The following is a 59,417-nucleotide window of genomic DNA, read 5'->3' as shown; positions in this document are numbered from 1 at the left end:
TTTTGAGTGCCTTCCAATCAGGTGCTGGGGGGGAGGGGTTATCTTCCAGCACTATTTTGGACAATATTCCATTTTGATCCATAGAATTTTCATTGGCTGATTTGTGGAAGTGGATTACCAGGCCTTTCTTCCTGGTCTGCCTTAGTCTGGAAGCTCCATTGAAACCTGTCCACCATGGGTGACCCTGCTGATACTATATTTAAATACCTGTGGTATTTAAGCAATACAGCCTCACAGCAATACGCAAGCCACCACAACACGACAAACTGACAGGTGGTAGAACTATAATATAAAGGAGAAATAAAGAGACGGTAATTTATAATAAAATCACATGTTTTAGTATGTAAATGTTTAGGTATGGCCACTATGAAAAACATTTAATCAGGCATATAACTAGGTTTGCTGTCAGCTCCTAACCTAAAGGTTGGTGGTTCAAACCCACCCAGCAGGCCACGAAGGAAAGGCCTGGTGATCTCCTTCCATAAAGATTATAGCCAAGAAAACCCTATGGCCATAAGTCAGCATTGACTTGACCACAACCAGGAACAGGTCGGCAGATACCATCATCTGCCCCTAGACTCACCATGACTGAGGTAGGAACAAATAGTGTGTTGTTTGGGGACAGATACCATCACCCTGGGTGATGTGGCTTCTAGAAATGGTGAACGACTCTGGATAAAGTCTGAATAAAATCGAACAAACCCAAGAGCAGGCAGGCCACAATGTACACAGTGGTTTCCTTCCAAGGAACATCCATGGATATTAAAACATTGCAAAAAGCACTTTTGTAAAATGTCACTAAGTACTGGGCTCAGGTAATAATCATAACCGGGGTTGATTTTCCACCTACATGGGTGTCCATCGGGACACTGAAAAGTTAATCCGGGTACGGACCCAATCCCCCGCAGATACCGAGCCACGACGACTATACTGGGGTCTTTGTGAGCTTTGGTTTTGTCGTTGCTGCTTCCCCACTGGGCTGGTTGCTTATGAAGCCGCATCCTGTTGCCTTGGTCACTCCTGCGGCATTCCCAGCGCTCAATAGCTACCTGTTGAATGTTCAAGGAGACCAAGGGAGACCATCAGTGGAAGAAGAGTCCCTGGAGGTGGGGTGGGCAAGAGGCAAAGCTTTTGCTTGGTCCTGAAGATGGGGAAGGATTTGGGACGGTGGAGGTCATTCTAAGTGAGACTGTGTCATGCCAACATCCTCCGCTGCATTTAAGATCAAGTCCCAGGATTGCTGGAGTCAGACCTGGGTACCAACCCCAGCTCTGCCATTTCCCTCCTGTGTGACCTTGAGTACATTCCTTAACCTTTCTGAGCTCCGTGAAATATCCTCCTCTGTAAAATGGAAATGAAAGTGCTCACCTTCTTGAGTGGTTATGAGGTTTGTGAGCACTGTGTTGTTGTTAGACGCCATAGAATGGATTTAGACCCATTGTGACCCCATGTGACAAAGTAGAACTGCCCCGTAGGGTTTTCTAGATTGTAATCTTTATTTTATTGTCCTTTAGGTGAAAGTTTACAGAGTAAACTAGTTTCTCATTAAATAATTAATACACATATTGTTTTGTGACGTTGGTTGCCAAACCCAAGATGTGTCAACACTCTCCCCTTCTTGGCCTCAGGTTCCTCATTTCCATTCGTCCAGGTTTTCTGTCCCTTCCTGCCTTCTTGTCTTTGCTTTCGGGCTGATGTGCCCATTTAGTCTCATATACATGTTTGAGCTATGTATGTTATTGTTTATTTTGTAGGCCTGTCTATTCTTTGGCCAAAGGGTGAACTTCAGGAGTGCCTTCAGTACTGAGTGAAAAGGGTGTCCGGGAGCCATACTCTCTGGGTTTCTCCAGTAGGCTGTAATCTTTACAGGAGCAGATTGCCAGGTCTTTCTTCTGAGGAGCTGCTAAGTGAGTTCAAACTGCCAACCTTTCAGTTAGAATCCGAGTGCTTAACTGCTGTGCCACCAGGGTTCCTTACTGAGCACACATTTAATAAACATTTGTTGAATAAGTGCCTCCTAGTTCAGGATGTGGAGTCCTGGTGGTACAGTGGTTAAGAGCTCAGCTGCTAAACACAGAAGGAATCCATCAGCCATTCTTTGGAAACCCTATGGGGCAGTTCTACTCTGTCCTATAGGGTCACTATGAGTCAGAACCAATTCAAGGGCAAGAGGTTTTTTTTTTGTTTGTTTCTGTTTTTTATGTATATATATAATTTTTATTGTGCTTTAAGTGAAAGTTTACAAATCAAGCCAGCATCTCACACAAAAACCCATGTATACCTTGCTACACACTCCCAATTACTCTCCCCCTAATGAGACGGCCCACTCCCTCCCTCCACTCTCTCTTTTTGTGTCCATTTCGCCAGCTTCTAACCCCCTCCACCCTCTCATCTCCCCTCCAGGCAGGAGATACCAACATAGTCTCAAGTGCCCACCTGATCCAAGAGGCTCACTCCTCACCACCATCCCTCTCCAACCCATTGTCCAGTCCAATCTATGTCTGAAGAGTTGGCTTCAGGAATGGTTCCTGTCCTGGGCCAACAGAAGGTCTGGGGGCCATGACCACCGGGGTCCTTCTAGTCGCAGTCAGACTATTAAGTCTGGTCTTATGAGAATTTGGGGTCTGCATCCCACTGCTATCCTGCTCCCTCAGGGGTTCTCTGTTGTGTTTTGTCTCAGGGCAGCCATCGGTTGTAGCCGGGCACCATCTAGTTCTTCCGGTGCAAGAGGTGTTTTTTTGGAGTTCAGGATGTAAGGACCCTAGGTGACACAAGTGGTTTGTAATCAGACGCTAATCCAAAGGATTGAGGTTCGACCCTACCCAGTGGCTCTGTGAAAGGCCCGGCGATCTGCTTCCATAAAGATTACAGCCAAGAAAACTCTATGGGGCATCTCTACTCTGTAACAGATGAGGTCACCATGAGTGAGGGGCCAACTCGATGGCAGCTAATAGCAACAACCACAACATTGTAAGACATGATGAAAGAAAAGGTTTTAATCCAAAAGAAGTAAGAGGGCCCTTCCCGGAGACCACCTTCCAACCATACAATAGACAAGCCCATAAGATAGACTGTAACACCCGAGAGAGGAACGTGCACCTTAGAACAATCAATTATACAGAGCAAAAGGGCAACATCTGCCCCAAGGCAAAAATGAGACGATAGGAAGGGGTAGAAAGTAGGAGGAAAGGAAATTGGGAACCCAGGGCAGAAATGGGGAGAGTGCTGACACATTGTAGGGAATGAAGCCAAGTTCATGAAACACTTTATGTACAAACTATCGAATGAGAATCTGATTTGCTCTGTAAATGTTCACCTAATGCGCAATAAAAACAAACAAACCAACAAAAGTGGTAGGAAGAAGGTTTGCTTTGGAGTCCCACAGACCTGGGTTGGAATCCCAGCTCTGCCATTTGCATGCTGTGTGACCTTGGCTCAATTAGTTTCCATCTCTGATCCTCAGCTCTCATCTATAAAATTGGATCTTAAAGGTGTTGATCTCATGGAGTTGTTGCAGGGATTAAATCAGATCATGCAGGTAACAGTGTAGCACAGTGCCTGACCCTGGTGGTGCAACAGTTAAGTGCTGGGGTGCTAACCAAACAGTTGGTGCTTTGAACCCACCCAACAGCTCCGTGGGAGAAAGACCTGGCGATCTGCTCCCATAAAGATTGCAACCTGAAAAAAACCTATGGGAGCAGTTCTACTCTGTCACATGGAATTGTTATGAGTTGGAATCAGTTTGATGGCACTCAACTTTGCTACTAGAAATGGCTCTGGGGTATATGGAGGGGGCAGCTGGCCCTCTAGTCCGGGAGAAGGGGAGGGTAGGGGGCGGGAGGCATTAGCAAACGTGGAACATCATTGAATGCATAGGGAAACTGAGGACTAAGGATGGGTAGGTTCTTCCTGGAGGTTACAGACCACCTTGGAGGTAGAGCAGAAACCCGAGACCAGGGTACTGTCCTCCTGCAGGGTCTCCTTGAGTGACTAGAGTCAGATGGGGGTCACACGTAGGGAGTGGGCCCTTTAAATTCTAAGCTCCACCTTTGCTTAGAAGGGGCTCTAGGGAGTATAAAGGGGGGTGCAGCTCCTCTCTGCTCTGCACAGCTTCTGCTACTCCTCCCCAGCCCCAGCCCCCCTCCATCTACCCACCAACCCCGCCCCGGCGCCATGCAGCTGCCCCCCTTTGACATGTGGAAGGACTACTTCAACCTGAGCCAGGTGGTATTGGAGCTGATCCAGAGTCAGGGGCAAAGGCCAGAGGCCCAAAGCGTTGAAGAGGCAAGACCCGGGCCACCGCTGGGGCGGAATGAGGGGCCGGGAGTGCTGAGAGGGCCAGGGGCCAGCGGGGGCCTGTCCAACCTGTGCAATTTCTGCAAGCACAACGGTGAGTCCCGCCACGTCTACTCTTCACACCAGCTGAAGACACCAGAGGGCGTGGTGATGTGTCCCATCCTGAGGCACTACGTGTGTCCCCTGTGTGGTGCCACTGGGGGGCAGGCCCACACGCTCAAGTATTGCCCACTCAACGGCGGCCAACAGTCCCTCTACCGCCGCAGTGGGCGCAACTCGGCTGGCCGCAAGGTCAAGCGCTGAGGACCATGAGCTACTACGATCTGCACCCCTTAAACCCTCCCTGGATCCCCTGCCCTTTGGAGTCTTTGGCCCTCAGAACTCATCCCTGCTGGATCCCGAATCATAGGGGCCTGTGGGAAAGCCAGGCCAGCCCTGCCCCCTTTGACCTCACAGCCTTGCAGCTCCTTCTGGCCTGAAGTTCATGATCTTCCAAGTTCACGGACATTCTCCCCTTCGACATCTCAGTCCCAGGGCTCCATTCCTTGTGAAATTCTTGGATCCTTGGACCTAGAGGACCCCACTGCGCTTACCCTGGCAGCCCTCAGAATTTGGAGACAGTGACCGAGGCTGGCTTGGACCCTCCACCTCAAGGCCTTCAAGTTGGGGGCCCCACTTGAGAACTGCCTTCTCCACCTTCTTCACTCACCTGAAGACCCACCGCTTCCTCGGGGACCACGCTGGATCGTTCCTTCCCCGCCTTCAGCAGCTCATGCGCCAGGAGCTGGGAGAGGGAAAGGGGAGATGCTGGAGGGACATCATGTCATTGGGGCACCATGTCATGTCAGGCTTATCCTGGAATGGTGAGCCAACATCTTTCTCCTCCCTCTGGTTGTTCTTCCCCTTGTTGGGCCTACTTCTTTCCTGACCCTGACTCCAAATCACCGATGCGTCATTTCTCCCAGAGAGAGACAACCACCCCCCCACCCCAAATCATGATAGTTGGTTAAAGATCATTTTTTTCTTGATTTTTCAACCTTCAATAGTTATGCCAAAGAAGCTCCAGCAGCAAAGAGGTTCTAATGCCCGGATGGGAATGGCAACTGCCTTGGTTTTTGTTTTAGGGGCAAAGTAGAGCCCTGTTGGCATTTTAAGTTGTTGGGTTTCAGTTCAGGCCCAGGGGCTTCAGCTTGGGCTCTGGTCATTAAAGAGCGTTTCTTTGTTGTTTTTGCAATCACTTAGTCTGGTGTGTCTCTCTTCTCACCAGACAGACAAACTGGGGGAGTGGTGGGGGCACTGCATTTTTCCCACAAGCAGGAGGCGGGGTGGGGCAGGGGGGGTCCTGAGTTCCTCTCACCACCTGCCCCCATAATCCTCTAACACGGGTCACCTGTGGATGGGTCCCCGAGTTTCTCCTACCCTCTGCCTGGACCCCAGATTCTCCCTTCACTCCTTCCTCAGGCTCTGTCCTGGGTCCCCCACCCGCCCTGCATGACCATGCATCTTCCAGAACCGAACTTAGAATACTTTTAAAACTTTGGGATATCCCAGGGCCCATTGGAGAGGTGATGAAAATTATGATCCTCACCCCAGGGAAATGGTCATATGTACACAAATATTTATTGAGCACCTATTATGTGCCAGACACCGTTCTAGGGGAGGGAGTGGAGAGACAATAAAATGAATGAATGAATGATAACCAGTTGCCCTTGAGTCAGACTCATGGTGACTCCATGAGTGTGTCAGAGTAGAACTCTGCTCCACAGAGTTTTCAGTGGCTGTGATCCTTTGGAAGTAGATGGCCAGGCCTTTCTTCCCAGGCGCAGCTGAGTGGACTCAAATCTCCAAACTTTGGGTTAGCAGCTGAGCATGTTAACTGTTTGTGTCACCCAGGGGCTACAAATAAATAAATAATATAATGTCAAGTAGGTGGTAAACGCCATGGAGGAAAATAAGGCAGGTTAAGGGGATGGAGAAGGTCCCTGAGTGGTACAAATAGATTGTGCTCGGCTACTAAGCAAAAGCTTGGTGGTTTGAATCCACTCAGCAGTGCTGCAGAAGAAAGGCCTGGCGATGTGATTCTATACGATTACAGCTAAGAAAACCCTGTGGGAGGGAAGCTCTGCTTTGAAGCACATGAGGCTGCCATGAATCAGAACCAACTCCCCAGCAATTTGTTTGAGTTTTGTTTTTGTAAAGGGAATGGAGAGTGAAAGAGGAAGCCAGGGATATCCTTTCTGAGGAGGTGATATTTAAACAGAGTCCAAATCAAACGAGGAAGCTGTGAGAATATCTGGGAGAAGGGTACTCTGGACAGAGGGGACAGAGCATTCAAAGGCCCTGAGATGGGGATGGAGGTGGTGTGTTTGCAGAACAAGCAGGAGGCTAGCCGAAGGAGAGAGCAGATCAGAGAGGTAAGTAGGGTGAGGGCAGTGTTTAGGGCCTGCAGGCGCTGGTGAGAACTTGAACTTTATCGTGCATTCTCAGATTCGGAAATCTACCCTCAGGCTCCCCTCACACAGAACCAAAAACCCCAGTTAAAGATCTCTGCTTGCAAGTCCCCCAAAAGTAGCTAAGTTAAACTAAACAATAGGCAAAAAGGAAGTCCCAAACTTCGCAGTCCAGAACTTATACAGTGGAGCAGGTTGGATGTTGGACATCCCGTGCTTCCCCCATCTGTGTGTGGCCATAGGCGCCTACCATTTTGTTGGGCTCCGTGATTGAATGGAGCCCAACCTGTTCCATTGTATACCGCAAATGTGCACACATGGGCAAATCGGCTGGAGGAAAGGGTGCCTCCTTTTATTTATTTGTTTAAATAATATTTATTGTGTTTTTGGTGAAAGTTTACAGAGCAAATTACGTTCCCACTAAACAATTTCTACACAATTTGCTCAGTGAAATTGGCGACATTTAACACAGTGTGTCAGCTTTCTCATTATTTCCATTGTGGTTGTTCTGTTTCCAGTAATCTAGTTTCCCTGCTCCCTTGCCTTCTCATCTCTGCTTTAGAGCAAGTGTTGACGGTTTGATCCCCTGTAGATTTTTTTTTTAAAGAGAGCAGTACTCGTGGGTGACGTTATTTATTCTAGAGCCAGTCTGTTGTTTTGCTAAAAGATGATCCCATGAAATAATTTTGATTCAAGGTTTAAGGAGGATCTCAGGGCGATAGTCTCGGGGAAGTCCTCCTGTCTCAATTCGTCCAGTAAGTCTGGACTTTTTAAGAATTGGAGTTCTGTTTTGCATTTTGCTCAGGGTGCCCCCTTTTACTTCCCTCTGAGGGGCTGCATCGGGCAGGTAACAGATGATCCTTCAATCTGGGTGATGAAAGCGTTTCACGAAGGGACCACCGGTCAAGTGTGGGCAGCCACTACGGCAAACACAAGGAGGTGGTACCGTACTGGGGGATAGCAGTGGGGCCCCTTAGACCTGGAAAACTGAGGGGAGATAATCTGGGGTCATTATGGCATGACGGGAACATGAAGGGTCTGGAGACGTCATCCAAGGCGAGGTGTCCAGGAGACTGCTGGGCAAATTTCAGAGCCTCCAAAAATGGTAGGTTCCCATTCCCATGGTGGGGATGGTAGTTCCGGGGACTCAGCGTAAAGCTCCCACGCTTCAGGATTCAACGGGAACTCTGTGGGGTTCTAGGTCTATCCTTAGTGAATCCAGTTTTCCTTCTGCGATTCTAAGTGGGTGAAGAACTGGTCCCACTCTCCTTCCTAAGCCCAAATCAGTTGCCATCAAGTTGATTCTGACTCATGGTGACCCCATATGTGTCAGAGTAGAACTGTGCTCCACAGGGTTTTCAGTGGGTCTGGGGCTCAGATGAAAGGGCTCGAGAAAGACACAGTGGTTGTCAGGTTTTTGCTGTTTTTGAATGAATGAAGTCATTCATTCACCAGACACATGAAGTGGCAGGGTAGTGACAGGAGCTGAGGACAGTAAGGAAACCCAGTGAATCATACCCTGATCTCTCTCTCTTTTAGAAGGGGCAGAGTGGGTCTGGAGGGGCCACCGGAGACTTCTGCACAGGGGCTTATGTGCTGGCTGTCGTCCTGCTCGACCTGTGCCCTCTAGAACAGAACAGGACAGGACAGAACAGAACAGAAAAGGATGGGAGACAAAGCAGAAAAGCAAACACAGAGGAATATTTCCTTCTTTCCTCCCTTCCTTCTTCCCTTTCATTCTTCCTTACTAATGCAAGGACTCCCTGGCTGGTGCAAATGGTTAACATGCTTGGCTGCTAACTGAAAAGTTGGAGGTTCAAGTTCACCCAGAGGCACCCTGGAAGAAAGCCCTGGCTATCTGCTCCTGAAAAATCAGCCATTGAAAATCTTTTTCAGCTCCTGCAGCAATTTTCCAAAAAAAGAGAAAAGACCAACACACACTTAAGGTATTCCTTGATAACAGATTGTTAAATAAAAAAAAAAAATCATATCTTCCTAGGGTTAAACACACCACACACACACACACAAAACCCCCAAAACTTGCCCACCACTATTTGTGTTTCTGCAGCCCTCTCCTCTGGGCCCCAGACTCACACGTGTCCAGTAGTCCCTAGAACCTTCTCCCTAAGATGTCCCCAGGTACCCGCCACATCCCTAACTGCCCTTAGTACTGATCCCCAAGATTACTAGCCTCTGGACCCCCATCTCAGGCCCAGCTCCACTATATACCCTGTTATAGGGCTGGAGTCGTGGGCCTTGTCCTTCTCACCACCCCCATTGCCCACCGGTCTCCGAGGCCTGTCTAGTCTGTCACCAAAATTTCTCCATCCTTCTCCTCCTCTCCTTCTTCAAGGTCTTGCCCCAGCTTGCCCCTGACTTCCTGGCCCCAGCCTCACTGTCTCCAACCTCCAAAGGGAACTTTCTAAAGTATAATCCTGACCTTGACCATCCTTGCTGTGGCTCCTACTATGGATTGAATTGTGTCCCCCAAAACCCAAACCAAACCCAGTGATGTCGAGTCGATTCTGACTCATACCGACCCTATAGGACAGAGAAGAACTGCCTCATAGAGACCGCAAAACATGTGTTGTAAATCCTAACCGCTACGTTGTTGTTGATTCCGACTCATAGAGACCTCGTGGGACAGAATAGTACTGCCCTATAGGGTTTCCTAGGTTATAAATCTTTACAGCAGCAGATCACCAGGTCTTTTCTCTTGCAGAGCAGCCGGTGGGTTCAAACTGCCAACTTTTCGGTTAGCAGCTGAGTGCTTTAACCATTGCACCACCAGGGCTCCTCCTAATCCCTATACCTATGGGTGTAATCCCATTTGGGAATGGATTTTCTTTGTTATGTTAAGAGGCCACATCAGCGTATGGTGTGTTTTAAGCCAATCGCCTTTGAGACACAAAAAGAATAGATTAGGACAGAAGAGCAAGCAGAGATGGGGAAGATAGATGCCAAGCCACATGAAGATGACTGAGGAAGAAGCTGAAAAGAGACAAGGACCTTCCTCCAGAGCTGACAGAGAAAAAGCCTTCCACTAGAGCTGGTGCCCTGAATTCAGACTTCTAGCTTCCTAAACCGTGAGAAAATACATTTCTGTTTGTTAAAGCTACCCACTTGCAGTATTTTTGTTATAGCAGCACTAGATGACTAGACATACCAGTGCAGGATGGGTCCTAAACCTAATCACTTCTGAGCTACAAAAAGACCAGTGTAGACACAGAGGCATACACACATGGAGAAAGATAGATGCCATGTGAGGATCCAAGGAGCCACGGAATGCCCAGGACTACTGACAAGGGAGGAATCTATACGACCAAGACACTAATTTGAGAGAAAATAAATTTCTGTTCTTTAAAGCCATCCACTTGTGGTATTTGTCACAGCACCATTTAGGTAAATAAGATACTTCTCTAGTGGCCTTGAGAGAAAGCCCAAATCCTTACCAGGACCTTGTAGATCCTGTGTCGCCTGGCTCCAACGTTTTCCTCCATCCCATCTCCTGTTCCCTCTACCAACTTCCCTTCCCTCCTTCCCTCTCTCTTCCCTTCTCCCCCTCCACCCTTCCCACTTGCCCTGTTTTTGTCCCAAATCTGTGCCTGCAATTTCCTCTCCTGGATCTAATTCCTTTCAGTTTTTTTTTTTTTTTAACTGCAACCCACAGTGAGAAATTCATTTTACATCATGATTCAATACACACATGTATCTGTATCTTTGGCCACTAGCCAAAATGTTGGCAAATCAAACCCACCCAGAGGTACCTGGGAAGACAGCCCTGGCAATCGGCTTCTGAAAGGTCACAGCCCTGAAAACCCTACCTAGGAGTTCTACTCTGTACATATGGGCCATGAGTTGGACCACTCTGAGCTACAACAACTGAAACAAAAGTTTCACAAAATAATAATCATAGTAAAAATGTTGTTGTTGTCAGGTGCCACTGAGTCAGCTGCGACTCATAGCTACCTTATGTATAACAGAACTAAATGTTGCCTGGTGCTGCGCCATCCTCACAGTCATTGCTATGTTTGAACCTGTTGTTGCAATCACTGTGTCAATCCGTTTCATTGAGGGTCTGTTTCTTTTTGCTGACCCTCTGCTTGACCAAGCATGGTGTCCTCCATCGATCAGTCCCTCCTGATGACACATGCAAAGTAAGTGAGTCTCACTGGTCTCACCCCATTTGGAGCAAGGGAGAATGAAGAAAACCAAAGACGCAAAGGAAAGATTAGTTCAAAGGACTAGTGGACCATAACTACCACAGCCTCCACCAGACTGAGGCCAGTATAACTAGATGGTGCCCAGCTACTACCATTGACTGCTGTGACAGGGATCACAATAGAGGGTTCCAGACAGAGCTGGAGAAAAATGTAGAATGAAATCTAACTCACACCCACACAAAAAAAGACCAGACTTACTGGTCTGTCAGAGACTGGAGAAACCCTGAGAGTCTGGCCTCCAGATACCCTTTTAACTCAGTACTGAAGTCACTCCTGAGGTTCACCCTTCAGCCAAAGATTAGACAGGCCCGTAAAACAAAATGAGACTAAATATGGGCACACCAGCCCAGGGACAAGGACAAGAAGGCAGGAGGGGACCAGAAAGCTGGTAATAGGGAACCCAAGGTCAAGAAGGGGAGAGTGTTGACTTGCCATAGGATTGGCAACCAATGTCACAAAACAGTATGTGTATTAATTATTTAATGAGAAACTAATTTGCTCTGGAAACCTTCATCTAAAACACAATTAAAAAAAAAGAATGTAAGTTCCATGACAACAACAACCACAAAGTAAGCAAATCAAAGTCTTGGACAATATTCCATGATCCACAGGGTTTTTATTGGCTGATTTTCAGAAGTAGAATGCCAGGCCTTTCTCCCTAGCATGTCCTAGTCTGAAAGCTCAGCTGAAACCTGTCTACCACGGGTCACCCTGCTGGTATCTGAAATACAGGTGGCATAGCTTCCAGCATCATAGCAGCATGCAAGCCACCACAGCACGACAAATTCACAGAAGGGTCTTTTTAATTACGGAGCAATGAATATGGAAGATAAGGAGTCCTGGTGACACAACAGTTAAGCACTCTGCTGCTAACCAAAGGGTTGGCTGTTTGAACCCACCCAGCAGCTCCTTGGGAGAAAGGCCTGGCAATCTCCTCCCATAAAGATTACAGCCTAGAAAACCCTATGGGGAAGTTCTACTCTGTCACATGAGGTTGCTAGGAGTCAGAACCAACTCTACGGCACCTAACAACAACAACAGCAAATAGGGAAGAGGACAGTGGTTGGTCAGTTGCAGAATTCTAGCCCTCCAGGCAGGAGACCTGGGTTTGGTTCCCAGCCCATGGAACTCATGCACACCCACCACCTATCAATGGAGGTTTGTGTTACTAGGATGCTGAACAGGCTTCCGAGGAGCTTTCAGATTAAAAGGCCAGGGAGTCTACTTCTGAAAATCTGTCAGTGAAAACCCTATGGATTACAGTGTTCTGGTCTGGGGGAAGCCCAGGATCAGGCCGCATTTCCTTTCGTTGTGCACAGGGTCCTCATCAGTCGGTGCCGACTCGGCAGATAACGACCGATTAATCTGTGGAATAACATTTTGCGACTATGTGAAGGTCCTGTTCACGATACATTTTAACGTTTTTAGAAGTGCCTAATCATTACACACAAATGCTTCTTGCTCTGAGGGAGTAAACATTTTAGCTGGGGGTGCAGCCCGGGAGGAAGACAACAGATTAGCAAATACATGAAAAGTTAAGAGGCTCAGAGTATAAACGCCCTAAAGGCAAGAACTTTTGTCCTGTTTACTGCTGCTGTGTCTGTGTTTAGAACAGTATCTGGCCCATATGTTCAATAAATATCTGTTGAAATGAATGAATGGTGTTAAGTGTTACGAAGACTCTAAAACAGGGTCTAAACCCTGGGGTGGGATGGGAAGGCATGGGGTAGAGTTTGTGGCTATTTTTGGTAGGATATTCAGGGAAGACCCCTGTCCATTAGGGGTGTCTTGAGTTCGAAGGAGGAGTGCCTGGGTAGTGCAAATGGCTGACAGGCTCGACTATTAACCTAGAGGTTGGAGGTTTGAGTTCTCCCAGAGGTGCCTAGGAAGAAAGGCCTGGCGATCTATTTCTGAAAAGCCAGCCATTGAAAATCCTATGGAGCACAGCTCTGCCCTGACCCACACGGGGTGGCCAGGAATCGGAGTTGACTTGACACAACTGGCTAGGAGTTTTTGGTTTTGAATTGGAAAGAAAAGGAAAAGCAAATGCAAAACGGCTCAGAGGCAGCAGAAAACTTGGTGTGTTTGATGAGGCGAGAGAGGAAGAGAGGGCTGGGGGGGTGTGGGGTGGAAGAGAACAAGCCAGGCTGAGCCTGGGTCTCCAGGAAGTCGGCTTGAGTATCGTTCCTCAGGTGGAGTGGGACCTTGCAGACCAAGGTGGGGAGTATGGATTTTACATGGAAGCCACTGGGGGGCAGAGTTTGTAAGCAGGGAGTGATATAATTTGAGGTCTCTTTTTACCTCTATCTCTGTGCACCTCTGTCTCTCTTACCTTTTTGGGGACACATTGAGGAATCTGATAAAAGCTATATGTAAACACACACAATTTTGTGTGCAGTTCCAGGGTGTTCACTGGACATGGGCTCAGACTGTCTGTTCCGACAGGTAAACTGAGACTCAAGCCTAGTATTAAGGACCAGAACCTACAGGGCACTTAGGGGAGCAGCGGTGGTTCAGCGGTAGAATTCTCTCCTTCCATGCAGGAGACCTAGGTTCGATTCCTGGCCAATGCACCACATAGACAGCTACCACTTTTCTGTCAGTGGAGGCTTTTATGTTGTTATGGTGCCGAACAGTTTTCAGTGGAGCTTCCAGACCAAGACAGACTAGGAAGAAAGGCCTGGCGACCTGCGTCCAAAAATCAGCCAATGAAAACCAGTCACAGGGATCCCAGGACTGGGTAGTGTTTTGAAGCGTTTCTCTCTTTTGTGCATGGGTCGCCAAGAGTAGGGGGCTCCTAACAGCAACCTTAAGGGTGTTGTGAGGATTCGAGGACATGGTGCATGCCAGGTGCCAGGCATAGAGCCCAGCTCACAGTCAGGAAAAAAAAAATCCATTGCTGTAGGGTTGATTCCGACTCAGCAACCCCATAGGACTGAGTAGAACTGCCCCATAGAGTTTCCAAGGCTGTAATCTTTACGGAAGCAGACTACCACATCTTTCTCCCACTTATGGGCTGGTGGGTTCGAACCGCTGATCTTCTGGTTAGCAGCTGAGCTCTTAACCGCTGCGCCACCAGAGCTCCCTAGCTCGTGGTGGGGGGCTTATTAAGGGTGGGCTATTCTATATATATATTTTTTATATGGTAAGGAGCCCTGGTGGCACAGTGGTTAAATACTCGGCTGCTAATGGAAAGGTCGGCGGTTCAAGTGCACCAGCCATGCCATGGGAGAAAGATGTGGTGGTCTGCTTCCTTAAGGATTATAGCTTTGGAAACCCTAAGGGGCAGTTCTACTTTGTCCTGTAGGGTCACTATGAGTCAGACTTGATGGCCACGGGTTTTCCTTGGTTTATTCCATTTGGTGTGTCATTCTGCAATAGGAGTTTAATTGTGTGTCCATCAGGTGTTGTTATGTTTGCCATCCTGTGCACCCCTGAGCGCTTGGAGGAGCCACCTCCATACTTTCCGGACCTCCCGCTTGCTCCCGGGATTAGTTACAAGATTACTCGTCTGCATCCTCTTTCCGACCCCTGCGTGAACCCTGGCCCCAGTCCCTCAATCCCTGGACTCCTTAGCCACACCTCACACTCCCATCTGGTGACGCCCCTCCTCAGCCCCCAGTCGCAGGCCGAAGGCTCAAGACTGACCACAGAACTCCACACCCTCTCCTCGCCTGGATCTGGCCGTGCCCTGAAGGCCCGCCAAGGTCCGGCCTTGCCACTCGCCCACCAAGTCTAGTCACCCCTTCTTCTGCCCAGTCCTGGGCCATCCCCATGGTGAGCTGGGGATTGAACTGTTGTGATCTATAGGGATTTCAGTGGCTGATTTTCAGAAGTAGATAGCCAGACTTTTCTTCCTAGTCTGTCTTAGTCTGGAAGCTCCCCTGAAACCTGTTCAGCCTCGTATCGACAAGAAAGCCTTCAGTGACAGATGGGTGGTGGCTGCATATGAGGTGTATTGGCTGGGAATTGAACCCTGGCTTCCCTCATGAAAGGGGAGAATTCTACCACTGAACCACCTCTGTCCCGCCTGATGTTTTGTTGTGCGCCATCCAACAGATTCGCATTCATAGTGACCCTATAGGATAGGGTAGAACTGCCCCATAGGGTTTCCAAGCCTGGAATATTTACAGAAGCAGACTGCCACATCTTTCTCCTGAGGAGCGGCTGGTGGGTTCGAACTGCACCATTTGGTTAGCAGCTGAGTGCTTAACCATACAGCCACCAGGGCTGCTGCCTGATGTGTACCCAAACCTGTTGCTGTCTAGTCAATTCCGACTCATATTGACCCTACAGAACAAAGTAGAACTGCCTCGTAGGGTTTCCAAGGAGCAGCTGGTGGATTTGAACTGCCAACCTTTTGGTTAGTGGGTGAGCTCTTAACCACTGCACCACCAGGGTTCCTTGCCTGATGTATAAACCCAACCAAACCCATTGCTGGCAAGTTGATTCCAACTCAGAGCAACCCCATAGGGTTTCCAAGGCTGTATATCCCTACACAAGTGGACTGCTGTATCTTTCTCCTATGCCTGATGTATAACCCGTTGCCGTTGAGTTAATTCTGACTCATAGCGACCTTATAGGGTTGCCACGAGCCTGATGTACAGCAGGTGCTTAGTAGATATTTGTGGAATGAATATGCAGCCTGCTGATTACTCCTTCCTGAGAAGGACACAGCTCCATTTCCCTGCAGTTCTAAGGTCACTAGATGAGGGGGAGAACACTGAAGAGGGGCTGAAGTGGCCATAGCTTCCAGTAAAGCCATGCAGGTTGGGTAATCAATTACATTAGGCAGATGGCTCCATCCCCGAACCCAAATGATAAAACCCATCCCTGCAGACACTCCAGCTCCCGCCAGGGATCACTAGTCTCTGGGGGTTCACATTCTACCTGCAAGGGCTGTATCTTCCCTATATGCAGGGCAGGCCGCTAAGAAACACCCATGTATAGGTCTTCTCCCTGGCTTGTCTCTGGAACCAGGGGGGCCCCACACCTTCCCCCTCCCCCGTCCCCTCCCTTATGGTTCTGAGCCTCTGGTTCAGCTAGAATAGGGAGGAAGGAGTCAATAGGGAGACTCCCCTCAATGCTGGAGCTGGATGTGGGGGGGAGGCTGGGATTCGGGGTGAGAGTGAGGTGAGTAGACTGTAGGGATCAGCACTGATCAGGTAGTAGTAACGAAGAAAGAGGACAGAGAAGCCCACAGAAATGGAAAGGTTGAAATAAAACCATGGAGTCAAAAAGGGCACTAAACAAATAGAAAAACCAAACCCATACCAGTTGCCGTGGGGTCGATTGCTGAACTCATGGCAATCTGGTGTGTTACAGAGTAGAAGTGAGCTCCCTACAGTTTTCTTGGGTGTAATCTTTATGGAAACAGATCGCCAGGCCTTTTTTCCGCAGTGCCGCTGAGTGGCTTCTAATCACCAACCTTTTGGTTAGTAGTTGAGCACAAACTGCACCACCCAGGGACTCACTACAGAGACACACAGAGAGAAAGACTGAAAGTGAGAAACAAATGCACATAGAAACACAGACTGGCAGACAGAACACGCGTGAGAGAGAGCGCGCACAATAATAGAGAAGAATGGGCCCCATGAACACCTATTCTACTCAGCGTCTATTCTACTCTCTTATCCCTTCCTGTGATTCTAGAGGCTAGAAAGGAAAAAAACTACATTTCCCAGAATACATTTCTCAGGAGCTAGGGCTCTGGGCGACTTTTAGGGTCCACCAATCAGATGCCTCCGCGGGAAACTTGAATTCTTAACTAAAGTTAGCGGAGGAGAGAGGCTTCCGCGTAGCATCTGCTCTGCAGGTGTCTGTCCCTGAGAGGCAGTGTGTTTGTGTGGACAGCTTCCTGACCGCGTAAGGGGAGACCTGTTCTTGGGCAGGCTTTTCGTGACAGTATCCCTGGAGGCTCAACCTAGAGTTTCTTTGGAGAGGCCTCTGTGTCCCTTAATAAATCCGTCTCTGCTCACACTGCCCCGGGTGGATTCCATTCTGCAACTGACCAGTGGGGAAGACACAGACAGGGAGAAAGAGATGCGGAGACAGGGAAGGTGATTCAGAGATGCCCAGAGAGACCCCACCCCCTAGCAGAGACGAGGAGAGAGACTGAACCCTGCAGAGACACGAGGCGATGGAGATGCAAAAAAAAAAAAAAAAAAGGAGGGTGGAGGATAGAAGATCGAGCGAGACGGGCACCCAGAGAGAGAAATACAGAAGGTAAACTGAGGTAGATAGGAGAAAAAGGCAGAGGCAAAGGACAGAAGGGCAGAAACAGTGACACAGAGACCTGCCCAGGTGCTGGAGGGGGCATGCCAGAAGGACCAAAACCAAATCCATTGCCAACGAGTCAATTCCTACTCATAGCGACCCTATAGAACAGGGTAGAATTGTCCCCACAGGTTTCCAAGGCTGTAATCTTTATGAAAGCAGACTGCCACATCTTTCTCCCATGGAGCAGCTGGTGGGTTTTAAACGCCGACATTTCGGTTAGCATCCAAGCATACTGACCACCGCACCACCAGGCAGCCCTTTAGAGACTAAGCTGTGGAAGGCATAGCAGGTGGAGGCAGGAGAATGGAGAGCTCTAGAGAGCCTTCCGGAACCTCCAAGTCTTGCTGGTGGAGCTTTCACTTGACACAATGTCTCCTTTTCCCGATGCTTGTTCCCAGTTCCAAGCTTCATCAGTCCCGACTGAGGAAGGAGTAGTGTCCCTGGGTGCACTCCCCAACTCCCCTTCATCAGCCTCTTAGGCCTTGCCCCCACAGATCAGTTACCCCTGGATGACTTAGGAGGGGTTGAGAACAGAAGTGACTCAACCACTTTTGATGTCAGGCAGAATCCTGGGTGTAGAGAAAGACTGAAGAACTAAGAGGGGTGAGGAGATTAAGGGGCTGCATGAACGGGAGACTGAGGAAAACAGGGAATCCTAGGACAGAAGGGGGAGACTGAAGGACAGGAAGAGGGGAGACCAAGGGGCAGAAGAAGGGGGGAACAGAAGGGGAGAGGAAGGGGAAGCAAGGGGCAGAGGGAGGAGGGACCAAAGGGCAGAGAGAGGGATAGCAGGCTAGACATGCCCACACTAGGATTCCAGATGGTGGACCCAGAAGTCCTGGCACCTCTGGCCAGTCCTCCTGGGTTTTTTCCTGCCCCTCAGGTCTCTCTCTCTCTGTTCCCCTCCATCTAGGATTGCCAGATGAAATACAGGGCTCCTAGTTACATGTTAATTTCGGATAAACAACGAATAATTTTCTAATATAAGCATAGCCCCAATACTGCATGGGACATACATATACTAAAAATAGTTTTTTGGTTTTTTATCTGAGATTCAAATTTCAGATGGCGGACTGTATTTTTATTTGCTACATCTGGCAAGTCTACCTCCATCTCTTTCCTGTTTCTGCCTCATTTCCATTTTCCGTTTGTGCTCATCTCTCCTTCTCTTCCGGTCTATTTCCACCTTCTGTATTTTCCCATCTCTCTTACTGACTTGACCCTGATGTGTGTTGGCCTCTCAGAGCCACCCCTGAGAATCTCAGGGCTTAGGGACCCACCTAAGCCTCCTTCCCCTTCTCACCCTTCCCGTCCCAGCCTTTTTTCTAAGGCTTTCTGTCTCCTCCAGGCAGTTCCTCCGTCTTCTTTCTTCATCTCTTTTCTCATCGAGACAACCCTACCCCTGGAATTCTCTCCTTCCCCCGACTAGCGGAGAAGGTTTAGAGGCTTTGAGAGAATTGGGACTCCCCGATTACTTGCCTTCATCCTGACCTCATTTCCTCTCCCTTCCATCTCCTGGGCCAGAGAGGTCAAGAGAGTTTCCCAAAGTCACACAGCAAATCAGAGACAAAATCCCACCTTCTCCTCCAATCCTTTCCTAGTTCCCAACTTCCTGGCGGAAAATTCTTTTCCTTCTTTTGCAAATGACCTGGTTTGGCAATATATGGGGCATACCAGGCAATATTTGAGGGTCTCAGACCAGGATCACAGGTGTCTGTGGCTCAAGGAATGGTAGAGTTTTGAGCACCTACTGTGTGTTGAGTTGGAGATATGGCTTGTGGGCTGTACACCTGAGAAGAGTGACTCATCACTGAGTCCCTAGGTCCTAGAACATAATAAACCAAAATCAAACCCGTTGCCTTTGGGTCAATTCCAACTCATGGCGACCCCATGTGACAGAGTAGAACTGCCCTGTAGGGTTTTCTTGGCTGTAATATCGACTCGACGGCACTGAGTTTTGGGTTAATATTTACGGAAAAAAGATCGCCAGGCCTGTCTTCCATGGCACTACTGGGTGTGTTCGAACTGCCAACCTTTAGGTTAGTAGCCGAGTAAACTCTTTGTGCTGCCGAGAGACCTTCTGGAACATAATAGATGCTCAATAAATGTCTGTTCAATGAATGAATGGATGAGTGAATGAATGAACATATCCCACACAGTTTGGGACCCATCTCCTTGTCCGCCCTTTGTCTCTTCATCCCCATCGCTGTCTTTCTTACTTTGTCCTAGTCTCAGTCTCCTTTTTCCTCCCGTCTCCCTCTCTCGGTGACTGTTCTTCTCTAGGATCATGTTATTGTTATTTTCCAGCTGGAGGGGTCTCTCCAATGACCACCATAGGCTGAGCACTTCCTTTGTGTCAGGCGCTGATGGAGTGATCTGCTTGTGGAATGCTTCCAGAAGGTGGGTATAGCTTGAATGGATGTTTTCCAGATGTGGAGGCTGAGGCAAGATGCGGAGAGAGGAGGCGAGGTGTCCTGGGCCACATCAGAACCAGAGTGCCTTCCCCCTCTCCCCCACCCCTCCGCGCGCACACACACACAACCCTCCGCTCACCTCTTTTGTGTCTCCATCTCAAAGTTCATCTTTCCTCCTGTTTGGCACATCATCACCTGCCCAGATGCACCTGTGACACCTCCTACATGTAAGGATATTAGTAGTAAACGTTTCCTGCAGGGATTGCAAACTCAAATGCAGCCAGGGGCCAGGTATATGTCACAAATGAGCTGTGCAGGTCAGGGAGGGGCTGAGGCTGCCTACCCTGTGTGATGGTCAATTATGGCTAGGTGGCAACTGCCACCCAGAGATGTCACATCTGATTTTTCAAAAGGGGCTTAGAAACCCACATTTTCAGAAGTCTCCGAATGTTTAAAACAAAAACATCAGTTGCCATGGAGTCAACCCCGTGTGGGGCAGAGTAGAGCTGCGTTCCATGTGGTTTTCAAGGCTGTGACCTCTCAGAAGCAGATCGCCAGGCCTTCCTTCTGAGGCACTTCTGGGTGGATTTAAACCACCGACCTGTTGGTTAGTATTGGAGTGCTTAACCGTTTGTAGCACCCAAGGACTCCAAATGGTTGTTGCGGAGTCAATTCCAACTCGTGGTGACCCTATGTGTGCCAGAGTAGAACTGCACTCCGTAAGGTTTTCAAGGCTGTGACCTTTTGGAAACAGATCATCAGGCCTTCCTTCCCAGGTGCCTCAGGGTGGGTTCGAGCCACCAACCTTTCATTTAGCAGTGGAGCACTTAACCATTTGCGCCACCAAGGAACTCCCAATGTTTAAGCGCTGGCCCCAAAATCACAGAAAACACTGTGTAGGCTAAACAAGATCCTGTTTGCATCAGACCTGCCCACTGGCTGATGGTTTGCAACCTCTGAGTCGTTCTGAGCCCCATGTGCCAGGTTCTGCACTAAGTAAGAACTTCTAGTTCCCAATAGAATATATGCTGCATGAAGACAGAGATAGGTGGGTCTGTTTTGTTAATTGCTGTATCTCCAGCACTTCAAATAGTGCTTAACACATAGTAGGTGCTCAATAAAAATCGTAAAATGTGAATGATGCTGTTGAATCCTTGTATAAGAGTAACATCCCCCCCCCCCATTTTACAGGTGAGGAGATGGAGGCTCAGACAGACAAAGTCTTAGGGTGACACAGCAGGTCAGTGGCAGTGCTGGGACCTGAACCTGGATCTCACCCGACTCCCAAGCCTTAACCTGTTGCCGTGGAGTCGATTCCAACTCATGGTGACCCCATGTGTGTCAAGAGTAGAACTGTGCTCTATAGGGTTTTCAGTGGCTGATTTTTCTGAACATTGCCAGGCCTGTCTTCTGAGGCACCTCTGGGTAGACTTGAATCTCTAACCTTTCAGTTAACAGCTTAACCATCTGTACCACCCAGGGACCCCCTCCAAAAGTGTAACCCTGGGCTATACTGGCTCTGTTGAGGGTTGTGTATTTGCAATGCTGTGTGTGGGGATGTGTAGTCCAGGACTGTGTTTGTGGAATGTGTGTGGTGGTGGGGAGGGGGTCATTCGCCTGGATTATTGGGCCCTGGAAGGTAGACTGTGAACTCTTGCTCCCCTCAGACACACTTCTTGCTCTGAGTGCTCACCCAGTCCACAGAGATCCATCCCTCCCTCCTCCCCTTCTTGGCCCCTCCTGGGGGTCCCCCACCCACCTCCCCTAAATGCCCAGAGCCCTGGGGTAAAAAGGGGGAAAGAATTCAGGGTGAGGGTGGAGGTGCGGGGAGGAGGGAGAGGGAAGGGGATGGGTTAAGAAGGAGTGTGTGATGTCAAGCAAAAAAGACAACATTAGACACAGATGCTGAGATGGCGTTTATCGTGGCAAAAAAAGGTGAAGTCGCCGAGGGGGAAAGGGTGGGGGAGGGGGTGTGGTGGGGGCTGGGGTGGGGGCCATGGAAGCTAATACATGGTGCACTAGGTCACAGACGGACACTGGGGGTGGGTGGGTGGGTGGGGTGGGCGTGGCCCAGGCATGGCAATGGGGGGAGGGAGGGAGGAGAGGGCAGTGGGCCCCAGCCAGGAGCTTCTGGAGGTGGTGGGGAGGAGGTGGACAGTGTCCCTGGTCGCAGAGGATGGAAGGAATCAGTCAGAGGAGGTTGAATGGAGAGGCACTGGAGGCATGGCCATATGGCGGGTAGTCAGCCCAGGAAATGGAATGTGGGGCTGGGGCAGCAGGCGGTGGTGGGGGACAGGCTGGGGCTTGGGCCTTCTTAACCTAAGGATTGAGGAGACCCAAGGGACTTCTGAGGTCCTCTAACCAAGAACAAAAAACAAAAACAAAAAAACAAACCCACTGCCACAGAGTTGATCCTGACTTATAATGAATGACCCCATAGGACAGAGTAGTACTGCCCCCTAGGATTTCCAAGGCTGTAATCTTTATGGAAGCAGAATGCCACATCTTTCTCCTATGGGTTGGCTGGTGGGGTTGAACCACCGACCTTCTGGTTCGCAGTTGAGCACTTTAACCACTGCACCTTCAAGGAAGGTCCTCTAGTCCATTCCATTTTTACCAGGAGAGAAAACAGGACTGGGAGGAGGCTAAACTTAAGGTCCTAACAATTGGTTATCTAAATGCCCTCCCTGCCTCCCCTCATTCTTCCTCTAACCTGTCTTGTCTGGAACAGAGAAAAGGAGAAGAGAGACGCTACCTCCTCTGACTCCACCATTGTCTACCTAGGGCTCCTCAGCGAAACTGGAGAAAGAATCCCTTTCATAGATGGGAAACTGAGTCATCCCGCAAGACTAAACTTTTCCATGCCTCCCCACCAGGGGATGTATGCTAATACTGATACCTTGAAATCCCTAGCTTTGGAGGCAGGTGAGGGGACTCACCTTGGGATTCTCCCAAATCAAACCAGGATGTGGGCCATGCCTCCAGTGGCAGGAATGCCAACACAAAGAAAAAAAAAAATGACTCCCCATGTCCCCTGGCTCAAACCCAGTATAAAAGTGACTATTTACAATGAAGGGATGGGGAGTGGGGGGGCCCCTCCCCCGCAGGGAAAAGTGGGGCCTGGAGTGACGTCACCACTTGGGGAGGCCACGCCCCTGGCCCCGCCTTTTAAAGGGATAAAGCCAAACAGCATAGATACTTATATAGGATCCTGATTCCCCAGATGAGGGAGGGCTGACCCTAGGGGTGAGGGGTGGGGCATGGGATGGGGTGCGGGTGGGGAGGCATGGGCGGCGGGAGGAAATGGAGGAAAGATAGCTACTGCCCCTCACCTCACCCTTTCCCTCCCCACCGCCGGACACACAGTTTTCCGTGGGATGAACACAGAAAGGGTTAATCAAAAAGAGTTCGATGAGCGAGTCTGACGGTCGAGTGGGGCGGGCTGGAGCAATGAGGCCGAAGGTCCCGGTGGCCAGTGGTGATGGAGTCACTTAGAAGATGAGAGGTTGGTGGTTTTGGGGGGTGGGGATGGGTGAGGAAGAAGGAGGTGGGGGAGGGGGTTAGGTGGTACCCCCCCAATTATCTCTGGGAGACAAGAGTGTCCTGGACTGGCTGAGAAGGGGTTAAAAACCAGCAGCCTACATCACCCTCCCCCCCCAGACTTTCCCATCTTCTTCCCAGCCACCAGCACTCTATCACGACTGGGAACAACACCCAACAGCAGCGGCGCCAATTGACAGAAGCCCCCTCCACACAGGCGTCGAGACAGCTGACTGCAGGGGACAGGGATCGCGATGGCAGGCCTAGGTGTCGTAAAATCAATGTCCCCGGCCCGCTGGGCCCGAACCACCAAGTGGGCATCGCGATCCCGTTCTCCCTATCGCGACATCCAGTTCAGGCTTTCGCGACAGCCGGCGCCGGGTTCAGGACTGACACGCAGAAGGTGCGGGGCCTGCCTGGAGATAGCACATGCGCCCAATCAGCGGCCTGGACAACCAAATGACCACTCAGTCTACCACAATTGCTAATCCTGGTCCTTGAAACAGCAATAATCAGTGCAGGGGGACTTGTCTCACTTTCCAAACAGTAGGCCACCATGCCGAAACAAAACAAGGGAAGGAACAGACAGGAGAAACAAAACAAGGGGATGTTGAGGGATTTGAGGGTCAAGAAGGGTGAAACACCATTCAGAGAAAAGTGATACCGTATTGTTCCAAGTATAAGTTCCCAACCGTCTATAAGTCGACTCTTACGAAGTTACGAAGCGCCGTTTGAGATACCCATGATTCCCACCTATAAGTCCAGGGCAGGCTTCAGGGCAGATAAAGATGGCACAAGCATCACCTTCTGATCCCCCGCCCTACTAATTATTGCAGTGAAGCCTCTTTGCCCCTGTAGAGATGGCTGGGACAGGGTAGAAGAAGGTAACTGGGACAGCTTGGCTCAGAGCCCCCTGAGACAGGGGATGAAGGAGGTGAATTTGGCACATTGAACCCCTTCTTCTCATAAGTGCTTTGAGATCCTTCTCTCGTGTCCAGCTGGCACCGCCCCTAGGGCCACCAGAGTAGGGGTTGAGCTGATCCCCCCCTCCCCAATTTCTATAGATTTGCCCAAAGGAGGCAAATGGGGTTCTCCCCGGCTGGTGGAATTTGGAGTATCCAAAAGGGTAGGGGAGTTAGCTGAACAGGAGAGTTTTTTTCTGTCATTTTTTTTTCTTACAAAGATTCTAAGAAAAACCTGGGGTGGGAGGAGTGAGAAAGGGGGATTCAGTTTAGCTAAGTGTTCACAGACTTTTTTAATGCCTCTTAGGAGCCTTCTCCAAGAGAGATGGTTCCGTTTCCTCCCCTCTATCCGAGGTCCTCTCCCCCCAGAGCGGCTCAGTTCCAAGGAAGTTTGGCACTTTTTTTTTTTTTTTAAATGAATGGGGAAATAGGGGAGAGAGAGTTGAGGAGAGGGGGAAGACAGACAGACAAAGATAGAGACAGGACAGACAACAATGGGAGACAACGGTAGGTAAAAACAGGAAGTCATAAGGGGCCAGAGAAAGAGAGAGAGGGAGATGCTGGGGGAAGATGTGGGGAGCTGGAGGGCAAATGAGAAGGAACAGAGAGACAAGTCAATGCAGCAAACACTTATTAAGCACCTACTGGGTGCTGAAGAGCAGGGTGCAGGGAAGCCATCAGAGTCTCTGAGATCTGATTGGCTAATGGGGAGGGGAGAAGAGGTGATGGGATTTTCAATAATCCCCATCCCTGAACCCACATCTGTGTCCCCTCTGGACAAACTGCAGCAAAAAGATTGAGGTCAGATTGCAGAAGGGACTTTCAAGGGATGGGGAAGACAGTGGAGTGAGTTCCCAGGGTAAAATGGGGAAAGGTGTGTGGCTCCCCAATCACAGACATGAATGGGGAGCCACACGCCATTTCCCATTTTGGTGGGTGAGCTAGCTCATTGAGCTAGCAAACTACCTTTCTGATACCCCTGGCTGGCGGGGTAGGGGGTCCCCGAGATGTGAATAAGGAGGAGGTTGTCACACAGACACCCCAAGGGAACACTTTTCAGGAGGCCCAGCCTCCAGAGATGTATCTGTGTGAGTGAGAGGAGTACTGGACCCGGCGCTGACTGGGACCCTGACTCCCTGAATGGGTCTACAGAAAGCATCTGCTAAGTCTAGGGCAGCTGAGGATGCAAATGAGATGCAAATGAGATGCAAAAGAGCTCTTTCAGATCCCACCTCCCCATGCCCAAACCTTACTTTACCTCTCCCTGGCTCCTTCCCCTCCTCATGGGGGCCTGGGGATTGTAGGGGGATATACTAGCTAGAATATGCAATACCTGTGGGTGGAGATACTGTGAAATACTGTAAGGTCTTTTGAGAGGCAGAGGGGAGCCATGGTCCGTGGAGCCACCCCACCTCCAACCCCAAGAGCCCCCAACTGCAGAAGATATGTACAAAATTACATCAAGAATTGTTTTGGCACTCAAATCTCCATCTGGGTTTAGTTTGGAGATTAAGGGTGGGAGGTGATGGGACGTGGGTGATAGGAGAGGAGGAAATGGGGCCTGGCCCCCCACCCTGGAGATGGAAAGAGCACAGAAAAAGTCACCTTAGTGCCCAAGCTATAGCTTCCCATCGGGTGGAAAGGCTTGGCTGGGGAATTCAGTGCAAGGTACCTCGAGGGCTATTGCTTTCTAGGGATTTTCACATTTTGATTTGGGGGCGGCCCTCTACCAAGGGGCAGGGGTCTCCCTGGCTTTAGGGGTAGGAATTGTCTCCGGCTTTTCTTCCCTCCTCTTTTGAGAGAGAGGGATGAGGAGGCCTGGCCCCCAAAGCCATGGAGATGAGAAGGGTCTGGAAGACCTAGGAGGGGGACAAATGGGGGAGGGGGTGGGTGTGGGATGCCCCTCCCCCAGAAATGCTGATGATGGAACTAGGGCACTAGAGGCCCTGCTTTGGGTTGGAGAAAGTGGAGGTGGTCTCCAAGGAGCAGAGGGACGTATATGGGGGTGGAGGTGGATCTCAGCTATCCTAAGTCCATAGGGTTGTCAGGCCCTAAAATCTCAGCCCACCAACAGGTCCTTAGAGCAGACCACAGCCACAGTGCTCAAGGAGACACTTCCAAACTAACTTTCAGGGCCGTCTGGCCTGTCAGTCTCCGTCAAAACTTCCTAGCTCCTCAGAGCCCATGGTGAGCCATACCAAAACATTCTGATCCATCAGATACCACCAAAGTATGCCAGCTTATCAGAGGCCATCAAGCCAACTTAACTCATGAAGCATTCTGGCCCAAAGCACCCTACCAAGGCTTGCTTAACCCTACAACCAAGCCACGCTGGCCTGACAGAGCCACCACATATTTGGCTCACCAGACTCAATGAAACAAAGCCACACAGACACAAGCATGCATACAAAGGTGGGGGTGGGAATGCGGGGTCTTTTACAGTAGTTTTCACCAGCTCCATCTTCCACCCTCCCTGCCAGGGTGAGTTCACAGACTTGGTGTGTTCGAATACAGATGACCCTAACTGTATTGGTTCTTTTTTCGTGAGTTCTCCAGACTGAATCCAAGTCACCCCTATTCTCCTCCTGGGAAGATTTCCCAGGCCATCATCCCACCAACGTGGGATGTGGGTGGAGAAAGGCATCAGTGATTGGCCATGACCCAATACAGGAAATGGGTGCTTCATCCCAATGACATCACAGGAAGTGACCTCAAGACATCATAGGAAGTGATCTCAAGACATCAAAGGAAGTGACCTCAGGACATCACAGGAAGAACATCCCTCCATGATATCACCGAGATGGCCTTTAGGAAAGGGCTCATTAAAACATCATAGGAAATATCTGGCCCTGTTGTCATCATAGGAAGTGACCTTTGGTGAATTGCTTCCTGTGATATCATAATGAGCGCCAGAAGCACTCCAGAAAGTACTTGACTCAGTGACATCACAACAGGGAGCATCATTTGCATTACTCTAGGAAAAGCCATAGTAGATGCCACAGGAAGTTGCTCTAGCCTCTCACAAGAGTCTTGCCCATGGGACTGGCTCAATCTACAGCTGGCCTCATTCTCAGCAGCCACCCCCCCCAATACAACCTGACAACGAAAGAGTGAAAATTCCCATCTAGAGGGGCAACTCTAGTGGAGGGAGAGAGAGTAGCTGAGACAACCTGGGAACTATGGGGTTCCTACTCCAAAAGTCCCACTTCAGCTCAGACTCTTCCACTACCTCTTCTCCCATCACTTCCCTCGCATCTGGAACTGCAGGCAGGAGAGGTGGGGTGTTGTGTTTTGGGGAGACCCCTCATTTCTGGTGACCCAGAAGCTCCCTCCCCTCCTCCCATATGGAAACAAAAACGTAAAAAGGAGAAAAAAAGAAAAAAAAAAAACAGAAAGAAATCCTCATCAGAGAAAAAAAAAAAAAAAGGAGGGAAAGAAAGAGAAAATAACTCTTTGTTTTCTATTAAAATCAACAAAATGCAATATATACAGATATCACACAGACCTGGGCCCTGGGAGAGGAGGGTCAGGCCCAGTCAAGCACAGGGAGGGAGGAAGGAGGGGTCAGTTCAAGGTTGGGGACCAGGCCCCTGGGCCCCGTCCCCAGCCAGTACTCAATCCTGCCTATGACTATCAGAAGGGGGGGTGCAGTCAGGCCTACCCCAGCCCCATCCCATGAGGAGCAGGACTACACCAAGCTGAGGTCAGGAGTTGGGGGAAGAGAAGGAGGGGGAGGAAGAGGAGGGACAGGGAGAGGGGTGGGAGCACGCACCACAGGCCTCATCCCACTTTCTGGGGGTTTGAGGCCCTCACCCCCTGCTCATAGGTGACCCGCTGGCTGATGAGGTATTGGGCGGCTTGCGTGGCCGCTGGGCTGCCCGTGATGGTGACCCGCCGGTTCCGCGTGCCTGGCAGGAACTCTCCCTTCTTGGAGATCTGGATGCGGGCGCCTGTGAGCTCCTGGTACTCCACCAACGTCTTGCCCCCCTTGCCCAGGATGGCTCCCACCAGGTTCTCAGGCACCGCGATCTCCACCAGCTCCTTGGCACTCTCAGCTGCCAACTTCTCTGCCGTCAAGAAGCCCCCGGCCGCCCCCGCGGCAGCCGCAGCGGCCACCAGCGGGCCGCCTCCTCCACCTGCCCCACCACCTGCCCCAGCCCCGAGGTAGCCATTGGCGGCTGCGGCCAAGGCAAAGGACCCCAGGGCTCCGGGGGGCGGGGGCGGCGGCGGGGCGGCCCCTCCGGCTGGCCCAGCCCCTGCCTCCCCCGCGTAGGACGCTAGGAGGTTGGCAGCGGCAGCAGCAGCAGGGTTGGCACCAGCGGCCACAGCGGCCAGGACACCAGAGGCTGCGGCCGAGTTGAGGCCCAGGCCGAGGGAGTTGGTGTTATAGCCGTAGCTGGCCAGCGTGTTAAGCGCTGTGCTGATGGCCAGCAGATCGGTGCCTGAGAAGGCGGGCAGGGCGGCGGGAAAGGCTCCCACTCCTGCCAGCCCAGCAGGACCCAGCAGGCCAGAGGCGGCAGCGGCTGAGGCTGCGGCTGCAGCAGGCAACACGTCGGCGGGGCTGGCATACGGCGAGCCGGTAGGGTTGGAGTTGGCCACGGGGCCGGCCACGTTGGCATAGCTGATGTTGAGGCAGCTGCTGCTCTGGGGGTCTTCCTGCACCTTCTGCACTATGGCGCTCACAGCCTTGTGCACCTGCTCGGGCTCACCGCTGACTGTCACCACGCGCTCCTGCAGGTTGATTCCCTCCGGTTTCTGGGACAGCTGCACCCAGGCACCCGACTGTTCCATCACGGCTTTAACCGTTGCGCCCCCCTTGCCAATGATCAGGCCGGCCGTGCTGTTGGGGACGATCAGCTTGGCCTGTGTGGGGAGTGAGAGGGAAATCTTTAGGGCAATAATTGGAGACTGAAGGATAATATTAGTCCAGGGCTCCTAGCCCCAAGATATTTCACACCCCTCCTCTCTCATCTGTCCAGAAATCTGGTCCAGTTTGTTCTGGGTATGCAGCAATATGACTCTGTTGCTGTTGTTAGCTGCCATTGAGTTGGCCCCCAACTCATGGCGAACCCATGCACAATGGACTCAGATGGTTGTGATCCACAGGGTTTTCAATGGCTGATTTTGGAAGCTGATCACCAGCCCTTCTTCTTAACCTGTCCTTAGTCTAGAAGCTTCACTGAGACCTGCTCAGCATCATAGCAACACACAAGCCTCCACTGAGATGGGTGGTGGCTGTGCATGAGATACACTGGCTCAGAATCGAACCTGGGTCTCTGCCATGGGTCCCCCCAAAAATGTGTATATCAACTTGGTTAGGCCATGATTCCCTGTGGTTGTCCTCCATTTGTGATTTTCCCATGTGTTATAAATCATAATCTCCGCCTGTGGTTAAAGAGGATTAGGGTGGGATGTAATACCCATGCTCAGGTCACAGCCCTGATCCAATGTAAAGGGAGTTTCCCTGGGGTGTGGCCTGCACCACCTTTTATCTTACAAGAGATAAAAGGAAAGGGAAGCAAACAGAGAGTGAGGACCTCATACCATCAAGAAAGCAGTGCCAGGAGCAGAGCGTGTCCTTTGGACCCGGGGCCCCTGCGTGGGGAAGCTCCTAGTCCAGAGGAAGATTGATGAGAAGTCTGACAGAGAGAGAAAGCCTTCCCCTGGAGCTGATACCCTGAATTTGGACGTTTAGCCTACTTTACTGTGAAGAAATAAATTTCTCTTTGTTAAAGTCATCCACTTGTGGTATTTCTGTTATAGCAGCACTAGATGACTAAGATAGTCTTCCACATGGAAGGGGAGAATTCTACCACTGAACTACCAATGCCTCATAATATGGCACTACCAGTTGTTAAAATTATGAAATGCTTCCATGTTGGCTGAAAAATAGCCAGTACTTTTTTTTTTTTTTTTACTTGGCATAGTGGTTAAGAGCTCAGCTGCTAATCAAAAGGTTGGCAGTTCAAATCTACCAGCTGCTCCTTGGAAACCTTATGGGGGCAGATCTACCCTGTTCTATAGGTTTGCTATGAGTCGGAATCGACTCAGCGGCAATGGGTTTTTTTCCAGTTGGTAGTCTCTTGATCACCCTGTTCCATGCTCCTGAAGCCCCTGATACCTCCCATTCATCCAGCTCCTAATGGCTTAATGCCTGACCCAGTGGACAATTCCAGAATCCTGCTCTTAGCCTGCATTTGTACTCATGCCTTCTCTATCGTTAAACGCTTTGACTCCCAGCCCTGAAAGAAGGCATCATTAGTCTCACTTTATAGATGAGCAACTTGAGGCCTAAGGGGTGAAGGGACTTGTCCCAAGGCCACTCAGATAGTGACGGAGCGGAAATCCAGTCTCTTGGACTCACGGTTCATTGGGCTTCCCACCCTATGACATGGTCTTCTCATTTAACCCCTTTGTTGTCTTATCTGTAAAACAGAGACAATGTAAAACCTTAGGTCTAAGAAGGCAGAGGGTTAGAAGACCTCTCAAGGATGGTCTTAAGCACTGGGTTATTTAAATATGATGGCCCCCCCTTCTCAGTCACAGAGCAGCCCCTCCTTCAACCACCCACGTGGCCAAGCAGAGGCAAATCTAATCAATCTTAATTCCGGTGGACAGATTTCAAAACCAATATTGCCAAGAGCATTTCTACACATAAATTCCTCCTTCTCAGTCCTTCCCATGTCCTTTCTGACCTGTGGATCCTATGCCCATATCTGCCTCTCCTCTTTGTCCCTAAGCAGACCTGGGGGCATTTGGGAAATTTGTGGGTATGGCTCTGGTTGCCACACAAATTGGGGGCAGATGTGGGCATTCGGTGGGCAGGGCCATGGATGTCTGCACTTCACAATTTGAGGGTCAGACCCTCACAATGAAGAACTATTCCCGGTCCTGAAGGACTTTTGAAAGTTTTACAGGACATTCATTTGGTGAAAAACCTGTTCGTAAATCTCTGAGCCCAGAACTGAACTCATGATACAGTTTGTTGTTGTTAGCTGCCATCGAGTCAGCCCCCAAATCATGACCACCCCACGTACGATGGAACAAAACACTGCCCAGTCCTGTGCCACCCCCGTGATCGGTTGCGGATCTGGCTGTTGTCATCCCTAGGGCTTTTACTGGCTGGTTTTCGGAAATAGATTGCCAGGCCTTTCTTCCTAGTCTGTCTTAGTCCGGAAGCTCCACTGAAATGTTCAGTATCATAGCAACATGCAAGCCTCCGCTGACAGGTGGATGGTGGCTGTGCTAAGGTGCACTGGATGGGAATCAAACCTGGGTCTCCCGCATGGAAGGAGAAAATTCTACCACTGAGCCACCACTGCCCTAGACAGTGTGATACTAATATGATAATGTAGGAGACTGTCCTTGTTCTCAGGAGACAGATACTAAAGTGTTTAGGGGTGGAGAGTCATGTAATCTACAACTTATTTTCAAATAGATCAGCAAAAATCCCCTGTGTGTGTGTGTGTGTGTGCAAAGAGATAAAGCAAATATTAACCGGTGAATCTAAGTGCAGTGCATAGGCAGTGCATTGTACAATTCTTTAAACATTTTCAAAATAAAAAGTTAGAGAAAAATACATATGTCCCAAAACTTCCTTTCATTCTCTAACGTTCTATATATTTTACCTACCTACTTGTTTATTTTCTGTTTCCCCTCGAAAGAGAATGTAAGATCCATGAGGGTGGAGGTATTTGCCTCTTGTTTACTACTGGGTCCTCAGTGTTTAGTGTTTGGCACAGAGTAGGTGCTTAGCAATGGATGGGTGAATGAATGGATGGCTGAAAGAATGAATGATGACATACCCACAGGACCAAGCAGGAATGGGATTGGGTGGAACTGGCAGGTGTAAGCCACCTGGTGGTGTGGTGATGGTGGTGTGTGTGTGTTTTGTGTACGTGTGTGTGGGTGCTGTATGTCTGGACAGCCAACCTCAGCTCAATATGGCCTGTTCTCATTTTTCTAGATTAACTGGGAATTCTGTTTTGTAAAATGTAAAGCATCCCAGTTTTTAAATGTTGGCAATCTCTTCCACATTTCTAAGAACAACTGTGTAGTGTAAACAATCCAATGTGCTAGCCAGGCCACCGGTTTCCAATCTGTGCCTACAAATCTCAGACAAGTCACTTTGGCCTCTGGCATCATCTGATCAGGTTCAAATCCTGGCTCTACTACTGATGCTAGGCAAGAGACTTAGCCTCTTTGGGACTTGGTTTTCTCATCTGTAAAATGAGGATAATGATACTTCCTCCATTATGAGGCCTAACTGGTGGCACAGTAGTTAAGAGCTCGGCTGCTAACCAAGAGATCGGCAGTTCAAATCCACCAGCCACTTCTTGGAAACCCTATGGGGAAGTTCTACTCTGTCCTATAGGGTTACTATGAGTTGAAATTGACTCGGTGGCAACAGGTTTGGTTTAATTTTAATCGAGATCATGCAGGCAATAATGAGCTTGAAATTCAAGCATGGCCACAATTAGCCAGAACTCAGTAGGGCTGCCCTTCAGGTGACTCACAGCCCCCATCACTGCCAGGTGAGTTACATCTGGTTGCCTCCACTCAGTCATGTTTTTACTTGGCCCCTGTGGGCATGTCCTCATTCATTGATTCAATCGCTTGCTGATCACCAAGTATAGGGTGCCATGTGAGTGTGCAATTAATGTGTGTCTATTTTTTTTTATAGTAGATACTCAATAAATGGTTGTTATCATGGTTACCCTCATAGACAGACCTGGATTTATAGTAGATACTCAATAAATGGTTGTTATCATGGTTACCCTCATAGACAGACCTGGATTTAACTCCCACATCTGTGGCATAGGTGCTTTGGAAAACAGGTTGTCAGTTCCTTGAAAAGTTAAATGTAGAGTTACTATGTTGTTGTTACCACGTGCCATCGAGTTGATTCTGACTCATAGCGACCATATATAACAGGGTAAATCTACCGGACAGAGTCATCATAAACCAAACAAACAAACAAAAAACAAATCTGTTGCCATTGAGTTGATTCCGACCCATAGTGACCCTATTACCACATCACCCCGCAATTCCACTCTTACGTGTATACTCAAAAGAACTGAAAACATGTGTCAACACAAAAGGTCGTACATGAATGTTCATAGCAGCACAATTCACAATAGCTCAAAAGTGGAAACAACCCAAATGTCTATCAACTGATGAGTGGATAAGCATAAGGTGGTAGATCCAAACAGTGGTGTATTATTCTGCCATAGAGAAAATGAACACACAATACATGCAACAATATGAATGAACCTTGAAAACACTGTGCTAAGTGAAAGACACCAGACACAAAAGGCCGCATACCATATGATTCCATTTCTACGAAATGTCCAGAATAGGCAGATTTAGAGAGACCAAGAAGCCCTGGTGGCGTAATGGTTAAGAACTTGGCTGCTAATCAAAGGATCAATAGTTCAAATCCACCAGGTGCTCCCTGGAAACCCCATGGGGCAGTTCTACTCTGTCCTATAGGGTCGTTGGGAGTTGGAAGTGACTCGACGGCCAACAGGTTTTTTTGTAGAGTTCAAAGGTAGATTAATGGTTCCCAGGGGCTGGTAGGACTGGGGGGAGTGATATATGGCTGCTCACGGGTATAGGGTATATTTTTGGGATGAAGAGAACGTTCTAGAATTAGATAGTGGTGATGGATGCACAACTTTGTGAATATATTGAAAAGCCACTGAATTATATGCTTTAAAATGGCAAACTTTATAGTATGTGAATTATGTCTCAATAAAGTTGCTATTTTAAAGAAATCGCCAGAAAATACAGAACAGCCTGACAAGCGAAGGGGATAGAAAAACACACACAGAAGCAGACCTAAGAGTAAAGAGATATTTAGTACGTGATGTGGCATTGCAGAGGAGTGGGGAAGGATGGATTATCCCAGAGAGGGTTTGGAGACAACTGGCTGATCATGTGGGGGGGAAAAAAGATTAAAAAAAAAATCCCACAGCTGCCACTTCCGAGCTGAGTAAGGTAGTCATTTCACTCTTTTGAGCCTCTTTTTTCCACATCTGTAAAATGGGCATATCATTCATGATCCATATGGTTTTGGGGAGTATTCACTGAGATACTAGTGCCCTGCCCAGTGGTAATAATTCAGTGTAAGCTTGACAACACAACCACGGCTAGCAGCAGGGTGGTTGTTGCTGTTTTTTCAACATAAACTAAAAACTAAACCCACTGCCATCGAGTCGATTCCGACTCATAGTAACCCAATAGGACAGAGTAGAACTGCCCCCTGGAGTTTCCAAGGAGCGCCTGGCGGGTTCAAACTACCGACCTTTTGGTTAGCAGCCATAGCACTTAACCACTACGCCACCAGGGTTTCCTTTTTTTCAACATAGCAGGGTCCAAATTCTAGTTTACTATTTAATAACTACATGATTTTGGGCAAATGTCTTCACTCCTCTTTGTGCCTCAATCTCCTTGTCTCCAATGTTGGTATAATCACATTTTGTTGTTAGCTGCTGCTGAGTTGGCCCCATGTGCAATAGGACTGGACCACTGTGATCCACGGGGCTTTCACTGGCTGATTTTTGGAATTAGATAACCAGGCCTTTGTTCCTAGTCTGTCTTAGTCTGGAAGCTTTGCTAAAACGTGTTCAGCACCACAGCAACATACAAGCCTTCCTTGACAGATGGGTGGCGGCTGTGTATGAGATGCATTGCTGGGAATCGAACCTGCGTCTCCCACATGGAAAGCAAGAATTCTACCACTAAACTGCACACTGTTCCCTTATAATCACACCTACCTCCTACAATTATTGGGAATATTCAATGAGTAAAACGACTACCCAGTGCTTAGCATATGGTGCCGACCCTACCCCTTGCCGTTGAGTTGATTCCAACTCCAAGTGACCCTACAGGACAGAGTAGAACTGTCCCTTATGGTTTCCAAGGAGTGGCTGGTGGATTGGGACTGCTAACCTTTTGGCACCACCAGGGCTGTGGCACATGGTAAGCCCTCAGGAAATGACAGATATCTTATTAACAGAGTCCAAACTGTAGAACCACAGCATTTTGGAGAGAACTGCAGGTACAGAGCCATGGAATCCCGGAGTCCCAGGGTATCAGAAGAGCGGAATCCTAGAGTCATCTATGCTGGTTGTTGATGTTGTTGTTAGTTGCTGTAGAGTTGGCTCCAACCTATGGCAACCCCAGGTGTGCAGAGCAGAACTGCTCCATGGGGTTTTCAAGGCTGTGACCTCTTGGAAGCAGATTGCCAGGCCTGTCTCCCGAGTGCCTCTGGGGGGGGCGGTTTGAACCACCAATCTTTTGGCTAGTAGTCAAGCACTTAACCATTTGCACCACCCAGAGACTCCAATACAGGCCTAGAACCTTGGAATCACAAAGTCATAGAACCATAGGAATTTTAGAGCCAGAGAGGCCTCAGAGACCACCTGCACCAGTGATTTGCAAGCCTGTGGAGATCTTCAAATAATAATAACAGCAGCAGCAGCAGTAACAACATCCAACACAGTGCTTGTCAGTTGCCAGGCACTTTTCTAAACCTTTCATATAGTAACTTGTTTAATCTTCACAATAATTCTATAAGGTAGGTACATTTATCACATTTTTATAAATTGGGAAATGGAAGCACAGAGAGGTTAAGAACTTGCTCAAGGACACAAAGGAGTGACTAGTAGAGGCATGATCTGCTCCTACGACAGGGTACATGCTCAGATTCCCAGGCTTTACCCTCAGAAGTTCTGATTTAGTGGCTCTGGGCTGGGATCCAGGAATCTGCATTTTAAGCTAACTAGATGACTCAGACGCCAGCCAGGGCTGAGAGCTACTAGTTTATCCCAGAGGTGGCAAACTGGTGACACTCTGGCCACAACTGACCCACAGCCATGTTTTCATTGGTCCACATAGTGTTTTAAAAACTGACCCAAGCTTTTAAAATCGGTTTATTTAAAAGATTTCTGGTTTATTTTAAAAAATTTGGAAGATATGGTCACAGCATGTCCACATTCCCAAAAGACAAGAATCAGCTGCAGCTGAGTGACAGCTGCCCCCTTTAGGGATGGTGAACGCTCTCTAGAGGTTGGTCCTCAATCCTTTATGTTCCCTTCCTGGAGTCTGCAGGCATTCCAATTTATATTCCTTGGTTTGGTCCAGGGGACACACTGTACAGAAAGGGAAACTGAGGAATAGAGAAGGGAAGGGGGTCCAGAATAACACAGTGAAACCAAAGCATAAAAGGGAGTAGATGTCTCCTGACCCCAAAATCCAATAACAACAGCTAACTTGTTTGAAGAACTTTCTATGCACTAGACACAGCTGCTAAGTGTTTTTCAAGCATCAATAAACACTAACCACCACCCTTAAGTAGGTAACATAATGAATCCCATTTAACAGCTGAGAAAAATGAGGTAATGAGACAATCAAGCCACTTGTTCAAGGTCACATAGGTACGGAGTAAGTAGGACTTAACCTCTGGCTGTAGAGCCTTAGCCTTCGACCATTATCTTTCTCATTCTTTGGAACATGTGGAGTAAAAGGCAGAGGACAAATCCGGGTTCTATGATCTTTCTGATCGACTATTTCAGAATCCTCTGGATTCGGGGTGGGAGTGGGAGACTCAGGCACAGATAGTGCTGACCCTATTTTCCCTGCAACAACCACAAACTCTCCACGATGAATCCAGAGCCCCCTGTGGCCATGATCAAGGCAGAAGAGGCGATGCCCTGTCCTCCCTGTAAACTGTGAGTAAGCTGGTGGGAAGGTATTCAGGAGAGCCCTGGAGGGGCAGCAAGAGTGAACAGAGACGCTTCAGCACCGAGGACAGCAGCTGTGCTCCACCCCCCAAACCCGCAATCTTTTTGGAATACTCCTCTAGGGCTCTCCGCCCACCATTCCGCCGAGAGGCTGGGGGGACTCAGACCCATAGTCTGCTCCACTTCGTGGCAAAGACAGGATCCCAGAATTCCAGATCCCTTTTACCAAGGCCGTTTCTCCTGTCTTTGCCTCTAGGCTGACATTAGGAACTCTTGCAAATGGCCTGCCCACCAGCCCGGACTTCTCGCCCCTTTGCGACGAGTGCGCATGTGTATGGCAGCAGGAAGGAGAGAGGAAACCGAAAGCACGCGCAGCCAGCCCCGCGTTTCCCTCCCACTTCATCTCCCACCGGGTCAGGACCACGCCGCCAGGGGCCTTGCCGTGAGCCCACCTGCCCCTTGCGCGCCGTCGTCATGGCAACCGAAGAGTCCCGGGAAGCGATTGGTCCCCTCCCTGCCACGCCCCTATGCCTCCGCTTCCCGGTAACTGAGGCAACGGGGAGGCGCTGCTCTCTGTCTTCCTAGGAAGGGCTGTGTAGGAGAAGGACCCGCCCCAGGACCCGCTAATGGCCCTTTCTCCAAAGTGGTGACTACCCCTATACAGTAATTAATGGAAGACGAGGGGGGAGTATGACGGACCATTTCTAAACTCTTCTGGTTGTGGCTGAGCTGTCACTGAGGTCACTTCCGGCGAGAACAGGAAGTGGGAGGCAGGTTGCTCAGAGAGACAATGGGATGTGGTGGAGGGGAGAGGAGGATCTAGAGAATCCCAGGAAAGAGGAATAAGTGGGGGCTCTGGGCCAAATTTTCTCAAACCTTCACTCCCCTTCTGAATCAAGCCAACTCCAAGAGGCCTGGAATCTTTTCTATTAGGGCTGACTTGCTAATAATAATAAAAGCTGTTGCCAATGAGTTGATTCTGACTCAAAGTGACCCTTTGAGGCAGAGCAGAACTGCCCTATATGGTTCCCAAGGCTGTAATCCTTACAGAAGCAGATGGCTACATCTTTCTCCCACAGAGCAACTGGTGGGTTCGAACTGCCAACCTTTTCTGTTAGCAGATGCATGCTTAACCATTGCACCCCCAGGACTCCTCATTGTACTAAACATTACCATGTATTGACTGACAAACTTTTTATAGGCACTATCCCACTGAACTCCCATGGTAACCCAATGATGTTGGAGAAGGGATTCCTCCCAAATGTCACCAGCATTACAGCAACCCAGTTTGCCCCAGCTGACCTGCTTGGCTCTGTCGGGGTTCATCGTGGTTTGGGGCTGAAGGATGTTGACCACTTCAGGCTTGGTCATCGCTTGAGGAATTTCTCGGACCTTCTCAGCAATAAAGCTGTGCACAGCATTCAAGGCCTCTGCTGTGCCCTGTACTAGGCACACCCGCTCTGTGGTTCCTGTTGAGCAGGAAGAGAGAGGGCAGACACATCCATCAGACAGGAATGATGACATTCCTGAGTGACCCCAACTCATGGCAACCCCTTGTGTGTCAGAGTAGATCTGTGCTCCATGGAGTTTTCAATGGCTGAGTTTTCCAAATGTAGATTGCCAGGCCTTTCTTCTGAGACAGGCCCCATTGAATGGAAGGGGATAACTGAGGTCCAGAGAGTGGACCTGACTAGCCCTAGTTCACACAGGGAGCCTGGGCAAGCTGGCATGGGCTCCCAAGCCACGACTGGCAGCTGGGAGAATGAGTGGAATCCCTGTTTTATAATCTGCACTTCATCTCCTTTGCCTAAAACAATGCCAGGGGATAGAAGAATGATGCTTAAGCGCTTTATGATGCCCGCAGCAGCCCTGGGCAGGGGGAGACAGGGCTCAGCTGCCCCTTCCCAGTCCTTGCCGGCTCCCGGTTGCTTTGGCAACCATTCACTCACTGTCCCCCTCCTTCTAGGAGCAGTGAGCTCAGGCCTGCAATGGTTGCCACAGTAACTGGAACCCCCTAATCGGTCTGGCTGGCCGGGTCCTCAGCCCACCCCCAGGGGGATGAGGGACGAGGCCCCGTTGCCATGGCAATCCCTGAAAGCCTGCAGCGAAGGCCTCTGGGCTTTTGGAGAGGATGGGGAAGAGCTGGGGGATGGGGGAGGTGGAAGAGAGGTCTGAGTGGCTGCCTGGACCCACCAGATGGAAGGCTGAGGGGTGGGGGAGGGCAGGGGTGTGGAAAGGGGAGGGTAAGGTGGGTCAAAGGCAATGAGTGGGGGAGCGGGGACTAGGGGACCAGGAAAGAAGGGTGGGCTGGAGGAGATTCACCAGATATTGGCTGCGGTCCTGACCTGGGCATCTTTCTCCTTCGTGTGCGTTTGCGTGCGTGTGTGTGTGTGTGTGTGTGTGTGTGTGTGAGTAAAAGAGAGAGAGAGAGAGACAGAAGGGGCGGGGGAGGAAAGAAGCTAACTCTGGGTGGTGTTAGGATGTCCGTGCATGGGAGAGAGTATGTACCTCCAAGAGGCAGAGTGGGCAACTGGCTTGTGTGTTTGTGTGTGTATTTGGTGGGACCGATAGCTTACCTTTATCTGTGTTTGTACATAGAAGAGAAAGAGCAGGAGAGGCTGAGATCTTAACAAACCCTGTGACACAGTGATTCAAGTGAAGATGTTTGTGTGGGCCCTGGTGTAGGGGAAAGACCCTGGGTGTCACCACGGTGATGTGAGTCTTGCATGCTATTTGTGAGATGGAGCTGAGTGTACGTGAGAGTTTGCGAGAAAGAAACAAAGAGTCTTACTAAGTGGCACTGAGGCTGGAAGATGAACGTTCACCACGTTGAGACTGTCGGATTGTGTTCGTCTGCTTATGTGTGTGTGTCCATGTGTGTAAATGGAAGAGAGGGACAATCACCCCCTCTAGATGTTCTTAAGACTATTTGGGCGACTGGTATGTGGTATGTGTGAGTATGCGTGTAGTTTGTGTATAGGAGACAGACAGGCAAGACTCTATGACAGAGGGTTGTATGTGTATGTGTATAAAACAGAGAGAGAGACAGGACAGGGGTGTGTGTGTTGTGAGTGTGAATGTGTGTGTATCTGTGTGTGAGAAAGAGAGTGGGTAGAGATAGGACAGGGGTGTGTGTGTTGTGAGTGTGTCAGAGACAGACATACATATAATATACATATATGGAAACCCTAGTGGCACAGTGGTTAAGAGTTCGGCTGCTAACCAAAAGGTTGGCAGTTCGGATCCACCAGGTGCTCCATGGAAACCCTATGGGGCAGTCCTACTTGCATCCTATATGGTTCCTATGAGTCAGAATTGACTCAATGGCAGCAAGTTTGGTTATATATATATATTCACACGCACACACACACATATATATATGTATACACACCCACGTATATATGTATATATATAAGCAGAGAGAGACAGATAGGCAAGGAGTACATGTGTTGTGAGTGTATGTGTCTGTGTGTCTGTGAGAGAGAGACAGGGGAGATGTATGTGTGTGTAAAGAGAGAGAGACAGACTCAGGGGTCAGTATGGAAGACTGGATAGCAGATGTGTTCGTGCATGTGTGTCTGAGTATATGAAGAACAGAGAGACAAACAAGACTCTACCATGTCTGGTACGTGGGAGAACGTGAGTGCCTTGGTGAGCCTGGGCCAGTTTTGTGTGTGGACTGAGTGTGTGTCTCCTTGGGCAGGACCCAGTTAGTTCCCTGTGTCCATGCGCCAGCCTCCCGTGCCTCCCAAGTGTCTGGGACACTTGGGGGTGAGTGTCTAGCGTCCTGAAAGCATCGCCTGCCATTTCCCAGCCTGGCATCCCAGCCTCGCCATGTGTCTGGGTGTCACTGTCTGTGGGTCACTTGTGCGGTTGACATCCCCCACCTCCTTTGGGCCACTGTTCCTCCCTCTTGCCTCCCCAACCCTGAACAATGGCTTGGTCTGAGCCAAGGGTGAGTCAGCATGCAGGCTGTCTCTGGCTGGGGTGTAAATAGGAAAGGGTGTGGGGCAGGTTGGAAACTGGGGGCAGGTGGGGGAGGGGGAAGCCCCAGGGAGAGCCCTGCCAAAGTGGCCAGGTTCTCAGTCTCTGCTGAACTTTTTTTCAGCTCAGGAAGTCTGTTATCACCAGCCCCCCTTTGTAATTCTTAACCTGGGGGCCACAGGGGCTTTGGGGGGGACTCAGTTAAACCTTGAAAGAATGTCTAATAATAACAGCTGAGGCTTATATAACACCATATGCCAGGCACCCTTCTAAGTACTTTACATATATTAATCGCTTACTATATGAGGTAGGCAATATTATTATCCCTGATTTACTGCTAAGGACACTGAGGCACAGAGAGGGTAAGGGATTTGGCCAAGTTTACTCAGAAAGATCTGGGTTTCACACCCAAGTGTCTGGCTTCCAAGCCTGCTGTTGTTAGTGGCCATCGATTCCAACTCATGATGACCTCATGCATCACAGAGTAGAGCTGCTGTACTCTTCATGGAGGTAGATTGCCTCCTTCCGAGGTTCAAACCACTAACCTTTAGGTTAGCAGTCGAGCACAAACTACCCTGTGCAAAATTATGGGGTGTGTGGAGTGGTTTGCTTTAAATGCGCTTGTGCGTAGGGGGGAGGTGTATGATGACTGTAGTTTTGGTTTTACATTTTTGATATTAAAAAATGAGTATGTATGAATTTATTAAATAGTCTCAAGATTTTGCACTTTGGTGCAAGCATGTTATAAATCAATACAATTTTTTTTTTTTTAAAGTGTGTGTGTCTGTGCTTTTCTTCCCAGGATGGGGTCTGTAGCTTCAGATGGATGCTCCAAATCAGAAGCTGTTTTAAGGATCGCTATGGTGGTCTGAGGTCCCTGGGTGGTGCAAATGGTTTGCACTTGATACTAACCCAAAGGTTGGCGGTTCAAACTTGCCACGCGGTGCCATGCAAGAAAGGCCTGGCAGTCTCCTTCCATAAAGATTACAGCCAAGAAAACCCCATGGAGTTCGGTTTTACTCTGTAACACATGGGGTTGCTATGAGTGAGGATCAACAACAACAGGTTTGGTTCTTTGAAGGTGGTCTGGGCTGGTACACAGGAGTCTGCCCAGCCTTGGGCAGGTACCTGCCTCCTTCTAGGTCTCTGTGTATGACCTGAAAGGATTAAATCTGGAGTTTGGGGGTTCATGCATCGGGGAGGGGACGCCCTTTGTGTGTTTTGCAGTATCTCAGCCCCTTGCTTGGCGCTAAGGGTCAGGTTTTTATTTCAGGTAATAGACAAGTGGGGTGTGTGTGTGTGTGTGTGTGTGTGTGTGTGTGTGAACTTACCAGGCACAGAGGACCCTTTCAACTTCTCCACTGTCATTTCTCATCTGTTCCCTGTGCTTGCTTGGGCCACACTGCACAGATCACTCTCCCTGCCTTTAAACACACTAGCTCATCTTCCTGGAGCTCCCTTTCCTGCTTTCTCTCTAGCTCACTCTTACATATCCTTCTGGCTCTTCCTTCAGAAACCCTTCCCTGAGACCCCAGGCTGGGCCAGGTGCCTTGTCTCGGCTTCCCCGTCCCAGCCCTGACAGCTCTGCATCATCACCAGTATCCGTCTCCCCATGGGGCTGTGAGATCCATGAGGGCAAGGCTGGAGCTGTCTCAGTCACCGCTGTGTCCAGCTCTGTCCAGCTCAGGGTGGCTCTGAGGAGATGCTCAGAGAGTATGTGCTAAATGAATGAATGAATGAAAAGGTGTCACCCTGGGGTGGAGGGAAACATGCTCTTTGTCTCATGCAGTAGCATCTCTGTTTCCTGTGCTCCTGTGGGTCCTGGGAGGTCCCAGGGACAGGACTAGGATGTAGGGGCTGTGTTTTGCATCTCTAAGTCAGGAGACAGCCAGGGTTCTTTGATCTGGAAGCTCTATGTCAGTAGTGGGCCTGGGGAGATGTGCTGGCTTATCTTGTTTGCCTGAATAGTGTTTGTCCCACCCTTTGGGGTTTTCAGCTGCCCGGGCTATTGGGTGCGTTGAGATGACATGGTCTTATGCCACAGAATGTGATCCACAGGCAAAGAACCAAATGTCCGTGGATGAATGTCCCAAGCAGAGGTCTGATCTGTATTTCGTGGACTAGAGTGGTGTGAGGGAAACTGGGCCAGGGTGGACAAGAAGGGGAGGGGGTGTGCCTGGTTCCCTGGACTTTTCTCTAAACCTCTTGCCAAAGCTGCTTAGTGAGATGGGAGGTGGGGACAGAGAGAGAGAGATATGTGTGTGTGTATGTGTCCTGACTCTGGACTCTGGCTCTGTTGTTTGACCTAAAAAATCCTAGGGGATTAAGGATGAGCCAGCACCAGCGCTAAAGCAAAGATGCAACCCGGGGACCTTCATTGCATTCCTAGATGCCAAGGCTCAGGCACTGGTCTCAGGAGGGACGTACTGAGGGGGATGAGAGAGAGCGGTGGGGCCTTGAACAGTTTATGGGCAGTTCGGGAGTCCCTGGGTGGCACAAATGGTTAAGTGCTCAGCTGCTAACCAAAAGGTTGGAGGTTCGAGTCTACTCAGAAGCACCTTGGAAGAAAGACCTGGTGATCTGCTTCTGAAAAATCAGCCACCGAAAACTCTGTGGAGCACAGTTCTACTCTGACATACATGAGATCAGTCACTACACGTCAGAGTCAACTCCACAGCAACTAGTGGATAGTTGGGGGAGAGAGATGGAGCTGGGGGAGAGGCAGAAAACGAGCCAGGTTTGGAGAAATCAAAAAAGGAGGAAGCTGAGACCTTGGAGATAGACTCGTAAAGGGAGGCAGGGAGAGATGGGCAAGAGGAAGCAGAAAGAAAGGAGAGGCAGCCCAACCAGAGAATGACTTCATTGAGGGGGCTCACTAAATACGTGTTGAATGGATGACTGAATGAGTGAGCGAGTTCAGAGAGACAGAGGAAAAAAAAGTGGGAGAGTGTGAGTGAGGGAGGGAATGGAAAAGAGGGGGAGAGAGATAGGAAGACAGGAAGGGAGGGAAGGGGGGCAGGGAGTAAGAAAAGTAGCGACGGGGCAGATAGGAATGGGAAACCAAGAGAATGGGAGATGGAGAGACACAGACAGAACCTGAGAGATAGAGAGACAGACACAGAGAGAGAGAAGCAGGGAGAGAGGCAGGGAGACTGATGGGGATGGAGATTAAGGGAACGAGAGATGGGAAAGTCAGAAACAAAAGGAGAAAGGGACACATGAAGAAGCACAGAGACGAGACATCTGTGAGACATCAGTGAGACTGAGATTGGCCAAGATAGGATGACAGAAATCCAAAGGGTGAGTGAGAAATCCAAAAGGAAAGAACAAGGGGAAAGGAGAGAGGTGTGTATAACATGGGTGGCTACCCTTCAGCCCCAGGGACACCCTGACACCTGCCTCTCTCCTCCCAGTTCCTCCAGCTGACCCGAGGGGGCAGGTGTGTGGGAAGGGGCACATCTGCCAGCACATCATGCAAATGAGCTCATGAATATGCAGCAGGCCTATTGTCTTGCCCTACCCCCACCCCCATCTGCTCGGGCCTGGCCCCTCAGGCTGGGGGCAGCTCTGTCCCCTTGGGAGGGAGGGGCACCCCCACCGCCCTCACTGCCCCTAGGGAGCCCTTCCCCCCATCCAGGGCTGGGTGGGGGGGCGGGAGGCAGGGGAGGCCTTCGGGCAGAGCCCGGGTGCGGCTCACCAGGGTAGAAGTCTTTGGACTTGGAGAGCTTGATGGTGGCCCCCGTCTCCTTTTGCAGCTGTACGATGGTCTGCCCGCCCTTGCCAATGATGGAGCCCGCCGCGTAGCTGGGGATCAGCACCTTCAGGAAGTATTCGCCTTCCTCTGCGGGGGCACACAGGGTGGGAGTCAGAGGGGGAGAGGGCCTCACCTTCCGAAGGTGCTGACCCTCCTCCTCCAGGGAAGCTGGGACGGGTGGCCTTCGGAAGCCACCGGGACCACAGCCACCAAAGGAACAAAGAGCGTGGAAACAGCATCAAGGAGAGTCAGACACAGAATGCGCTTTAAAACCAAATGATAAAAAACCGAAACTAAACCCACTGCTGTCGAGTTGATTCCGGCTCATAGCGACCCCAACGGACAGAGGAGAGCTGCCCCGTAGGGTTATCTTTAGGGAAGCAGAATGTCACATTTTTTTCCCAGGGAGCGGCTGGTGGGTTCGAACCATCGACCCTTCTTTCCCTTAGCAGCCGAATGCTTAACCACTCTGCCACCAGGGCTCCTTAAAACCAACCAAGTTTAGCTTAATTAGTAGAAAAGGTCTGCCTTGAGCATTAAGCTCTTTTAAGAACTGTCTATACGGGATCAAATTGACAGCAGCAACTCAAAAGTTTAGGTATGAACCTTAGGGGGCGGTGAGTTTATGTTAGTGGGGGAGGAACAACTCAGAAAAGGAGGTTGAGAACGTTTGCACAACTCGAACAATGTCATCAATATCACTGAATTGCACAGGTAGAAACGGTCGAACTGGTGTGTGTTTTGCTGTGCATATTCTCAACAACAACAAAATAAATAAAAAATTTTTAATTAAAAAGAAAAGATCTTCATTCATTGATTCAACAAATATTTACTAAGCACCTGCAACACGCGGGGCACCCTTCTAGTGAAACAGCCACGACAGAGGCAGACAAAGCTCCCTGCTCCCTTGGGCAAGTGAGGAAAATAAGGCCAAAAGAGCGTCCGTAATTCAGCCAAGAGCTTGCCCAGCTAGATTCTTCTAGAGCGGGGGAGACAGACAATCCATTTTATGTCAGATGGTGGTAAGTACTAAGAAACCAAAAAGAGGCAGAAAAGGGAGTGGAGAGTGGAGGGGGCTGTTGTGTTGGATACGGTGAGCAGGAAAGTCCTCCCCATGAACACAGCATTCTTTATTTATCAAACGCTCCTTCTGCAGCTGTACACTGGGTTGCTCAGAGCCCTCCTGTGGCTCCTGTCTCACTTGGTGTAAAAATCAAAGGACTCAACCTATCTGTCTCCCTCATCACCACCTGGTCCCCTCTCTGCCCTCGTCTTCTCCCACTCCCCCACCCACACCTTGCTCACTGTGCTCTAGCCACACCAGCCTCCTCACTCTCCCTGGAACACCAGGCACAATCCTACCCCGTACAGAGGGAAGGGAATGGAAGGAACCACGTGGTTATGTGGAGGAAGGGCAAGTGCAAAGGCCCCGGGGTAGGATCGTGCCTGGCGCTCCAGAGAGAGTGAGGAGGCTGGTATGGCTGGAGTCTGACTCCCTGAAATGTGCCTTGGAAGAAGTACAGTCAGAATGCCCCTTAAAAGCCCGGATGGTGAGATTTTGTCTCAGTTACTTTGGACACAATATCAGGAGGGATCAGTCCCTGGAGAACGACATCATACCTGATAGAGGGTCCTTGAAAAAGAGGAAGACCCTCAAGGAGATGGGTTGACACAGTGGCTGGAACAATGGGCTCAAACATCGCCTACTACTGTGAGGATGGTGTAGGACTGGGTAACGTTTCATTCTATTATACACAGGGTCACTATAAGTTGGAACAGACTTGATGGCACCTAACAACAACCTATCATACCTAATATATGATAGACTATTTCTTGCCAAAAAAACAAACTAATTTGTCTTGGAAGAAGTACAACCAGAAAGCTCCTTAGAAGAAATGACAGTGAGACTTTGTCTCACATACTTTGGACATGTTATCAGGAGGGGTCAGTCCCTGGAGAAGGACATCATGCTCGGTAAAGTAGAGGGTAAGCAAAAAAGAGGAAGACTCTTAACGAGATGAATCGACACAGTGGCTGCAACAAGGGGCTCAAGCACGACAACGATTGTGAGGATGGCGCAGGACTGGGCAGTGTTTCATTCTGTTGTACATAGGGTTACTGTGAGTCAGAACCCACTCAAGGGCCCCTAACGATAGCAACTATTTCCTGTACTTTACAAATACCAGTTCTTTTAATCTTCACATTGATCCTATGAGGGAGGTCCTATTTTTAAAACCCATCCTACTATGAGGAAACAAAGGTGAAGAAATTGCCAAAGTTCACATAGCTGCTAAGTAGCAGAGCTGAGATTTGAACCCAACCCTGGGAGTCCCCGGGTGGTACAAATGGTTAATGCACTTGGCTGCTAACTCAAAGCTTGGAGGTTTGAGTGCACTCAGGGGCACCCTGGAAGAAAGACCTGGTGATCTACTTCTGAAAGATCAGACGTTGGAAACCTTATGGAGCACAGTTCTACTCTGACATCCGTGGGGTCGCCGTGAGTTGGAGTCTACTAGACGGCAACTGGGTCTCAGGGAGTCTGTCTCCAGAGTCTGTGCTCTTAACTACTATGATATACTGTCTCCAGGCTATGAAGGAGGGAAGGGAATGGAAGGAACCACGTGATTATGTGGAGGGGGAACACATGCAAAGGGCCTGGGGTAGGATTGTGCCTGCGTGGCAAACAGGTCATCCATATCCCCACATCCACAAACACCGGACTACTGGGTCCCTGGCTGCCAGGATTTTTGGCCTTGTGGGTGTCCAGGGAGAGTGAGGAGGCTGGCGAGGCTGGAACACAGTGAGCAAGGGGGAGGGTGGAGAGATGAGGGCAGAGAGGTAACCAGGTGGTGGTGAGAAAGACAGGTATGTTGAGTCCTGTGGGCCATGGTGTGGTCTTTGATTTTTACATCAAGTGAGACAGGAGCCACAGGAGGGCTCTGAGCAAAGGAGGGATGGAATCTGATGTAGGTTCAAGAGGATTCCTCTGACAACCATGAGGGGATCAGACTGCGGGGGCAAGGATGGAAGCAGGGAACCCAGAGAGGAGGCGACTGCAGTGGTCCAGGTAGGAGGTGACAGCAGTTCCAACTGGAGGAAACCATGGAGGGGTGAGAAGGGCTGGACTCTGGGGATGCTCTCAACACTCAGCCTTGACCCAGCACTGCACTGAGTGCTTTGCAAGCTCAATTTCTTTGACTTGTGCAGCCTCCTAGTGAGGTGGGTAGAATGATCTCCATTGTTACAGAAGAGGAAACTGAGGCATAGAAGGGCACAGAGAAGTGAAGGCACCAGCTCAAGTTCACACCTTCAGACAATTCCTGGGCTGAGATTTGAACTCAGTTGTGTTTCAGCCTTGGCCCTCTCTTGCTTATCACCCCCTACTGCTGGTGGCTAAACAGCAACATGACCAGGGTTGGCGTAGAAGACCTAGAGGCGGTGCCAAGGTGGGCTTGTGGGGCTTTGGCCATTCTTTGTTATGGATCAATGATGTTTTCTTGGCCATGTGTATAGTATTCTGCGAATGCAGCCTCGAGCAGGTCCCTGACCTCTTCCTACCTTGTAACCAAACTGTTGCCGCTAAGTCTTCCCAGGGTAGAAATTCTGGAACCGTTGTGATTTGGCTCCATCCACCTTTTCAGTCTCACTTTCTCATCTTCTAATTGTTTCCTGCTCCCTCCCACCCCAGGCCCTTTGCACATTCACTTTGCCTGGAACTCCTCTCCCCCAGTGAATTCCTCTCCTCCTTCAGATCCCTGCTCCGAAGCTTTTCCTGAACCCTGAGCATGGGACGGGTCCCCTTGTTTTATGCCTTCAGAGCAATTCATCACTGAGGTCTGCTTGGGTCATGTTAGCAGAGCTCGCCCCTCTGTCCAGGGACGCCACAGTGCCCAGCATATAGTTGGTCTGCAAAAAAAAAAAAAAAAAAAAGCACACACACACACACACTGGAAAAAGGACAAGAGGAGCCAGGCAATTCTGCCTCCAAAGATTAAGGTCTTAACCTCTTAAGGTGTCCCCCAATGGGTTTTCACCTTTTTTTTTTTTTAAAGCAAAAAGCCAGTTGCTGTGAAATCAGTTTTGACTCACGGCAACCCCACGTGTGTCAGAGGAGAACTGTGCTCCACTGGGTTTTCAATGGCTAATTTTTCAGAAGTAGGTCGCCAGGCCTTTCTTCTGGGTGCCTCTGGGTACACTGGAACTTCCAACTTTTTGGCTAGCAGCTGAGCGCATTAACCGTTTGTACCACCCAGGGACTCCTTTTAAGGAAAGTAAGTCTATTTTCAGGATCTAACACAAAACCTGGAGATACAGAGCAGATTAAAGAGAGACTGCTCTAGTAAAAGTGGAAGCGGGGGCAGGCGGCAGAGGATTGGGAACCCTGCCCATCTCAGCCAGTCTCTTAAGATTCAAGGTTCTAGGTTCCCTGGTGTGTTAAGATAGGGGTATGGGGATGGAGTTCAGAATTAAGGGATTTCCTGAGCCCAAGTCAATCTTCTTAAACTTGCCTAATCAGACCATTAAGCCTATTAGGTAATTAACCCCCCAGAGTGCCTTCCCTTCAATCATCTGGCCCCCTCTTGAATTCACTTTCTTCCTTGGGCTCACAGAAGTGTCCCTCCCACCCCATTCCTGCCCCTAAACCAGTCACCAAGATGCGGCCATGTCTACATCTCCGGAAGATTCTGGAAGATTGGGAAGGACTTCTCCACAATCCTCGGGACTCTGTCCTCTTCCTCCTCATCCTATCTCCAGCCAGGGCCTCTTCCCCTGTTTTCCTCTTGAGGGTGGAAGGTATTCATCAGCTCTGACAAAAACTAGGTTCCTGCCCCCATTTTTCCGTACCCCCCCATAGACTGAAGTTTTGTCTAAGAATCTCAGTATCAAATGACAGAAACAGACTGAAACTGAGTGAATTTTGTCACTGACAGGCTGTGTGGCCTTGGGCAAGTCACCTCACCTCTCTGGGCCTCAGTTATCTCATCTGTAAAATGGGGGACATGATGAACCAAAAAAAAAAATCCAAATCCGTTGCCATTGAGTCAATTCTGACTCATAGCGACCTCATGTGTTATAGAGTAGAACTGCTCCATAGAGTTTTCTTGGCAGTAATCTTTACAGAAGCAGATTGCCTGGCCTTTCTTCAGCAGTGCTGCTGGGTAGGTTTGAACTGCCAAACTTTAGGTTAGCAGTCTAGTGCTAAACCAAACCATTTGTGCCACACAGGGACCTTGGGGGCCATAATAGCACTACCCCAAAAGGATATTGTGATCAATTAAACAGTTAAACGTAAAGTACTAAGAATGGTCCCAAGCACACAGGGCCCTGGAGAAATGTGACCTATCATCATCATCACCATCATCACCTACCTCATGGACACAAGTACTTATCACTGTGTCTGGCAGATGCCAAAAAACCAAACCAAACTCGCTGCCATTGAGTCGATTCTGACTCATTGCGACCGTATAGGACAGAGTAGAACCGCCCCATAGGGTTTCCAAGGAGCACCTGGTGGATCCGAACTACCAACCTTTTGGTTAGCAGCCGTAGCTCTTAACTACTATGCCACCAGGGCTTCCAGCGCATGCTAAGTGCTCTATAAACGGGCGACGAATGCCTAAGGTTTGAGGTTTTGGTTGGGAGGTTGGAGAAGGAGGGGAGATTCCACTTCCTTGTCACCCATCCCCCTAAGGGGCTGCCCCAGGGGTTCCCCTGTCTCATGGAGGAGGAATGCCTCCTTCCTGATAGAAGTGAGAACCAGCCCCCCATTTTCCTGCAACAGTGACTTTCTAACTCCCTCCATCCTCATACTACCTTCTTGAATCTTGCCCTTCTTTCATCTCTCTGAACCATTATTTCCTCCCTCCCTCCTTCCCTCGCTTCCACAAATCCTTGCTCAGCACCCACTACTTGCCAAGTCTTGTTTTAGGTGCTGGGGATACAGCAGGGAACAAGAACAACAATAACAAAAAAAGCAAACCAGAACCCACTGTCCTCAAGTCAATTTCGACTCATAGAGACCCCATAGGGTTTCCAAGGCTGCAAATCTCTACGGAAGTAGACTGCCACATCTTTTTCCCAGGGACCCGCTGGTGATTTTGAACTGCCGACCTTTCAGTTAGCAGTCCTTCCTTTAACCATTGTGCCACCAGGGCTCCCGGGAATAAGACAGACAAGTTTATTTCCTTTAGGTACACTTACTCTTAAAATTTAAATGTACCTATTGAAAGAGAAACTTAAAAAAAATCATCACTAATAATCAGAGTTTGAAGGAATGGTGGTTTCTTTTACTCCTGAAGTCCATTAACATAAACCGTCAGCATTAAAAAAAAAAAGTGTCCGTGGACCAACCCACCTAAAACCACCTGCAGATGCTCAATGTCCTTGTATCAGACTAGTGGATACTCTGGCTTCTGGAGCCACCTCCTCAGCTGACTGAGACCTCCCACCTGTAGACGCTCAGAGCTCTAAGTCTCAGGAGCCCCTTTGAGGACATCGGTCTATGTTCCCTCCTGAATCTTTTGCACACCCTTCCTGTTTGGGGGCATTTCCCACTTGTGATTCCCAGCTCCCTCAAGAAGAAGCCAGAACGGTTATTTCTCAAGCTTCCTTGCAGCAAAGGGCAGACACATGACCTCGGTTGATCCGGGAGCCCCTAGACACCACCCGCTCTCCCACCCCATTTGGGTGAACAACCAAGGCTCTGCCTGTGAGCAAGTTCTTCCTTCTACTGAAGCAGAATCTAGATCCCACAACTCGCCCCCACTGCTCTAAACTTTCCCTTGGTGTCCAGGCAGCTCCTCTGCCCAAGGGCAGGGCCTGAAGACAACAAGTTCATCTCTCCTGCTAACCGGCTTCCCTCTTGCTGCAGTTTCAAGCAGTTCCACCTTGGGAAGGGGCCATCTTTCCTTTCCAGTCACTGTGTGAGTCTCTGGCCTCCCCTTCCCTCTGGCCCCCCTCTCAGGAATGCTTCTGGACACTTTCAAAATAAACAAATACTTCCCCCTCCCCAAATAGTTTTTGCCTGCCCAAGAGATGTGGGGTGTTGTGATTGGAGTAAACATTTTTATTGTCAGAGAGTTGACCCTGTAAGATGGCTTTGCTCTAGAGGTACCCCCCCCAAAAAAAGACAAAAAACAAAAACCAAACCTGTTGCTGCTGAGTCGATTCTGACTCATAGTGACCCCACAGGACAGAGTAGAACTGCCCCACACAGTTTCCAAGGAGCACCTGGTGGATTCGAACTGCCGACCTTCTGGTTAGCAGCAGTAGCTCTTAACCACTACACCACCAGGGCTTCCGCTCTGGAGGTGGCAGGGGCATTATTGAGAAAGGCAGAGTTGAAAGGATGGATGTTGTAGAAGGTGCTGTTTCTGGTGATGGTATGTTTAGGGGGAACCAAAGATGGGGTGTTGTACTCATTGTTGTGCATTTGTTTTTGGGGTTGGGAAATATAAGTGTTGGCGTGTTCAACGGACAGAGTATGAGGCCGCTGGGTGGGATATTGATATTGTCATTGGGAATGTGCGGTGATGCTGATGAAAGGCGAGGGATGGTGGGGATGTGGGGCGGAAGGGGTGCTGCTGAGAAGGGGTAAGACGCCAGGCGTGTGATTGCTTTCTGTGAGTGACGGTGTTACTTGTTTGTGTCAGAAATGTATTACAACTGGAGTGTGCTTCGGTAGGGATGTGAGATGCCAAAAAGTGTGACGTCACCTTTGAGTTGTGGCACTATCTGTGTGTGAAAGAAAAGTAGTTGGGGTATGACTTCTTTGGGGTGATTTACCATTGGGCGGTAAAACAGGAATATGATATTGTCGATGGCAATAATAATAGCAATGATGATGATAATGACTGTGGTTGTTGGCCCCCGACTCATGGCAACCCCCTGCACAATGGAATGAAATGCTTCCCAACCCTGCGCCATCCCAATGGATCGGTCCGTTGTGATCTATAGGGTTTGCATTGCCTGATTTTTAGAAGTAGATCACCAAGCCTTTCTTCCTAGTTCGTTTTAGTCTGGAAGCTCTGATGAGATCTGTTCAGTATCATAGCAACGTACAAACCTCCACTGACAGACGGGTGGTAGCTGCACATGAGGGGCATTGGTCTGGGAATTGAATCTGGGTCTCCCGCATGGAAGGCGAGAATTCTACCACCGAACCACCAATGTCCTCCATAATAATGGTACCCAAACCCACCGCTGTCGAGTCAATTCCGATAGTGATTGTTTATTGAGCGCTTACTGTCTGCCAGGTCTTATGCTATGTGCTTTACATACACTATCTCATTTAACCCACAGGACAACCCAGAGAGATAGACCTTACAGTTCATACTTTCCAGATGAGAAAACTGAGCCTCAGAGCAGTGAAATAACTTGCCTGAGGGTCCCAAACTAAGCACACGCCAGCATCATTGAGAAGGTTTCACTCTAGAATTCTTAATCTGGCAACACTGTCTTTGTATTAAAGAGTTAGGGATGTTGGGGGCAAGACCTGGTTGGTGTAAGCTATGTTAGGGGTGTGGGATGTGTACGTATGTGGGACTTGCTGTTTCTATAGATTTCGGGGTGACAGAGATGGGCAGTCAGGAGTTTGGAAGCCGTTGTAGTTGCAGCTTAGGAGTTATGATCTGTACTCAAGGGGACAGTCTCTGGGTTATTGTTCCAACAGATTAGGGTCATTTACTTCTCTGATGAGCCCCTCACCAGGATTTCTGTTCAACCTCTTCACCCACATCCTCCTGCCCTTAGTGCCTTGTCTTCTCCCAGTAGTGCCTACCAGCCTGTCACGGTGCCCAGAAGTCCGTATAAATAGCCCCCATTGCCTCCATGTCTCCCATCAGCCCCCAGGAATGAGCAAGAGGGGCTGGTTGGTGCCCTGGGCGAGAGCTCAGCCTCCCCGATCAGCCACTACTTGCTGTGTCCCTCACCCCTATGAGCCTCAGTTTCCTCACCTAAAAATGAGGTCTACTGTACTATTGCAGCCCTGGTGGACCAGTGGTTAAGTGTTTGCCTGTTAACCAAAAGGTTGGCTGTTCGAATCCACCAGCTGCTTCTTGGAAACCCTATGGGGCAGTTCTACCCTGTCCTATAGAGTCGCTGTGAGTTGGAATCGACTTGATGGCAATGGGTTTGGTTATTTTTTTATTTTTAACTGTACTATCTATTCACACAATGGAGCCAGCCTCCCTGGCTCAAATCCTGGCTCTGCCTCTTACTAGCTGGCTGACCTTGGGCAAGTTACTTAACCTCTCTCTGCCTCAGTTTTTCATCTGTAATGGGCGACATAATAGAGCCGTTATAAGGAATAAATGATTGAGCCATGTCAAGTGCTTTCCACAATACTCCCTGTAACACTGTGGCACCATAAATATTAGACATTATTATAATTTATTATGATTGTTATTACATCATAGAGTGTTGGGAGAATTAAATGAAATGTTCCATGTAAACTATTAATAATATTGATAGTTGTTATTACTAGTACAGAGTCCTGGTGGCGGAGTGGTTAAGCACTTGGCTGCTAATTGAAAGGTCGGTGGTTCGAACCCACCAGCTGCTCCATGGGAGAAAGATGTTGTGGTCTGCTTCTGTAAAGATTACAGCCTTGGGAACACTATGGGGCAGTTCTACTCTGTCCTGTAGAGTCACTATGAGTTGGGATCAACTCAGCTGCAACGGGCTTGGTTTTTTTGCTTATCGTTACTATTATAGTGTGGCTAGCGTCGATGGTATGCAACAACAGCAACATAGTTGTGGTTATCGTTATTTCCCCACTTGGCAGGTGGGAAAACTGAGACTCAGAAAAGGGGTGGGGTTGATCCAGGGTCTCACAGCCATCAAGGTATATACTTGGAAGGAGCCCCCAGTTTTGAGATCAAAGTCCTGGACTCTTGCCCAGCCCTGCCCCTAAGTGTTTCTGTAAATGGAAGCCTGTCCAGTGGGAGGGAGTTGGAGAAGAAGGCTGGAGGAGATGGTCCCTAAGGGCTTGTCCTAGTTTTCCCACTGCTGAGGGAGGCAGGATAGCACAGTGGTTAAGTACATGTGCTCTGGAACTAGGTGGTCAGGGCTGGAGAAATCCCAGCTCCACCATTTATGAGTTGTGCGACCTTAAGCAAGTGGCTTCATCTGGCTGAGCCTCAGTTTTCCTCGCCCGTAAAATGTGGCTCCAACTATCTCCCTTCAGGGTTGCAGTGAGAAATTAACTCACATCTCAGTGCCTGACTCCTAGGAGGTGCTGAGCACATGGATATTATCATGGCTAGCAGTGGTAGCAGCAGCACTATTGTCACATTGTACAGCTCTGAGCAATCAGACTGTGAGCATTTCTATCCCTTTAAGAGAAGGATGGAGTCCCCGGGTTGTACAAACACACTCAGCTGCTAACCAAAAGGTCGATGGTTTGAATCTACCCTCAGGCGTCTCAGAAGAAAGGCCAGGTGATCTACTTCTGAAAACCGCTCACTGAAAACCCAAAGGAGCACCGTCCTACTCTGACACATACGGAGGCACCATGAGTCCGAACCGACTTGAGGGCAGCTGGTTTGGTTTTCGCTTTACGACGAGGATGGGCAGGCTGGCTGGGCTCAGGGTTCTCCTGGGTCCCCAATTCTCTCCAGGCCTGGGAATGGCAGTGGGGCAGGAAGTTGGGAAGGAAGTCGGCTGGGGCTGCGACATAATCGGCTGGGGCTGGGACATATTCGTGTGTATGCTGGATGGGGGTGGGGGAGCAGGAAGGACAGGAAACTCCCTCCCACCCCTCCCCCAACTTCCCTTTCCTCCAATTTCTGCTGGACACCCTCACAGGCAGGAGGAACCAGGGGGTCCCCAACCTGGATGGGGGTTGGGATGGGAGGAAGAGACTTGGCTGTATTCAGCCAAGGGGAGGAGGCAGGAGGCCCCTAACCCCCCCATTCCAGCACCCAGTACAATGGGAGGGGCCAGCTCTCCCCGAGTCATCTCTCTCATCCAGAGGAAAAGGCCAGAAGAAGCAGAGATTTTGGCCAAGGTGACTGCGGGGAGGGGCTCCCGTCTGCTCTGGGGTCTCCCCCCTGTGGAGGAGCTCTGAGGATCTTGACAAGCCCTGATAGGCAGGTCACTGCCTCTTTCCTGAGTCCCCCACTGCTGTGGCACACACCTCGAGGTCGGAGCTTGTCTTTTATTCTCTGGTACACACACCTTCTCCGGTTGCACACATCGCGATGACCCCTCTGTGTCTCTCACACACACAGCTCCATGCATATACCTGCTGTGGTGTTAGACATTCAGCCATTACACACACACACACACACACACACACACACACACACACACACACTCAATCACCTCCACATCTTCTTTGGTCATGCTCAGTCGTTTCACTAACATAGTTCCCTGGTTACACATATACACGCTCTGGGGGCTCACACACACAGAATCACCCCCACATATTGTCAGGTGTCACACACAGCCATTTCACACACATACCCCTCCCCTTGTTAAGACACTGATGGGACACACACACACACACACACACACACACCTTCCCCTTTTACACCCCTTGGCTGTCATTCACATATGTCCCCTGTTCTACCCTATAGCCCTGTCACACTGTCACCGGCCTCTCCCTTGCCTCGTTACATACCCTTATCACCCTCATGCGTTTCACCCCCAGAGCTTCAGCCTCTCCCTCGTCATACACCCACCTTTCCTGGGTGCACACACCCCCTCTGATGTCATCTTGCACACCTCCATGTATCACACCCAGCCACAGCCTCTCTGGAGTCACACCCACACCCTTTTCTTGTCACAGCCCCTCCCCTGCTCCTCCTGGTCCCTCCCTGGGCCAGACATGCCTGGGTGTCACACACACTGACCCGCCTGCCCTGTCCCACACAGCCTCTCACGGCTCACACTCACAGACCCGGCCCATTCGGCATCCCCCACACACCCCCTCGCATGTCACACACCCCCTCTTGCTTGTGTGTCACTACACTGTGCCACAGCCCCTGCTTGGGTGGCATGCACACACCTTCCCTTGTCACACATAACCCTTTTAGGGTCTGAAACATGGAGTCCAGCCCCTCTCATTCTTTTATACACACACACACACACACACACACACACACACCCTCTTTCTCATCATATCTATGATCCCCAGTATCACAGTCTAGGACTCACATGCATGAGTGCACGTACACATGCGAACACACACACACACCTGTCCCAGCCACACATTCTCCCACTTAGCTTTACACACCCACTCTCCCCTCTGTATCACCCAACACACCCACCCAGCCCATCCCCACGCACAATCCCGCCCATGGCCCACACATGCCTCCCTCCAGGACAAGCCTGGCTCAGGACATCCCCGGGGAGGGAGGCCGGGAATCTCCGGGTCCACAGGCTTCCTCTCCCCCTTCCCTCCTCTCCTCCCCCAGGCCACAAATTTGGGATCATCTGCCGACGACGACGACGAAAGCCCAGGGAACACCCTTGCCCCCAAAGGGTCACATCACACACCCCTCAAGGACACAGAGACACCCGCCCCAAGAGACCCACGCCCCCGTCTTCTGTGCCCCCCCAAGGACACTTACCACCCCTTCCCTCCCCCAAACCTTCTCCTCGCAGACAAAGCTCGCAGCCCCTGGTCGCGGCGAGAGGGGGAGGGGGTCCGGCCCCCTCCTCAACACTCTCCTCGGCCCCAGCCTCGGGGCGGGGGCGCCCAGCCCCTCCTCAGACCCTTGCACCTGCCACTTGGCATGGGGGCGGGGAATGGAGGAGGCGAGGCCCCTGTCCCCCTCACCCCCCAAGCTACAGCCCCTTCTCACCTCCCGTGTTGCTGCGCTTGGTGCAGACCACCTCGGGGGGCGTTTCGAGGGGCCTCTTGCGGGAATCCAGGGCCTCGGGCTCCATGGGGGGGGCCTGGGGCGGCGGCTGCTGCTGCTGCTGCGGCTGCGGCGGCGGCGGCGGCGGCTGCTGTGGCGGCGGCGACGGCTGCTGGGGAGGCTGGGGCTGCGGCGGCGGCGGCGGCGGGGGCGGCGGCGGCTGCGGGGCCGCGGAGGCCGTGAAGAGGCCGTGCACCGCGCCGGCGGCCATCATCCTCATGGTGGGGGGGCGGGGGGCGGGGGAGGGGAGGAAAGGGGATGTGGGAGGGGGAGGGGGCGGTGGCGGAGGGTGGGGGAGGGGGAGCCCCGGAGAGAGAGGGAGGGAGGGAGGGAGGAAGGAGGGAGGGAGAAGGGAGCTGGTCCTGGGGGGCTGGCAGAGCCTGGAGAGCGGATGTGAGCAGGATGGGGGTCAAGGGGGTCCCCGATAGAGCCCGGGGAGAACTGAGGGGTGGGGTCTCTCTCAAGATCACGGAGACCCGGGACTGGCCGCGCCACTGGGGGAACGGGATCCCCCTTTTTGCGCCCCCCTGGGCGGAGGGCCGAGCCCCCCAGGCCCTGTTCGGGGTGGGGGGCCGGGGGAGCAGGGGCTGAGGTGGGAGGCGGAGGCGGCCGCTAGTGGGGGCCCTGGGGGTGGCGGGCGCGGGCGGCAGCGGCGACAGGGCTGGCGGTGGCTGCTCGCCCGAGCATCTTCTTCCCGGAGGCTCCGCCAGCGCCCGGCCCCTCCCACCCGCGTAAGGCCACGCCCATGCTGACCAGGACCACGCCCTTCATCCCCCCATTGGCCCTTTCTTGAAGCTTGGACCACGCCCCTCGGGTGGACCACGCCCCTTCCCCGCAGCTGCGAGAAGAGCCCGGCTCCCCCAGGCTGTGTACAATAAGTCTGGGCTGGCCCATGTCCTCCCCACGCCTCACCTTCAACCAACATTTATTGAGCACTTGCTATCTGCCAGGTCGCTTCTAAGCAAGCGCTTCACGTACATTATCTTATTTACGCCCCAGAGCAACCAACTCTGTGTGGTACTCTTATGATCTCCATTCTACAGATGCGGAAATTGAGCCTCCGAGGCCTGATGTCATTTGGTCAGGACAAGAAATCTCGTTTTACAGTGACTCCTAACCCCGAGAGCTACGAAGTTCAGCCTCGAAGCTTTTATACAACCCTTCTAGAATCAACACAGGGTTGTCTCGAGGGCTCCAAAAACAAGCAAACGAACAAACATAAGCCTATTGCCATCGAGTCAATTCCAACTCAGTGACCCTGTAGGACAGAGTAGAACTGCCAGATAGGGTTTTCAAGGAGTGGCTGGTGGATCCAAACTGCTGCCCTTTTGGTTAGCAGCTCAACTCAACCACTGAGCCACCAGGGCTCCTGTAAGGGTTCAGGGGAGGGGATTGAATTCAATGAGAGCCTAAGATAAAGCGTGTAGCACTGACCCTAGTACACAGCTGGCTCTCAATTTAATCAAAAGCACTTATGGACCACCTACTAATAACCAGGCACTATCCCAAACTGAGATTCAACAGGGAACAAAACAAACTCTTGGAGCTTGTAGAGTAAGTGTTACTACTCATGTAACCTGGAGTGGCTTGCCCCATAGCACACAGCTAGACAGAGGGAGAACCGGAATCTGAATGCAGGACCAGACTAATTCCAGCACTTGAAGTCATTGCAAGTAAGGGGGCCCTCCTTGGAACGGATTGTCATTGACATTTATTTTATGTTCTCTGGTACATGAATTTTCTTCTCCCTGGATTCCTGGTCTCCAAGTACTCTTTCCTTCCTGGGTCAGCCAGAGGCAAGATTAGACTCCGAGGGAGCCTGAATGGGGATAATTGTGGCAGCTGGGGGCCCTTCCCTCTGCTCTATCCCATTCCCTGCCCCTGCCTTGCCATGCTGAGCTCC

At 50.2% G+C, this 59,417-nt stretch overlaps 2 protein-coding genes across 2 annotated transcripts; one reads left to right on the top strand and one right to left on the bottom strand.

Annotated features, from left to right (window-relative positions):
- The first annotated feature begins 4,173 nt into the window (after window positions 1–4,173).
- On the top strand, window positions 4,174–4,599 carry NANOS2 (nanos C2HC-type zinc finger 2). Its single transcript, XM_049900251.1, has one exon. It carries the CDS (start codon window positions 4,174–4,176, stop codon window positions 4,597–4,599), a length of 426 nt encoding a protein of 141 aa, XP_049756208.1.
- Window positions 4,600–21,779: 17,180 nt separating this feature from the next.
- NOVA2 (NOVA alternative splicing regulator 2) lies at window positions 21,780–57,734 on the bottom strand. Its single transcript, XM_049902417.1, has 4 exons — window positions 57,458–57,734; window positions 44,592–44,735; window positions 38,213–38,379; window positions 21,780–29,027 (listed from the first exon to the last, which is right to left on the bottom strand). The coding sequence occupies exons 1-4, from the start codon at window positions 57,732–57,734 to the stop codon at window positions 27,945–27,947; spliced, it is 1,671 nt and encodes a 556-aa protein (XP_049758374.1). The 3' UTR covers window positions 21,780–27,944.
- Window positions 57,735–59,417: the final 1,683 nt, after the last annotated feature.

Source organism: Elephas maximus, chromosome 11 (assembly GCF_024166365.1).
Source record: "Elephas maximus indicus isolate mEleMax1 chromosome 11, mEleMax1 primary haplotype, whole genome shotgun sequence".
NCBI lineage: Eukaryota > Metazoa > Chordata > Mammalia > Proboscidea > Elephantidae > Elephas > Elephas maximus.
This window is presented reverse-complemented; position numbering and strand designations above follow the sequence as displayed.

What these genes read in the sequence shown, in the direction of transcription:
- NANOS2 (XM_049900251.1), top strand. Translation starts at nt 4,174, where the DNA reads ATGCAGCTGCCCCCCTTTGACATGTGGAAGGACTACTTCAACCTGAGC.
- NOVA2 (XM_049902417.1), bottom strand. Translation starts at nt 57,734, where the DNA reads ATGAGGATGATGGCCGCCGGCGCGGTGCACGGCCTCTTCACGGCCTCC. An exon ending in CAAGCGCAGCAACACGGGAG is followed by an intron (nt 44,736 to 57,457) that starts GTGAGAAGGGGC and finishes GTGCCCCCGCAG; the next exon opens with AGGAAGGCGAATACTTCCTG. An exon ending in GTCCAAAGACTTCTACCCTG is followed by an intron (nt 38,380 to 44,591) that starts GTGAGCCGCACC and finishes CCTGCTCAACAG; the next exon opens with GAACCACAGAGCGGGTGTGC.